Source organism: Dermacentor variabilis, chromosome 2 (genome assembly GCF_050947875.1).
Source record: "Dermacentor variabilis isolate Ectoservices chromosome 2, ASM5094787v1, whole genome shotgun sequence".
In the NCBI taxonomy this organism is placed as follows: Eukaryota; Metazoa; Arthropoda; class Arachnida; order Ixodida; family Ixodidae; genus Dermacentor; species Dermacentor variabilis.
In genome coordinates, this window is record NC_134569.1 from 150541277 (window position 1) to 150613365 (window position 72089).

The window sequence follows — 72089 nt, forward strand, 5'->3', positions numbered from 1 at the left end:
GTTGCGTAAACGCCGAGAACCGCGGGGTTGCCGTCGTCTGGTTGGCCGAAAGGGGGCGTGAGCACGGTAGGTCCAGCAGGAGAAACACGCGCTGGTGCGGACTTGTTTGGCCTCTCTCGCTTCTTCAGGCTGGAGGTGGAGGTGGGTCGCTTCTTCGAGAGATTCCTGCTTCGGCTGTCGAGGGCGGAGGACAGTTCGGGCGTTTGAGGACCTGTCACGTGCGCAGAAGGAGCAGCATGTTGAGATGCACGTTCCTGAGGTGGCTTAACTGGCTTCTTCCGACTGGTGTCCGACACGTCTGGCCTCATAGCGCCGCTTGATTCACTGCGGAGAAAGGCGTCGTTGCACTCGGTGAGGGGGGACCCGGAGCTGGTGACACCCGCCGCAATAGGTTGCTCTTTATATTCAACGGACTTCACCGACCCTCCCGCTTTGCTGCGGCGTCTGTGAGAGGGCCGACTGCCCTTGCTGGTGAACCCCGACTTGGACTTATATAGCCGCTGTGCACCGCCTCTGCAGGAAGTGTCAGGGCGGAAGGTGTTGTCGGTGACGTCCTTCGCAGCTTCGGTGCTTCCTGTTCGCAGGAAGGAAAGTCGTTACTTGGGTTTAGGGATATTGCCGAAGAAGAATTGTACAGGCTTGACACAGATGTCCACGCTTTGTTCTATAGAACGAACGGGTGCTATTGTGCGCAATGAAGAACGCCGTATTCGAGTGCAGGTAGATGAGTTCAGGAGAGTAGGCTTTCGCGCAAGGGGCTCTAGAAATACACGCAACTCCCGTTGTGTTGAGCCTCGTACCTTTAAGCCAAGGGCTAGTGTAATATCAAACTTTTCTTTTTGTCTAAGCAGAAGTGTGTGCGGCTGCACAAAATGTGGACGGCCGCACCTTTACAGAAGCCTTTATAGCACTGGACCAGTGGGAACTAGTAATGATGGTAGTAAATTAGGTAGATGATTTTAAAATTTTCTATTGGCATGCGTGTAGGAACATTTCTTTTTTCGAATAGCTGTGCAGTTAATTCTAACAGGCCCTCATTTGTTCAAGCAAGTTAACATTGCCTTAATAATACAGCTAATTATGTAGCCTTACTTCCTTTATTGCGGTCGCCTACAAATGTTCTCTCATCTACCGACGTGAAGTCGAAAGTAAGCCGCGAAACATTCGCCTATTGTGCCTCGTAGCTGGTTTTCACAAGTAAACTGATAGCGTGTCCGCTGTATTCAATGCATGACGTGGTTGAGCGAACTATATCTTGGTCCACTACTAGGATGTAGGGAAGAAATTGTGTTCTGTTAGTCACCATGCCCCACTGCACAAAAAATAAGATTCTTAGGTTGTACCTGCCAGCACTACTATGTGATTATAAGGCACACCTTGGTGGGCGACACCGGAATATTTTTTAGCATCTGAGGTTCTTTAACCTGCCTCCGATGCGTCGTACAGGGACGTTTTTGCATTTCGCCGTCATCGAAATGCGGCCGCCACGGCCGAGATTTGATCCCGCGCCCTTGGGCTTGGCAGCGCAACGTCAAAGCCATTGCGTTGCCATGGCGGGCACTACACCGCTTACTCAATGGCGCGATTTGGGTTTGTAGGAAGTTAGCCCTATTTCAACAAATCTCGCTTCTCAAGGTAGGCAGCAATCAGTAGTTAAACTTTCCCGAAATATTATCTTGGTGTGAAAGTGCAGTGTCCATTGTCTCGTGCAAACGTAAGTTGCCATAGGCACATTCAAAGTTATCGGCAATGCCATTTTTATTCCTTAATTATTTGTTAGACCTATGGCGAACACAAGTACGGAGGGTAGCGAGTTATATAAGAAAAATATAATAAAGCCTACAAATGCACTGCACGTAGAGTAGAGAGGTAAGTACACAAAACACGCGGCTCTGTGTAGAAAGTAGCTCACGCGTCCAGAGCAGGATGCGTTAGCGCAACAGTAGAGCTTGCACATGGTCTAGTTGGTTTTTTGCTGAGTGACGTAATTGCCACAAAAAGCATACACACAAAATACAAAGGAAACACATACGCAAAGACATAGGCGACGTATGGGAATCGTGGTGTCGGCGTGGTCGCCACGAACGGTGACGCGGGTATATACAGGAAGAAGGAATGCGCGCCGGAAGGGCGAGACGGAACGCAGCTGGCTACCCAACTGAAAGACAACTTTATTGGTGAGCCGAGTGCGTTTATAGACGCGGCTGACCATGTGACTAATTAATTCGCCGCCCCCTGGGCAGGAGTAGAGCCGGTTCCGAAACCGAACCTCATTAAAGCTACTAAATCGCAGAAATAGCAGTGTCCTCACCTTGCTCTGCAGCTTCCAGGAAGCCGACATCACTGCTCAAGGGATTGGTGGTGGATTCCACAATCTCCTGACAAGTGACGTCTTTCGCTGTCAACGATTTCATGCGCACCGGCATACCACCAGGACGATCCGCGTGCTGGCGAAGACGGAGGGTCGCTGACGAAGCCTCCGAGGTTGGCGACTCGAATCTGTCAGTGGAGTCCTTGTCCATCGAAGCTGTCGATGCGATAGCTGGTCTTCTTCTGGTCGCAACGCGCCCCCCGTGCCCACGCGGCGCGTGAAATGTATCGTTGTTATTTTTTTCGTGAGGACAACTAAGTTTGAATATGCTGGCCCGAATCCACTAAGAGAAATTGACCGAAAATTGGGCACCGCAGACTACGTGCGTCAATAAAATATACTTTAACAGTTCAAGAAATGAAACGAATTCAAAAGAAGAAAAAAGTGGGATTGATGCATGTTGGACGCGTAAGAAATCAGTATGAGGCAAACAGCCCCCTAGCCTGCTTAATTTAATGAGGTTTGACTGCATCTATCAATGTCTACCCATTTGGATATCTGATCTCCATGCGAACTTTCTAGTTTATTGATGGCAGCGCCATCGCTCGCCAGGAGTGGTCACTATGCTTCATTGACAGTACCATAGCCTCCTAGGTATAGGAGGCTATGATAATGCGTGGCCATTCTTGAGAAGCATAGCGTCTTCTGTAGAGGGGCGGCGCTGCGTTTAGCTCAGTGGAATGGAAGAACAGCTTCGTGGGGAGGGCCGTTTGCGAATACGCGCTTAGTTTTGTCACTTTCTGTGGCCCCCTCCAACCTCCAACGCTGCCCCCCTCACTATCACGATGGCCAGCACGTGAACACGTTGCAGAACCGGATCGAGGGCTGTTGATGATGACCTCAAGAACATGGGGAGGCGCATGTCCCTCCGAAAGGGGGTATTTCTTTTCTTAAACTTTCCTAAAAAATTTGCGTTGTTGGAAAAAGCTTTCTCTTTCGTGAATCACAGTAAGTGCCACTATGGTTCTTCACCGCCTCTACAAGGTGAGAAAATGAAAACCACAAAAATTAAAGCTAAAATATTTGTTTCACCTAAGGTAGTTACCCTCACGGCCCTCTACTACATGCAATGTACTCCTCAACATTTACAAGAGACTGCCAATTCTGCAATACACCAAACACCCTTTACCACATAGTCTGGGAATGCAAAAACAACCCACGTGCAACGCCAATCCAAGCAGCAACAGCAGCCCAGTGGGAGGCAGAGTTGACAAGCCCAATACCTGAGGACCAACTACAGCTGGTGAACAGAGCCAGGCTATCAGCACAGGGCTACGGCTACCTAGAATAGCGTGGTCGCCCACCATCTGGCATCAACAGCTTGGTCTCTGAAATAAAGTTTGTTTGTTCACTCACTCACTCACTCACTCACTCACTCACTCACTCACTCACTCACTCACTCACTCACTCACTCACTCACTCACTCACTCACTCACTCACTCACTCACTCACTCACTCACTCACTCAAGGAAGGCCCTCGAATAGTTGATTATCGTGAGTTCATTATTCAAGTGCTAGTTCAAGCACAAGCTTATCAAGCTTATGCTTGATAAGCTATTCAAGCTCAAGCTTACGAACAGTTGCACGTCGACCACACCACTTGGGAGGTTTCAACCATCAGTCGTATACTGTATACGACTGATGGACCTGTATCGGACCTGATCGACTTCCAGATGAACAACCTTCCAGATCCAGGCAAACCTTCCAGATCGGTCCGGTGGACCGATCTGGAAGGTTTGCCAATAGTTTGACTGTTACCTTATCCCTCCCGGGCGCCATCCCCCTGCGCATTCGTGCACGAGCCGCGCGAAGGTCGTGAAGCTGGAAAGGTTGATCCAGTTCCAGATTATCGCAGCCTGCATACGAATAATCCATCCCTCGCGTGTCTCGATCCTGATTGAGGTATTGTGAGCGCAAAGCGTTCGCTAGCTGCTCCGTGTTTCCTTGAAAGTTGTGTAGTGCGCGAGTGAGGTGTTTCTTGGTTTCCGATCGTGTTTGTATAGGGTCTATGAGACTCCTGAAGAGCCGCCAAGCGTTGAGGCTCGACATCTGTCTTGCTGCGCTGTTATATATATCTATCCAGTTAGTGTCGGCGAGCTAGGCAGCGTACTCGGCTGCTTGCTGAGTAAAGTCAGAGATGCGAGCGCGGAGTTTACGATTGTGTTTCTGCCGCCGCCATCGGTTGGTTAGGCTGCGGCGAGCTTCCCAGAGGTGCATCACGTGGTTATCCACGTCCGGTGCACATTCCGTAAGCTGTATCTACTTTTCGTATGAACGAAGTGTTTGCATGAGTCCGTGCGCCCAAGTGGAGTAGTCTTGTTCCAAGGGTGAAGTTACTGGGAGGGCCTGTCGGAAAGCATTCCAGTCGGGAAGTTTGGCTTCTGCAAGGGGCGATGTAAGGGTCGAGCGTCAATGATAGCGTTCAGTATGCAGGGGTCGCTACCGAGGGTCTCCTCGGTGTTGATCCAGTCTGCCTATCGGATGTGTTTCGTGAGGGTAAGGTCGGGGCAGGTGTCCCGAGTGACAGAATTCCCTACACGTGTTGGGTGGACCGGGTTGGCTAGAAGAGTGATGCCCAGCGTAGATATAAGTCCTGCCAACTTACGACCACGCGGCTCTTCCTTGCGATAGCCCCACATGGGACAGGGGGCGTTAAAATCGCCCACTATCATCAGGGGATCGCGACCAGCGATCCTTAGCGCTGCGCTAAAGATGTTAGAAAAAGTGACGCTCTTTAGTTTCGGGGGAAAATATATATTAAATATGTGTACGGGGCTATCTGTTCGCCGCAGGCGGAGGACAGAGACCATCACGTACAAATATTCCAGATTTAGGTGGAGATCAACCTCCTGCGCTGTGTAGCCTTTATTGACTAGAAGACAGGCGGACGAGTCTCACTGAAAAGAGCTACAGCTCGAAAGCTTAACCGCAGCCCCGGTTTTTTGCAGTGGAAGGACTGCGGCCGGGTATTTGAGATTGTCAATGCACGAGATTGTCAATTTTGGATTTGTCCAAAATTTGATAACTGTGTCGTTAATTCGGCAAGGGCGTTTTCGAGGGCGGTGAAACGCACGTCAGAGCTAGAGGGTGTCAGGTCAGCCGGCACCACTTGCTTCGGTTCCGGAGCCACCTGGGCAGGGAGCGGGGAGGACTGAGCTGTTTCTAGCGCGTGAATTTTGGCGTTAAGTTGATCATTTTGTGCCCGGAGAGTCTCGAGCTCGCGACGGAGGTCCGTGACGTTAGAATTACGGGTGGGGGGGAGTATGAGGAAAAATCTTTGATGGGGGAGAAGGTAGGGGAGTACGGGGTGGCGGTGGAGGCCCGTCTCGGCTGCCTACCTTAAGCTGAGACGTATTCTTTGGTGAGCCAGACGGAGGGCCCTCGAGAGCCGGGAAATCCCCGTCTTGAAATGTAGGGGCGTCTGAATCTCGTGGCGCTTTCGGGTTAGTTGACCGAGGTGACTTGGGGGCACGTCCAGGCAAGGTGCCCGCCGGTGGCGTTGGTCCGGTTGTGCCTTTCGTCATCTTCTTGCTAGTCGTGGGAGCTTTTGGAGTGGTGTCAGGACCCGAGGGCACTGCAGTCCGAGGTTGAGTTCGTTGACAGGTCGGCTTGCATGCCCGGTTGTTGCTGCCGCCGAAATTTGGCTTTACAGTCTTGCGAGCCCGTAAGGTGACCGCCACCGCACATGATACAGGAAGGAGTGCATTCGTGGGGCGCCATGTTGCCTTCTTCGAGGACTGCGACCGTTTCGCCGCAGTGTCCACAGCGATTGTCTTGAGGATTCGGGCATAGGTCCGGACGGTGACCGATGGTGCCATATCGGAAACACGCGGGAGTAGTCCGCTTGTATTCGCGCACCACAGTCACCACACTGTTAAGTGCACGTAACGCGGTACTCTGTGTCCCACGAAGGTAAGCAGGGCAACCGTCGACTTGCCCAGCTTGCGGATGAAGGTTATCTCTCCTATGCACCACTGCACTTTAGATTTCAGGGTGGTATAAGTTTCCTGCTCATGAACCCTAATAATCCCCCTGCAGACTTCACCGTTGACATTGGCGTGTCCAACTAGCGGGATGGGGTCTTTGGAAGCATTGAGTGTAAATTCACGAACGAGCGCGTTCTCCGCATTGACGTCTTGAGTGGTGGCAATGACAATATTCTGGTCCCAGATGGGCCAGACGCTAAGAATGTCCACCGAAGATGGATTTACATAGGCAGAAAGCAAAGCACCAAGCTCACCGTTCTGCAGGGTTGTCTTCAGGGAGATCGTCGCTCTGGGCCTGATGGCAATCATGAAATCTTATTTGCGCAGTCGGGGCATAGCGGTGGGCCGCCATTTCTTCGATCTCGCTGCTTGCGAGAGCTGAGGGTTGGACTTTGCAGTATTCGAAGGTACAGAAACACCGGAACTCATGGAGAGTCCGTTGACCGCCGAGGTGTTCGAGCGTTGCTGATGTTTACGAAGTGCCACCAACGAGAATAGGCCTTCATCCCCTATCTCCTCCGTCGGAGTGGAAGTTTCAAGCGAAAGCGGGGCTTCTGCGACGATTTCTGACCACGTCATCGTCTCGGGACCGTACCCGCTCCAAGCAGAGGCCGCCATAGCGCCCGCGGAGAACGATGGAGATCGAGTCAGGAGCGTTAGGCCCAGCTGGATGAAGTGGCGGAGACAAAAATGGGCCTAAAAGGCCCAAAAAAATGGCCCACCTGCTTCAGAGCGGTATCTTCGGGTGCCGGGTGATGTTATCCGTCTAGTAGAAGCAAAATTTCACGGGGTCCCTCGGAATTTGCGGTAAAACGGAGGAAAATTGACGGAGCCGATGTGAGGCGCGTCCGCTCGTTCCGCGCTCGCAGCGCTCTCCTCTCATCATGGGGGTGTCGACGAAGAACATCTACATCGACTGAAAGCTAATCTACAACAATCACAACAAGCACGTCGCAATGCAAACAAGAAAAAAATGTCAGTTTGGAGGTCGGGAAGTCCAGGTTCTAGGCTACAAAGTGAGGTAGAAAGGGTTGAGCCGACGTCTGAAATGGTTGAAGCTATAACGAAGACTCCAGAGTCAACAAACAAGTCGGAATTGCAATCAGCTTTAAGAATGGTAAGTTTTACGAGCGGTTTCTCCGAAACAAAGCGTCCTTCTTCTAACTTTTGCATCCACTGTTGGGTCCGAAGGCCAAATGGAAATAGGGAGCCCTGCGCAGAGCTGCTTTCAATAGACTCAAGGAGGCGCAGGAATAGTGTACGATCCTTGTGCATTATAGTGGCGCTTGTCCACTAATGTTGAGCTGCGACGCTTCTTCTTTTGGGTTAGGAGCAGTACTTGCGCAGCTGGATGCAAACGAACATGAATTACCGTCGTGATTGCGTCCGGAACAATGGGCAAGCACGAAAGAAACTACTCCCAAAAGGAAAGAAAAATCACGCGCTTTCATCAGTACGTTGCTGGTCCTTATGTAATCACAATAATAGATCACAAACCACCTTTCATAATAATGATCTCCACGAAGCAGATCCAGCAAGTTCTCTCACCGCGTATGCTTCGTTAGGGCGTGATTTTGAGCGCTTACGACTACGAGCGGTTGTACCGGAAAGGAAGAAAACAGAAAATGCTGACGCGCTCAGCCGACTTCTACTCGCTTCGAATTCTGATGAGCCAGTGGCACCAGGTGACCTCTTGATGACTGAAGGCCTGAGCAAACCGACATTAAGTGCCGAAAAGATAGCAGAACTGACAGTGGCAGATTCCACACTTTCTGAAACTTACAAGGGTTTACAAATAGGTTGTATTACGTAATGGCAAGGTACAGATTTTAAGCCCTACAAATGTCGTGCACAGAAACCATCAACACACCGAGGCTGCGAATTGTGGGGAATACAGGTAGTGATTCCCGCAAAGGCCAAAGAGATAGCTATGACACTCCTTCACGCTAACCACCCAGGAATGACTACGATGAAACGCTGCGCTCGTAGTCACTTGTGGGGCATGGCCTAGATTGGACGCTGGTACAGAGGACAAGGTTTAGTCATCTGAAACACGCCAAAAGTACAATCGTCGTCCACAAGCACTTGCCACTCTTGTATGGCCACGTCCAATTGAACGTGGAACAATCATCAACGTTGATTTCGCTGGGCTGGGCCGGTGAACAACCAAAGTTTAATTTTTTTTATCGTAGTGGATAACTTCTCCAAGTGGCTAGAAGTTAGACCAGCCCAATCACAGTGCTCTCATTGTTTTATCTGCACAATTGGCATGTGGCCGTCATGGGGACTGAGCAAAAAATTGGGAAATGCAAACAATCACCGAACACCGATCTCTCTTATGATAGGTGGACCACACTGTCAATAGATGGAAGCTGTTCCACTGTTGTGGAACATTTTAACATGTCACAGGAGTGTGCCGCAACCTGGACTGGACACTCCCATACAAAGTAGGTCGTGTTAGTTTGCACTCAATACTAGCGTCAAACACCCTGACGTGTATCGCCCATTCAAGAAACAAAAACATTTCTCTCTTCACAAGTGAACATTCGATGAATATCCGTCGGTTAGGAATTAGTAAACAATAGGGCTGAGCTTGACACCAACCAAAACATTTAAATTTTAGCGTACCCGACGTTTCGGGAGACGGACCGGCTCCTTCAAGGGTGAGGTCGGTAGAGCCTTGCAATGCTGCTCTTGTCTGCATGGAGTTTGTTAGTAAAATCACTAGAAAAAAATAGGCGTTACGTTCAAGCAGCTATCGTCAGAATGATGGTTAGGACATGCATTCGGCCTCACACGCTCTTGCAGCATTATCTATTTCACCTCAACTTCCCTAATTTCTCGGCAAACCGATACTTCTTAACGCACGAGAGCAATAAGTATCTGCCGGCATGCATAATCATTACGAATTGTTACATAAATAACACAATAGTTTCTTGAAAATAATCAATTTTCACTCACAAAGCCGTCTGAACCAAGAAGGACGAAGTTTAAACAAAACCATACCGAGGGTGGCTGAGCCACCATACTTGCAGTTATCTGTCGTGAAAAATCTATGGTTGCCAGAAACGCGAACAGCGCAATTGCATTATGTATAATGTTCTAGTACTCTGTACTTTGGGGAAGCCGACTTTGGAGCTGACCAAAGGCATAGCCAGAAAAAACTGATGAAATGAATTTAAGACCGCAAGTCCAGTAATAATATGCAAACACGGTCATCTTAATTCATGTGCTGAAGTCAGCGTGCCGTTCCCTTCGAAGTCTACAACGTACGATCAAAGACTCTCCGGGTGCATCGTGTGCCTAGCCACATACTCACCAGGTGGCGCACATCGGCGTCCTCTGCCAATGGTAATCGACCATTGATTACTGTCTGATGACAGAAGGAATTCATGATAAGTTTAGAGAAATCGTCATTGATAAGGTAGGGTATAGCAGCTTAGGCAGTGACCATAAACGCATCATTTTAAAAATGGGATATTTAGTTGGGAAGAACTGGCAGAAGCTCAACTGCTAACTCAAAGAAACAGACTTGCACAAACGACCACGGGTAGGAAACTCCTTGGCAGACTCGGGTATCACGAGTTCCTAGAAAAACACAACCAAGCTAAACCCATCCCCACAATAATCAGAAACAGCATCAATGTTACGCCAATACCCAGAAATATGGACCCAACTCTACATGCAGGCAGAGGAGAAGCCAGAGCTGCGTACATTGAGAAAACGCTCGGCGACAAACCAAACTCCCGCTTCGTGGACGCGGCAAGATACCCAGGCAGGCAGAAAAGAACGGTAGCTGCTGTCACTGACTATTTGGGCAGAGAAATCATTAGCGCCTCCACTCGCAACACCACTATCGTGGAAGCAGAAGAAATCGCAATAGCCCTTGCTATCAAAGCGACGGAACCAAACCAACAACAAATAACCATCCTATCAGACTCTCAAGCGGCATGCAGAAGCTACCTCAGGGGACGAGTATGCACCGCAGCCTATAGGATTCTACGAGATATAAAACCCCGAGCCAGATTTCACCTTATATGGGTCCCCAGTCATGAGGGAATCAAGGGAAACGAAGAGGCTGACAGAGTAGCTCGTGCGCATGCTACACACCACGGGTGCTCACAGGACACCTCTGAAGACCTGATCCCGATTGACCAGAACTACTCTGCAATTTTAAACTACCACAGAGGAAATAGAATGAAACTACCACCCCCAGATAAAAACCTCAGTAAGGAAGAACAGGTTATATGGAGAAAGCTGCAAACGTATACATATAACAACCTGCACATTCTCCATAAAATTCACCCTGAAAGATATGCGGACACATGCCCATGGTGCGGAGCCACGCCAACCTTAGACCACATCTCATGGGCATGCACGGCATATACACAAAAGACAAACACAGAAATTACGGATCATACACAATGGGAGGCTGCGCTGTCCAGCTCACAGGAAGAGGTCCAAAGGCCCATCATCCGACAAGCGAAACGGCGTGCGGAAGCCAGTGGGGCCCTTGTCTAGGGGCTCCAACCATTGAGTGTTTTATTCTTCAATAAAGTTGTTCTATGGGAAAGAGAACAAGGAGCGAAAAATGCCAGTCCAAATTTGAAGGCTGGACAAATAGCAAATATAGTCACTAGAGTCGAGGAATAAATTGGCAAATGGCCAAGTTAAGAGTGGGAATGTGGTGAGCTTCTAAGTGTAATAACGACAGAAATACAGAAAGAGAAACAACATGTTCGTTGGAAAGGAACAAAGAAACCGAAAAGCTGGTGGAACAGGGAGATACGAGAAGCGATCGCAGACCGACAGAAAGCAGCTCGAGAGCACAGGCAGGCGAATAATGCGCAGTTGCCGCAGGATGAAGTAACCAGTAAATGGGAAATATACCGGGAGAAAAAGTCTATGGTTCAAATACTGGTGTGAGCAAAATTAAAAGGTGAAATTGAACGTTGGTTGTCAGAAATACGTGAGAAAGAGAAGGCCGCACCTAGAATATTTTCGAACCACATAAAATTATTAGGCCGGAAGTCAACAACAATACAACAACATATCCTAGACGAAGATGAAAACATACTGGAAGGAGAAGCGGCAATAAATTACGCCCGAAAAATAACAGGCGAATCTTTCCAAGGCAATGACGAGGTTTTATTTGAAGAAAAAAAGAGCATGAAAAAGACCCAAGTGGATAAAGAGCTCGTGCTGAAAAATTTCAACTGGAAGAAAGCGGGAGAGAAAGTTCCTTAGCGCACCCACAGGGCTAGACAAGGTTCCCGTTAGGCTGATTAATGAACTAGGACCAAAAAGTAAGGAAGCTCTGGTGAAAGCAGTGGAACAAACTTTAAAAGATAGACGAATACCAGACAGTTGGCGACAAAGTAGAACGAATTTAATTTATAAAGGCAAGGGGGAGAAAGATAGAATTCACTCGTATAGACCGTTGACCATTACATAGGTAATATACAGGCTGGCAATGCAGGCAATCAAATTAAAGCTTCAAGCTTGGGCAGAGAATAATGGCATTCTGGGAGAACTTCAGAATGGCTTCAGAATTGGTAGACGTTTAGATGATAACTTATTTGTCCTTACTCAGTGTATTGAAATATCAAAAGTAGAAAGCAGACCGTTATGTGTGGCCTTTTTAGACATTACAGGAGCCTATGAAAACGTAGACCGCAACATCTTGTCGGATATTCTGAAAGGGGAAGGCTTAGGTGACGATTGCGCACAGCTTTTGAGAGAAATTTACCTAGAAAATATTGTTTGCGTTGAATGGGAAGGAATGAGGAGCGAGGAGAAAGTTCATATCGACAAGGGACTGAGGCAGGGGTGCCCTTTATCCCCGCTGCTGTTTATGATGTACGTGGTGAGGATGGAGAGGGCGCTAGAAGGCAGTAATATCGGGTTTAATCTCTCATACAAACAGGCGGGTACAGTAGTGGAGCAGCAGCTCCCAGGTTTATTTTATGCGGATGGCATTGTGTTGCTAGCTAACAAGCAAAGTGATTTGCAACGTCTGGCTAATATCTGTGGACAGGAAGGCAGCAATTTAGGTTTTAAATTTAGTGTTATAAAATCAGGTGTTATTGTATTCAATGAAAACAGTGAACAGACAGTGGAGATACAGGGCCAGGAACTCCTGGCCCTGTCACCTGAGGGCCTCGGGTGACAGAATATAAATACCTTGGTATATGGATAAACCAGGGCAATAGATATATGAAAACACAGGAAAAAACAATAACAGTGAAGGGGAAGAGAAATGCAGCCATAATGAAGCACAGAGCGCTATGGGGATACAATAGGTACGAGGTCCGCCGAGGTATGTGGAAAGGTGTAATGGTTTCAGGTCTTACTTTTGGAAACCCGGTTGTTTTCTGTAAACCAGGGGTACAATTAGGACTCGATGGGAACCAAAGGTCAGTGGGTCGACTCCCATTGGGCGCTCACGGGAAGACTACAAATGAAGCTGTGCAGGGTGATATGGGCTGGACTAGTTTTGAAGTGAGGGAATTTCGCAGTAATATGGAGTATGAAGAACGCCTGAGGACTGTGGAAGAAAGTAAATGGGCTGGGAGAGTGTTAAGGTATCTGTACAGGAAAAACATTGATTCACAGTGGAGGAAAAGAACTAGGAAGCTTACCAGCAAGTATGTGGACTGTAGGGTGGGCAACACAGCAACAAAGACGGTCAAGCGGAAAGTCAGGGAGGCTGAAATAATCTCATGGGTGGCGGCAATGGAAAGGAAACCTGCCATGAGTAACTACTTAAGAGGAAGAACGAAATCGGTAAAGAAACAATTTATGATAACTCAAAGGGAAGCTCATTACTTTTCGAAGTGAGATCGGGATGCCTTAGAACACGCACCTATTAAGCGAGATATAAGAAGGAAGAAGAAGCATGTGCTTGCTGCGGTAAAGCTAGGGAAACTTTGAAGCATGTTTTATTAGAATGTGAAGACGTCTACCCAGCGGTCGATTTAGGCATCACTGGCCTCCTTGAAGCCCTTGGGTTCAGGGGGAGCAGTGGGAAAGTAAACATGTCTGAAATAGGCATTAGTAAGAGGCGATTGGAGGATCGGTGGACGAAAAGTAGGGATACGACAAAAAACGGAGACGTACAAAAGCACAGTTAGCAATAGGGGATCAGATAATTTTTGTGTGGGAGTTCATAGTGTTTATTTTTTTATTGTTTAACTTAGGTAGGATATTAGCCAGTATAATAGCAAGAGCTTGGTGGCGCAACCCACCGCCCCGTTTCAAAGCGGACGCTCATAACATCCATCCATCCATGCCAGCGTCGCACAGCTGGCGCAGGTGGCACCATCCTTGATGAATCCCTTCCGTTTGCGAGTAACGGAAGAAAAGAGGGCAAACGAGCATCGAATCTTACTCAGAGAAGTTTTCCCCAACCTTGCGAGGTAACAAGAGAGAGAGCGGGCATACTGCAAAATGAGAGAATACTTGTCACATCGGAAGGAATCTTATAGAGCTAGGAAAAATCATAATAAATCCTGTAAATAAATGTCCACGGATTCGTGCTTTTCGTTTTGTAGAATGCTTTATTTTATTCTGTTATTGGAGGTGCCGGAGCTGTGTCGTTGTACTTAATGTGGCTACAAATCGAAAGCTAAGTCATGAAACATGTCTTTTCCTGACAGAGCGGAGTTTCCTGAGTGATGTTTGATGAAGATTAGGCTTCCTCAATAGCGGCATTTATGGCCTATAGAGTTTAGGTAGATTAGGTAGAGTTGAGTCAGAGACGTCCTTAGCTTTTTGTTTCATTCGAAGCGGTCAATGCGCAGCACTGATCCAGTCTGTCCGTGTACCATCACGTATGACGGCAGCGCCTGTCTAAACCACAAATTATAGTCCAACGGAACGTCAATCTGCAGCGGTAGGTTGGGCTCAGATTTCTTTTTTCGACCGAGCGATCTGTTCGCTTTCACACCGCTATAACGTCAGTGGAATACTTTATCGACCTGAGGCACTGACAGTAATGTGTCGTGAAAATATCCGAAAAGTGCATGCAATAACTGGAACTTGTTTTATCTTTAACTCGCGCGTCCGCTCACGTTGGCTGACCAGGTCTGCTAGGATGTCGAGATGGGCGTGCTCTCCAAAAGTGAATAGAAGGGCGGCGCGCGCTGGAGAGCGGTGACTATTCCCTCGTCGCGTCCTGGTTAATAACTCCAATACGTCCCACTGCTTCAGTGTCTGCTCAACCAGGAACGAAATATCTGCACACGACTTATGGTATTAAAAAACAATGTAAAACATTTCAATCGCATCAATAAACTGTTATCGAACCGCACTGACGTCACTGTTTTCTCAAATAAAGCGAACTTCCGTGGGGCGCAATTAAACTATACCAAACAGATATCTTAAGACCCACGCTATACTCTTATCATTTATACCAAACTGGTGTTGGAGTGAGAGAGTATTCATTGAAAATAAATAACTTTGTGATTGGCGACCGTAACATAGCGTTTGCTTTGTAAGTTAGATTCGCCTCTCTAACCTGATCGAACACATCGACCATAGTCGAGGACACCACCTTTTACCCTTGTCAAAGCTAAAACAAAAAGAATATGCTAAAACATTTTAGCCTAAAGTATAGCTAGATACAGGTGACACTAATGTCAAGCGTGTGATCATTTTGCTCGGCAGGCTTTTAAGAGACTTCGTACTTTATGTTAGAAGCATATGGCATCGTCATCGATGACGAAATTGAGTGCAACAGATTTCAAACGAATTCGATGACGCGTCCGTCCAAGATGATAAATGAAGACAACTTACCCCCAGGTCACGCTAACACCTACATCTATGCGTTCAGGCCAGGAAAACGCATTTTTAGTTCAAAAAACACAATAAATAGGCTCTTTGTCCACATGCAGGGAGGAAGGAGCTTTTCTGAGCATGTACTCTTCCATCTCACCAAGAAATTAATTTATCAGGTTCGCAAGAGACGAGTTAATAATCAGAAGTGACAAATATACTGCGTAGCAAAAATATTGCTGAGTATGTCGAGGTTAAGTAAGGCAATTTAAAAAGTACGTGTACGTAACCTCACGCAAGCAACTATTTAACGACTTGCTCTGCAATAAAAGGAAATAAGCAAGACAGACATAACGCTGCTAAATGAGCCAAGAAACACTTTTCTAACTAATAAGATAATGGTATCGCTATTAAAGTACATCGCCTCACGAATCTCCTGCCGCAAAAGAAGGTTTCGAATCCTTCAGGCACAAGCGAAGTTAGACGTAGTTTGCATCGTGCTGACGTAGTTTGCCGGACCGATGATCGGCTTCATGTGTCCTTTCATTTCTGCTAGCATGATGGAAGCTGCACAGGGGAGATGACAAGGCGGCGCATATGAGCAGTGCACCTCTGATCCCACCTACAGCCCCTCCATGCACGTTTCGCCGACGAGGCGAGCAAAAGCGACGGTGGCTCCTGGATGAAAGGGCTTTATGCCCTCACCCAAAGGTTTGGGCTCGTGGCGGCACCCCGTGGCGGCCACGGCATCTACGCTACGCTTGTGATCTCGGAGGACACGCGCAGCAGACGCAGCAACGTGCAACCGTCGGGTTAAAACCTCAGTCCAAATATGCAATGATTTTTCTGTCTTGTTGACATCACAGGCACAGCATATATTTTTCGATTATTTCACTCAAAAGAGCAATAATTGTATTGCTGAGAATGTTCTCGGCGATCACTAAATTTGCCAATAGCTGTCGTGGCTCCAGCTGCTTGCGATGACGCTGCATGATAACACTGCGGAAGCGAGAGCAACCGATTTCACTGCTTTTGACACGAAATTACAGATTCCTTGCTCCGTGCAATGGATTAATATTTGGTTCCCATATCTCGCAGGTGCCTCGTTGCCAGATCGCCAACGTTTTCATAGTATTCTCAAACGAATGTTTCAGGAACCCTGTAAGAAAAATTTTCACGCTTTGTGGCTTATCTTGTTCCCTAATAATAACCGCTATCTGTATCGCGTGTATTTACCTGAACGCTGCACTCCCTGTACTTTGAAAGTAAAAAATGGCATGCGCACTCTGAAAGAAAAGTAGCGAGCGCTGAGTGCTAAAGGGCTAGCGTTCGAGCATTTAGGAGTCAGCATAACTCGTACACAAAGGTGGCATTTACATGTTGAAACGATTTGTTCAAAAGTTAACCGAAAATTGTTCTTCTAGAGCAAAAAAATTACGGCGCGCTACTAAAAGAATTTTAATCTAATCGTGCATAAAACATTCGCTCGTCCTATTTTGGAATATGTTTGTGTATTATGAAGTCCGTACCAGAAAGTTCAGAAAAGTAAAACAGAAAATAATTCAAAAGCTGGCGTTACGTTTCATCTGCTATAAATACCCAGTGACCATTCCAGTTACAGTTAGGCTAAATAGATGTGGTCTAGAGCTGTTGGAGTGTCGCAGAAAGATGCCTCGGATAAAGTTTCCAAATTTGGCAACAAAGAAAAGGGTAAATAAAGACAATACATTCGATATCCAGGAAGGAGAAGTGTACGAATAAATTGTAGGGCCATTGAACCTAATCTATCGTGTACCGATGGGTTTTGTTACTGATGTCTTCCTGTCACGACAAAAATGTTGAATGCACTACCCAAATGTGTTGTTGAAAAAGATTATACCCACGAATTTGAACGTGCATTAGATATGCATTTTACTATAGTGTAACTATTATTTTACTATTGTGCCTTTTACTATTGTCTTTTCTCTTCTTTTGTTTCACCTGTGTGCGCGTGTATACTCTCTGTGATTGACTATGATTGTAACCCTCCCTGTAATGATCCCAGGCAGGAATTGACAGTATCAGTAACAGAAAAAAAAAATCACGCAGAAACTTCTCTGAGGTCGTCTAAGCATGCGTGAGCATTGTACCACTTGCTCATATACACGCAGCCTGGGGTGCGATTTTGTAGGAATGCCTTTTTTCATGCCAATGACTTTTCGCGTGACGTCATCGATTTTGGAAATTGTGTATACGTAGGCACGACGTTTCTTGGATCGTCCAATCAGAAGCTCCCTTCATTGGCCGATGTTTCTTTCGTATTCTCTTCTCTTTTTCCGGGACTGTATAGCAAATTTGTTTTGTAAAACGGCACTTAATAAAAGCGGACTTCCATGCTGCGTAAAGCAAATTCATTTTGTTACATTACAACGCAAAAGCTGCCGCAGTCCAAAGAAATGCAAACGCCAGTGCTCTATTTTTGAAGCCGTAGCCACATAGTAGTCGGATGTGCATCCAATCCATGCCGTTGAGCGCACGCAAAATGGCAGCCTTTGTTTACCTGTGAACAGCTGACAGCCCCTAGCGTGTCTGTCTGAACAGCTGACAGCCCCTTGCATGCCCGTAATTGCGGCCCCGCCCCCGTCAGATACTGATTGGGGTGAGTAACTATTGCTTGTGTAGTGCTTGCATTGTCGTGTGGTTTTCGCTGCATGTCTGACGTGTGATAATTTCTTCTTTAGGAAGGGCCAAGAAGAATTATCCGTAGCCCCCGAGGTCAAACTTTGCAACATAGTGGATCGAGAACTGTCAAGGCATTTTCCATAGGGCACCACCATGACAGAACGATAGCTTCGTCAAAGTTATCGCTGCATCGGTAATACTTCCTGCACTGATACGCTCCGAGAAAGAAGCTGCTACAACATTAAATGTGAGTAGTGGCTTCACCTTTTTTTACATTAGTGGTATAAAAAGGCAGAAATGAGTCGTAGTGAGCACTTTATGCAGGCGCTTAGCTTAGACAGAATGTTTGCCTCTAAATTTCTTACTGTGCTGCGGGCCGGCTGAAATTCCCAAGTTGGCAAAGAGAAAATGGCAGCAAAAGGGCCGCGGGTGTCGAAAGAGCAGGCGGCTATTCTCGTGCAGTTCATCGAGCAGCACCCATACCTGGCGAGAGCTTCTACAGAGTTCTCGCCACGTATGACTGCTGCTCGAAAAACGAACTGTGGGAGGAGGTGGCGGCGGTGCTTAACGCACAGGGGCCAGCCGTAAAGACCACCAGCCGTTGGCGCAACCATTGGGCCAAGATGGCCCATAAAGCGAAAAAAGAAGCGGCCAGGGCCGCGAGCGAGAAGAGGTGAGCTTCTAATGATGCTGACAGTAACGTCGTTTCACGTTGTCGTTGTTGTTGCCGTGTTTGCAGGGCTACTGGAGGTGGCAAAGTGGGTGGCGTCGACGGCCGCGTCCTCGACGTCCTTATGAGGACAGGAGGGGTCCTTGTTTCCCCCCCCCCCTGAGTACTTCGCCGATAGCGAGGTGCGTACATTGGATTTAAAAAAAGTGTTGTTTGTGTGACCTGCTGTGACCTCACAAATTTTCAGCATTACATTGTAACACAATATTGCAAAATTTTTAAGCCCTTTTTTTGTGCAAGTGACAATATAGGTTATGTACTCTGAGCAGCAACTTGTGTACATGATGCGCATTGCACACACTGCTCGCAATGTCTGAACACTACTCTGATTGCAGGACGACATAAGTTCAGAGGAAGCTGCAGGGCCCAGCGGTTCCCGCAGACATCCACCAGCGACAACTGCCTTCGTGGTGTCGGGCCCTGCAGCTGTTGCTGGGCCAAGTGGCCTTACACGTAAGGCAGTGACCCAGCTTTTGTAGTAGCATTGTTGTTTGCAGTTGCTGTATGATCTTGCTATGAAGTAAAGTACGTCACTGTGCTGTTATTACCTCTGTGTCCAGCATCCAGCTCTTATTCATGGAGGAGAAATGCAAGACTACAAATGACATGATGTTGTAATAGAGATTCCTTGTGCATGTTATAGGTTACTGCTACCAGCAACTTTCTGTGGCATCTTTTGCTCTAACTACCTGTTTTGTGTATCATTATTGTAGCTATGCAGCTATAATGACATTTCAAAGTGACTGGTTAGGACAATCAATCGGTGTAGGTCGGATAACAGTGAATGAGCAGTCTTTGCCTTGCATGAGGAGCCACCGGCTACCCCCCAGGTGCTGCGGCCTACCACCCAAGTGCCGCGGCCGACCTCGCAGGTGCCGCAGCCAACCCCGCAGGTGCCGCAGCCTACCCCTCGAGAGCCACGGGCACCCCGTAGGCAGCCCAGGCAGCAGGAACTCGATGGTGCTGTGGTGACGGCTACTGCCGCATATGTTCGCCAGAGCCAGTTGGAGGAAGCCAGAGTTTAAGAGGACACCCGCTTCCGCCAACAACTGCTGGAGCAAAACCGGCAGGTGTGTGTAAGGCCACAGATGTATATTTTTCTGCGTATGAAATTGATGAGCGTATGACCTCTCTAAAAATTATATTAATCAGTGAACAAGCATAACGTATACGTGTAGTCCTGTGGTGATATCTTGTACACATTCGCGTGATATAACATGTGTAAATATCTACGCAATTGTGTGGCAAAAAGAAAAAAGTGGCGTTGAGTTCAAGGAAGCAGGTATAGCAATGGAACACATCTTAATGGAATGCGACGGCACAAGTTTGATGGGCCAGAAAGATATTTCCAGCGTTTGAATATACAATGACAAGACAATAGCCTGCAAATGCGGATGAATGCAACACACGAAGGCCTTGTTACTCAGCTTCTGTAATTAAACTAATTACACGTCTTTGCTAACAGCACCACGAGGCCCACATGCAGAGCCTGCGGCAGCACCACTAGGCTCACATGGAGAGCCTGCGGCACCTCGGGGAGGAGGTGGCGGGAATGCGGGAAGTGCAGTCGCAGCGCCTCGAAGTGGAGCGGCAGCGCCTCGAAGTGGCGCGTCGGTCGCACGAGACCAACGAGCGCCTGCTTCAGCTGCTGCTGGCTGCACTGGGGCATGGTGGCAGCCAAGCCCCTCCCCCCTCTCAGGCCCCACATAATTAAAGGATGCAAAGGTAGCATAGGCAAGGAATTTGTAACTTATCTGAAAATTTGCTGATGTATTAATGATATGAAGGGCAAATATTGCTAATTTGCAAATAAATAATTGCTGAAATCACCCTTTAATGCAACCATAAGTAGCATAGCCATTGCAGCATGAATTTTTTCTTCAAGGTTTACTTCAGCCATAAGAGCGTGCACACCATCAGGCTCACCTGCAAAAGTGCCTGTAGGCCTGGTGTGTGCGGGCATTCCGACTGTGGCACTGCAATTTTGAGGTGCTTAGTTATTGTCATATCAATTTAAGCACGACGCCACACTGCAAGTGTTCTACAATTTAATCCTTGTCATCGAATGGTGAAAGTTTCAGGCCTTACTACAATGTCGAAAGCAACCTGTCAATATACACAGCAAAAAAGAAAAAAAAGTTATGAAAATTCCTTGCCTATGCTCCTTCTTTTCATTTGTAATGTTTATTTTTTGTTTGTTGCATATTTGTTTGTGTCACTACCTACTGAGCTGGAATGTCTCTTGCACATCTGTCTCATTATCAAACATTTTGTTGTCATTCAGTAATCTTTCAGGTTGTGATACATTGCATTTTATTCCTTGTGGTGCAATTTGTGTGTAATATTTATGCAGTTTGTCTTACTGAATATCAAAGTATGGTGCTATGGCTCTTTCAGTTTCAGAGCGCCACAACAGCATGTTCCTTTCACATCTAGTGATGTACCTATACATTTCGCTGTGATAAATATTCGGTTGGCGTGTGATTTAAGCACCCGCTCATTTCTGTTTCTGGTGCAGTTTAAGCCAGTTGTTATTACTGTGTACTTGTGCAGTGTACAACAGTTTTCTTAAACGATGCATGTCGTTACCTGTGATATATTATGATGCAAGAACAATGTGATCCAATATTTATTCCAACGTGTCTGTGATATGTTGCATAATGTCTCTACTACTGAGTACTCACACTTCTTCAATGTAGAGACTGTCGCATGTGATGTGTGCATAAACAAGTGTATGTTGAAGGCTGAAATACAGAAAGGTGCAGTTTTCCTCTAGTGCTTTTATTTACACATCGCAACCACATTTCTAGTGCTAGCTTGCACTGTACAAATATTACTGTATAACATTGCTGAGTTCTGCTATATACAAGTGAGGTCACTTTGTTGAAATCTATCAACTGCTCGCGGGAGCCACAGCGTTTGACGTGTCGGATGACCAGTTGGACGGCATTTTCGTCACTCGAAAGGAACTTTGCTGTTGTTGCGAGACAAACTGGTGGAGGACCTAGAAGCTGCGCGTGCAACAGCACGTTCCATGGAGCGGAAGGTGTGACGTGCACTGTACATCTTGGCTTCTGTGAGCTTCTCTGTGCTAGTAGAAAGCGAGGAGACAGGCGCTTATGTCCATCAATGCGTAAGGGGATACGAGTAAAAATCAGGCTACATGCATCTAGATGACGACAGCAGCAACAAGCAAATTGTGGCAGACACTTTGAATATGCACTTATTTTTAGCTTGCTTTCAATCTCATATGTCACCACTAATGATACTGTTTTACTTACTATAAATGCAGGCTTTACATAACCCTTCATTACACAACTTTTATGTACCCACCGTGGTTGCTCAGTGGCTATGGTGTTAGGCTGCTTAGCACGAGGGATCGAATACCGGCCACGGCGGCCGCATTTCGATGGGGGCGAAATGCGAAAACACCCGTGTACTTAGATTTAGGTGCACGTCAAAGAACCCCAGGTGGTCGAAATTTCCGGAGCCCTCCACTACGGCGTGCCTCATAATCAGAAAGTGGTTTTGGCATGTAAAACCCCATAATTTAATTTTTTTAACAAGTTTTACATTTCTCAACAAAACATGAATGCTTTGCATTACGCAGACATCAACTACAACTTAGCACGGGAAATGTATCTGCAATTTCACAGCATGAAATGCACAATGCAATTACTTAAAACTGTGTGCATGCACCTAGCGATGCCGACCTGCTGTTGACGTCGCAGCTGCCGCCGCACACTCCTCAGATAACGCATGTGCTGCGCACGGGTTGTGCCAAACATGCCAATGACATTGTCGCGAACAGCCCGCCCTCTCAAGTAGTGCATTCTAGAGCCCGTGTTTCGGGGCAGACTGTGTGGCATGGGGTCGCCGTTATTGTCAAGCTCGCTACTACTGCCCCTGCTGCTGTCGTCATCGCTGTCATCGCCTGATTCGTCGCCTTCAGAAAGGCGAAGGTTGTGCAACACAGCACATGCCGCGACAATGTTGGCTGCACGTTCCGGCTCGTAGAGGAGGGTGCGATATCGCTGAAGACAGCGGAAACGGCTCTTCAAGAGCCCAATGCACCTCTCCACTACGGAACGCATGGCGGCATGTGCTGTGTTGTACTGCCCCTCGGCTGTGTGCACTGGAGGATGGCCAGGAACCGGGGTCAGGAGCCACGGCTCCAAGGGGTAGCCACTGTCACCTGCACAAAGATGGAAATAGTACATTGAGTACTCCGCTGACGAGAGGCAAGTTGTCAACTGAGGAAAGCTACAGCATCATTCAACAAAGGTAGACTTCAGGGTTGCAAGTCCCAAGTAAAAGCATGAGTTGAGCATGTCCATAACCGACACAAGCTCTTAACCAATTTACAAGTGCACTACTCGGTGCCTGCCACAAACAAGAAATCAACACTTGTTGGTGCTATCAATGACAGTAGTAGCAGTAATGTGTGTTCATTTCTTCTGCTTCTAGCAGTCACTAGGTGCAGTAAGCACTAATACGTATTGCTTTCGTCAGCTCCTCGCAGACACATAATGTGCTTGTAACTTAACACTTCGAACATTGCCAATGGTGGCAGTCAATGTCTCAATTTTCTTTTTTTACTCTGGACTTACTCGTGTTCTTGTGGTTTGGTTAAAAGTTTGGGTTGGAGCGGACACGGCGTTCTGCGCTGCTGAAGCGTGACTGCGCCAAAAAAAATGTTTTTTTCTCACCGAGGAGGTATTCCCCGGCATTCACGATGCGCCCCGCTTGGAACCGCCGGCGCAACCATGTCGTCCGCCAGACGAAAGCGTCGTGGTCCGACCCCGGTCGCAGAGGGTCCAAGGCCAAGATTTTCATGTCCGCGTCGCAGATCTGAGATAAAACGTAAACCAGAGAAAGTGCCCGTTGGCGAGAGCAACGTAACTTTCAAAAAGGATCGCAGAAAACGTGAGTTTTACTTACGAACATGCAGTTGAGGGCGTAGTATCCCTTGCGGCACATGAACACAGCCTTGCGCTCACCCTTGGGTGCGATAATGGCTATGAGGCTGCCGTCTACGCATCCGATGACGCCGGGGATAGCGCCGTGCCGAAGGAAACCCTCCTTCACGGCTGCCTTTTCCTCGGCTGTCTTTGGAAAATGGGCCCACTTGTTGCGGGCCCCTGCGTTCACGACAGCCTCTGCCACACGTCGCACGCACTCGCTCACCGTCGACTGCGACACACGGATCGTCTCCTCGCTCCCGACGGACGCTTGGAAGCTCCCGGTAGCAAAGAAGCGCAGCGCACACAACACTTTCCGCTCCACCGACAGTCCCGTCGCTCGCTCAGCTTCTAGTTCCCCCGCCAGTTCCTCGCACAACAAATGCACCGTTCCCTTAGAGAGGCGAAAACGCCGTCGAAAATGGTCATCCGGCATGTCAAACGCGTCGTCTGGCTCTCCCTGTTCACGTCGGCGACGGCGAAGAGCCACGGCCATAGCGATCAGAGGGGCGGCCATTTTTTTTATGCCTTCGGAAACGACCCTGCCTCTGGCCGTGCCAAAAATCCGTGCCTTTTGCTCCGCATAATCAGTGCGTCAACGTCACGATGACGATTACACTTTTTGCGGGTTCCTGACGTCGCGTGATTGACAGACAAAATGGGCGCGGCCCGGTCATTTTCGACCAATGGCTGCGCAGTGATGGCGGCAAAAGGCATAGAAAAAGTAATAGAATTCCTACAAAATCGCGCCCCTGGTGTCATTATCAATGTTATGAAACTTGATACACCGGTATAAACGACAGCGCTGCGGCAACACGAACTGCTGCGGACAGCGGCGCAAGATGAATTTATGAGGCAAGCAAACTACCGCTTGTGGCGGCGCCAAGTGGGCTGATGACGTTCCGACCACTATAAGCTAGTATCGCTCTATAGCGCCTTATCCATCCGCCTCGAACCATCATTCGCCGCGCGGACTATATCTCGAGGGCGACCTGCGATGCACACAGTGCCGACTGGTGATAGCTTCGCGCGCTGTTTTATCGCCGCTTCGCGTTGAAGAGAGACGCGCGCGCCCACATATTGAAGGCGATGTGTGAAAGGACCAGGTTGCGGCGTGTACTGAGAAATTTGTGAGCGATGTGTTCTCGCCACTTCGTTCGCGTGGGAACGACAGGCAGCACGAAGGTAAAGCAGCGCGCTGCAGCGGGCCCCCATCTATATTGCATGCGTCATTCCAAGGAATGCATGTACTTTTCGCTTCACATTGCTGAATGCTTGAAGCCTGCTTCAGCTCCGCCGCGGGTCGACCCGGTGTTTCACTACCTCCGGGATCGGCCATCATTGTTCTCTTACGGGACGGACGGCTTTGTCGTAGGGTAACCACAGACATGCTCACACATTTAAAATCAGTAACCGAAGGTAAATGACGGTTATTATTGAAGGACAAGAAAAGCCGATGAAGGTGCCCTAATGTTTTAGTACGTCCTATTTTTCAAGATCACGAGACAATCACGCAACAGGTACGGCGTCTTGAAGTTTATTATGCGACAACTAAGGCGTTAACACATATACATTCTCTATAACACATATATACAGAGGGATGCGATTATCAAGTGGCATTCGGCGTAGCGCGTGTGGAAAATTCAGCTTGGCAGGTGAAAGCCCAGCTTCGATTAGGCGGCGGTCGACCGCAGCTAGGTGTCGAGGGCGAGCTCAGACGCTGTCGAGCCATCGTTGGAAGTCGCCCCTGTAGATGTACAGGGCGTGCGAGAGGTGAACGCACGCCTGCACCACGGACACCGTCTGCGGGAAAAGGCGGCAAATGCGCTGCTATAGTGGTCTCCGAATTGCAAGCTGTCTTAGCAGTGAAGGCTACATTAAATCAAAATCAAATTCCTGGGTTTTACGTGCCAAAAGCGACACATGACCGTGAGGCACGCCGTAGGGGGACTCCGGATGAATTTTGACCAACTGCGGTTCTTTAACGTGAACCTAATGCAGGGTACACAGGGAAAGATATTACGTCTCACTACGATGAACATTGGAAAAGCAAATGTAACTATAATTCTTATTAGTGTTCTTGGGAACATTCTAAGAAGCCGTATACAGTATGCCCAACTGAACACAACCTTGCAGAATATATGTGTATGTAGTGCGGGTTTCGCTCACGGCATGGCAGCTTCGTGGGAGTACAAGGAAAAAAAAGTAGCTGCGTGCAAACATTCTTCTTAACTTCATAGCATCCAGGCGACTATCTGGGCGCACAACAGATTTGCGTGGCGACCAAGATGGCCTTTTCACGCCTGTTTCTGTTGTAGCCCTTGTTCTTTTACTGTGAAAGCATGGAGAGTTTTCGGAGGCAATATAGTTTGCCCATGTTGCGGTCGCCGTAGCTTTTATAAAGCACTTTGTACGAGGTGCAATATATATAAAACGATACTTTCTTACAATACATCAAACAAGCAGCGTTAAAACCATAACTGATCAAGTGCAGATTTAGAAATGCTTGTTAGTATCAGCTTACAAGTGCCACAGCATGCAGCAGCGAGTGCAGGCATTGATCGGCTATAAAATGCCCGATGAGTTTTGGACGCTGCCTACCATCTGCCTGGTATTTTCGTGACAGGTTGCGGACTGCCTTTTGTTTCGTTTGCACGCGCAGAGCTTCAACACCGGTTGGAGTCTTAATAAAGAAAAAAGAAATCCAGACTAAATGCCCCAGCCTGAAAATGCCATCATTGATTGAACATCATACCAGCGAGTTACGGGCGTGCCATTACATGCTGCGAAGAAGCGCTTAGCTTCGCTTTGTTGGACAAGAAATGTATCTTCTTTCGGAAGAGCGAAATTAATCTTCATTGACGTAATTTCAGCCACATGCACTTTGCCTAAACAGCGTGGATCGAATGATTCCGCACAGGCCACGAAGCACTCGATACATCGCAGAGTCCTTGATAAGAGCCAGAATCTTTAAGTCCGGACAAGCACTGAAAGGCCACGCAAACGAACGGAACTAGTGTACGCCTTAGTGACGTATTTTGCTGAAGGCTAATACTGCACCGCTGTGTTTGTATGCTTGTTTGCAGGCTAGGCATTGATCAAAAATGTTGGATTCCTATGTTAGACAAGGGCAAGTGGCAGACATGTTCAGCTTAGCGATATCGACCTGATTGAGCGTTGTAATTTGCATATATCTGGAATATTTCCATACGTCAATTGTGCGCAATCAAGCGTAAAATGGGAGCAAAAGAGCGATAATTTCTATCCCGGCTGGCTATATGGCAAAAAACGCGAAACCTTAGGCAGACTATTTTACGTCACTTTAGACTTCTCTCGATTGTTCCGGTTAAACCGATGCTTTTCGCACTCACCGTCGTGTGCTGAGTATTCGAATAAATAGTGCATTTGCTCTATAATGCACCGTTTCTGCTTTTAATATACACCGCTTCATAATGTGGAATGTAATGACACAAACGTGCTAGCGCTGTGAATCTACTAGGATTTAAATATCGTTTTATGGTAATGGTAATAATGAGACTTCATTATTCAAGCAATGTTAGAAGAGCATTCGACATTCGATCCGTATTCGATTCTCGTCTGGCACGATTCTACTCGCATCAGGTTTATTCAGGAAAGCTTCTGTTCGTACACCCTCTACCCGTGGGTGAAGACGACAATCTGAAACCGCTTTCACTCAGGTAATATACCAACGACCGAGACGATTACCGTGAGAAGCAGCAAGCACGCTCCGCTTCAGCTGTGTTATTTCAAGACGTAGAGATACCTTCCCTAAGGAAATTTCGTAAGAACGCCAAGGCATAAGGACCATAAGACGAATGCTACACACCTTTCCTTGTGCCCTATGGCTCGTATCGCATCATGTCCGTCGCGGTGGCTTAGCGGCTATGGTAGTGCGCTGCTAAGCACAAGGTCGCGGAATCAAATCTCGGCAGCGACAGCCGCATTTAGATGAGGGCGAAATCCAGAAACGCCCGTTTCCCGTACACTAGGGGGCACGTTAAAAATCCCCTGGAGGTCAAAATTAATCCGGAGCCCCAATACGGCGTGCCTCATAATCAAACCGTTGTTTTTGCACGTAGAAACCCAAAATTCAATTAAATTCGTATCGCGTCATTCCAAACCCATAAAGCCACCGCAGTGTGTTAATTGGCTAAGAAATAGCGATCTTGAATTGCATAATTTACGAGTCTTTCTCTCGATACTCTTACTTAAGTACTTGAGGACGTACGTTGCGATGGTGGAATCGTAGATAACACCAATGAGGTAAGCCTATATAGCAGAAATGCTGAGATTAGTACAAATTTTGAGATATCCGTTCTCAAAATGGGTCATGAAAGGCATTTTTATTCCATTTAATGTTTTGCAAGAAAACCTGTCTATAGCGCATTGAAGTCTAAAATCAATGGAAACGTCATTGTATTTTTGAGCTCATGTTAATAGATAGGTATCGTGGAACAGGCGCGAACTCTTAGGATTTGTGCTAAACGAGCATGACTTCAGTACTGTATGGCTTCAATTCCGCAATTCCAGTTTGCGTCTCCGCAGTAAAGAATTAGTTAGCTGAATTTCTAGCTAAATGATCAAGGCGATTTTTGTTTAATTAACATTGTCACCTTTAAGCTTTCAGCTGTAGCAGCAGATTTGTGCGATATTCGACAAGCGATTTTTACTAAAAGTCGGTTAGAAGTAAAAATAAAAGATAACATGTCTGAATTCTACTACCATTAAAAGCCGTGTCAACAGTTAACTTTGTTTAGCACAGTCTGATTTTTCTTTTTTGCAGATTGTTCGCGATTTATCAGGACGATCTGATAAACCAGCAAAATGCGGCATAATACACGTGAAATTTAATTGAAAGTAAAGCAAAACCCAGTTCACTATGCGGAAAAGACAAAAAGTTCGAATAAGTATCAGGGGTGGAACCGCAGTAAGGTACATGAAACGTCTTGCACGCTCTGGAGACGGTGTATGGGCACTATGGCTACAGAAATGACGCAACCAAATCAACAACGCAAATTTTTTTCACGCATGAGAGAACTTATATGCATTCCTCTTGTTACAGCTATTGGGTGTCTAACGGTTTAATTTTGCTATAGCGCTCGCCTACCTATTCGCAGTGGGCCTGCTTGTTTTGCAGAGGTTGTTTGGGCAACAGAAATGACCGCCCCTACTAGTGGTGCCCGACACAGCCCTGTGCCGCTCGAGCCCACCACACTCGCGCATATGGGTGGGACCCTCGCGCTCGCCCCAATTTCCTGCGCTTGCGCTCCCTATGGCAATGGACGCGTTCCACCGTGGTCAAAGGGGTCGCATATCCCTTTGTCTTGCTGCCCGAATCTCGTCAGAACCTTTCTACGCCATACGTGTGGGGAACGCAGCAGCGCCATAGATGAGCGAATGTGAAATTCGTGCAACACATTCTACACTTGAAGGCCGTAGTACTCCTGATGAGCACCAGTTCGGGCTTCTTAAGTTATAGCTACAATGGCTGAGGGAGCTCTGCCAAACGCGACCTCTCCTGCTCGGATGGACAAAACGCACTGCCGAGCTAGACGCCTCCCTGAACGCCGCACCTGAGGCTAAACTTGTCTTCGATTGGGTCATGCGTGGCGCGACCAAGGCACCATCTGCTCACGCGACACATGTATGGTTGAGTAACGGGTTGTTTCTTCTATATATGTATACACTGCGATACCAAAGTAAAGCGCGTGGCGTTTGTTCATGGATTACAAAGCTTACGTGCCTAACTTATGACACAGCTATAGCGAGCTCCTGCGGTCTAATCTTGCAATCATGCTCGATCCGTATTTATACAGTGGGCCCGAAGTGGTCAAAGGCGGTGGGCGCGAATTGTCATCCCTTTGGCTTGCTCCCCGAGTCGCTTCACACCATTTCTGGGCGCTACGTATCGAACGCTGGGCGCCATAGCCGAGCCATTTTTCCAAAATGTTGCACAACGGCAGACCTTATAAGTCCTGATCAGCACTGGTTTGAGCTTGATGCATTATAACTATTACGGCTGAGTAAGATCTCCCAAACGCGAGCACTCCCGCTCGGATCGACAGACTCTGAACGATGAGCTGGAGACAATTTAGCGTCGATTGCGCCATGTGTTGCACTGCAACAGCGATTGAGTAATTGGCGACTCCAACTAAGTGCTTGCGCCATAGAGGCCGCGCCGAGAAACAGCTCATCCAGGTTCAAGATTGAAGCGAAAGAGGGCCTCATATTACGGCATGCCCTGAATGCCTCGTAGTTCTCTAATCTTCGTGATGCCGCCGCTCACATGCGCGGAAATGAAAAATACGAATGTCGAAAGACTTGTCGTGTATCATTATGCATGTCATAGTGGTGGAAAAACAGCAAGGTATGATTTCATCTTTCCGCGAAAGAAGCAGACGACGCGCATCGGAGAGCGACATGGACAAGAAACTTCGCATTGGGAAACGGTGACGACTGATACTATACCGGTTTGTTCGAAACGTTTCACTCGGGACTTGTTTCCTCCTGGCGAGCAAAACGTTGCTTTAAATGTCTTGCTGGCGTTTTAAATCTCCGAGTGTCCTTTGTGTAGGCAGCCGCTTTCATAAATTATAGTGATGTACGTTTACAGCTCTCTGTCCAAGCATTAGTGTTAGTAATGCTTTAAGCAGGAGGAATATTCTCGTTAATGTACTTTTGTCTGCAGGCATGGTAGCAGGAATGATAACCGCCTCGGAAGGTCTGAAGCTGATCATGGCACATGTTATGCCGCGAGGTGACATATCTTTTTCACAGCCCGCTTTAGTTTACCGGTGCAGGCAGAAAATGCTGTTTTTTTACATTCAACGCATTTCGTTGTCAGTTTATTTGCTCCTAAGAAATTTAGAAGCAACGGCAAACAGCGCTCGTTCTAGCTTTGGAGCGGTCAGCCGGCGCACAGCGCTTCTAGTTTGCTTTCCGACACTGTGCAAGCACCTAAATTCCATTATAACAGGCTTAGTTCGCTTCCAAGTCACGCATTTACCCTAATAAAAGTGCCCTAAAGAAAGCCTTCGATTATCTTGCGCACCAGTCTGAAGAAACTCAACTTGGTCCGATTGGCTGTTATTCACTTCACGCGTTTCACTAGGGTTTAAGAATTTCTACGGGTGGCGGGTGTCTGCTGTGTTCGGAAGCCCGAGCCCCACCTCGAACACTGCGTGCAGCAAGCATGAACAAGCCCCAGTCATTGGATGCATACGACCTTATTACACGTATCAGCCAACTATAAAAAACAAAGGTGCGGCCCGGGCTGACCAGCGGAACTCTCACTTGTTTTTATCTAGCTAACGTTATAGTTTTTAGCCTCAGTGCAGAATACACATATTTATCTTCTAAAAGCAAGGCAGACGTCACTGCCTATATATTGTGAAATGCTTAATGTGATACACTACAACACGAGTCGTAGTGCGAGGTTGCCTATGAAGTTCGAAAACAGTCGAGTTTGCTACCTCTACCAGTGGAGCGACACCGCAAACAAGTGCTTGGGCCTTTCGGAGGCCCCCTACGCACAAACACATCCCTTTTTTAAAGCGCTGGCTCGCTTGAAAGGCTCTTTGTGTTTAAAAAAATTTGATGCTGCTCGCTAGGCCGGCCAGACGTTGGCAGGCACAGCGCAACGATATCCGAGGTTTCGTCGCTGAAATCTTTGAGATCGATCTGGATAAGCTAATCGGCATCGGCAAAAAAGACCCTTTCGGATTCGACGTGACGCCTCGATTCGACGTGACGAACGAGAAACGCGTGAGCGCAGCACCAAGCGAAAGAGCCGCCGTGAGCCTAGATGTCGTAGCCATATTTGTTTATTTGGACAGTGTTGCCAGCACAAGTAATGGATTCTGGAGTTGCCAGTAGCTCATTTTCTCTAAACAACGTTAATAGCATAACATATTTTCGGTATATGCGGTTTTAGTAAGCGACCTCCTTGACCGAATTGAAAGACCTTTCACGTCAATATATTTGGTACAGCGACGTACGTTACTGAAAACCGAAGCTTGGCGCTGTAACGTAAAGTTATTCCAAACTGTTTCTATTAAATTCTGCAATCAGCCCTCCAAAACTGGTCGAAAAAGGTTCAAGCCACCCTCCGTGAAAACCGTGAAAGCTCCCCATATCATAGGAGGTGCAGAATGATTATGCACGATTATGCTGAAAAAATGAAAAATATTTATTTTGCATTCGATGTCTTTTTGCACCATTAGTGCTCCGCGAAAAGCTTTTGGACTCCGCCCGCTTCCCCTGCCTGTCACGCGACACCAGAGAACTGCGAAAACTCACCGCTTCAAAATGACATGTACGGGTTAAAGATGCGTTGATGTGCCGACCAAAACTGATTTTTTTTCTGAATAGCTGGAGACTGCCCCATTGCGAAGGGACTAGAAGATGGCTGCCCGCCGATCGCTCAGGCACTGGTTACTTGGAGCTTCTGGGGAGCATGAATTTATTTGCTTAGTATAAACATTTTTGCTTGGCTGTGCTTGGCTGTGTATGTGTGTGTGTATCAGCGCTCTGTATGTCGTCTCTCGAAGTCCTTGTCCTTCGCACTGTACGTCATTTTTTACCGTTGCATACCGCCTCAATTTCCGACCAGCCACCGCAACATAAGCAAGGGGAAGCGGACCAATCGCAGCGGCCGGCACCGCACTCCTCAACTGGCTATCTTGTTTCACAGCGCTAGCTTGGTCCCACTGAAACCCTCTCCATTCCTGCGTGTTCCTTGCCTCTTGTCAGTCACATTGAAAAAGAAAACCGCGCAATGCAGCCAATGTCATTCGCTTTGAAAGCAAGGAAAAGTGACCTCACATAGGCAAAGCGTTTGATCGGGCTCTTCAAAGAACGCTGCGGTTACCGCCGAGTGCTTGTGTCAGTGCTTACGTAAATTTCACGTTAGGAGATTGGAATAAAAAAAATTGGAATAGTTTTACGTTATAGGGCCCCTAATGCGTTACACCAAGTTATAGCTGAAAACCGCACCAGCTATCGACCAGACGTGGCTGCCATCCGAGTATCGCCTTGTCAGTTTGCGCGGGTAGGTATTGGTTCGAAAGACGAGCGGCTGAAAACAAGACACCTTCCGATTAAATCTGCTGTAGAATCGCTATGTAGTACTCCTAGCTCGTAAGTGTCCCGGCTGCTTCTACAACAGCAGCACATAAAGCTGTCTCGAATGAAGCAACTATGAAGCGTCGAGAACGCGATTGGCGGCGCAACAAAAGCCTGTCCAGGGAAAACTACGTGACCTGAGTAGCTATAAAATGTGAATGGTGCGCTATCACCACTAGCGCAATAGTAACGGGATTGTATGTATGTCCATTTTACGTCATTTTACGAGGTTATGAGTTATAATATGCGTGAACAGGGTGACACGGCAAACAATTGTATTCCCAGGGTCAGGCCTGGTCCCGTAGAATTTTCATAAGCGTGCCTTGTTCAGCTGATTTCGTATTTTGATGCATGCAAACCAATAGGAAGGAAACCAGGGGCCGAATTCACGAAGGTTCTCATAATTAGTAAGTGGCCCTTGCAGTAGGCAGGCCGTGTACGCTATTCATATGTTCGGCATCACGATTCGAGGTTGCGCTCTTACAATTTGCTCTTACGCTCTTACGAACAATTCTTGCGTAAGCGATTTTTGTGAATACGGGACTAGCGTCGTACCGGTTCTTTCTGTCCATGTCTTCCTTGTCTTTTCCTTTTGCTTTTGTTTTTCAAGCTTCCTTCGTGTAGGCTGGAATTCAGTGAAAGCTCGTGCAACGCATAGTCGGAATTTTCGTTTTCCCTCTCCGAATCGGTATGTTGTGCGAAGATCAATGTGCACTCACGCCTGCAACGATGGCCCTGGCAACGCCAAAGTGCCGGGTGAGGACGTAGCAACCACACGCTAGGAAGGCGATGCTGCCGGCACAGTGGAAGATGAGTAGCTGTATCAGCTGCACAGAATAGTCTCAGTATGAGTATATACGCACTGAATAAGCTTGTCCTAATGCACAAGTGTTCTCTTGCAGCGGCTCCTTCCGTTTGGCACAGATACGGTAAGTTTCTCACAGTGTTGCAACGATCGAAGCCTTGGAAGTCTGTTAATAGTCACGGTTGCTGTCTAGCGCGCGCAAAAAGTGCTAACGAATGGCCATTGGCTGGGAACAAAGCAATCAACGTCGTTCCTGACACGTCGCGATGGGAGCACCGCTTTCAAGTTACATTTTCCTTCATCTCAGTCACATCCAAGCACCTGCCTAGCTACCCTCAATATTTTATCTGCTTTCATTTGATTACCTACTTCTTCAGATTACTACACTTGAGGCTTGCTTGCCACCTCCGCGCAGATAACATTGACTGGACTGGAGCTCAGTGAAGTTGAAGGACGCCAGCGATGCATCAGCAACCGTGCCTAGGTCCCAGCGCCACGCTGCACTTTCCAAATTTGACAAAAACCGCATCAGCATTCGGTTCACACCAATTTCCATTCCACGACAGCAACATAACGTCGGTGAACAAACCTAGTATCAACACGTATAGCAAGATATTCACGTACAAGCAGCGTCGATGGCTGCCTGGACGAGCCAACAGGCTGCTGCGTCTGGTTGCAGGTGCCGTTCAGGAGCAGGTAGATGCCAGCGATGGAGTAGGTGAACGACACCATGAACAGCGCCTCGGACAGGCTCTCCTCGGAGTGGGAGCAGAGCGAGTGGAACAGCACCACCGCCAGGCACTGCGTCCAAAGCCCACATGCCGCCGCTGGCCATGAGAAGTAAACAGACAGTGAATCCATGAAAGGTGTAGCTAGATGAACTTGCCTGTTTTTAATTGAAATGTGTAATTATTTATGTATGAATGGTTGAATTCGCGATACGCTTCGTATTCCTAATGAAGGAAAGAGGAAATGAAAGTGCAAGAGTTCCATGATGGACTTGCACGATTACGAAAGGGCCAGATGCGAACGTGATGCTCGCGGGCACTGCAGGCTTTGTCGAGCAGATCCAGTGTGGCCCTGCCTGCGCTTCTGGCAGCTGCCGATGTGTACGCTTGAATGTCCATAAAAAAAACATAGTAGCAGCTTCGCTTGCCAGCTTTTCCTAACTATTGCTTCTTTACTATTAGAAACAACCATATACGGCACCGAGGTCTCCAGTTTTCGATTACAACAACATTAATAGGAATACATAAGGGTTGAATTTGCGATAAACTTCATATCCTTAGTAAATACAAGGGGAAGTGAAAGGAATAACTTCCTGCAGGTGGGAACCGGTCCCTGAAACTCCGCATGATGCGTGTTGTGTTTATACCATTCGAGATACGGCGATGGCTCGATTCCCGGTTCGATTTATGTTTGAAAATTACGCGACAACCACGGGCTCATGTCGTCAACTTTCGCTGCATGCCCGCCTGTCTGCCTGGCCTGGTGTTCCCTGCCCTGCCCTGTCCTACCCTGCCTTGCCTTGCCTTTCAGCATGTTATTCGTGGTGTAGGTGCGTTTGGGGGGGGGGGGGAGCACGATGATCTTGTGTTTCTTTGTTCTCATTTATTTCCCCGTGCTTCTGAACACGCGGACCCCTGCTTCTTATTCTAGTGTATGTTTTTGGCTTGAAGAAATAGGTACTCTGTAATGAATGCCGACGGGACTTCAAAGAGCAGGAACAGCACAGTATGGGATAACGTCGTCAGTGCCTCCGCTTACTCACCGTTTCTACGAGATTGAGTGCCCCGCTGGCGGTCTGGATGTATTTCGTGCTGAATATAAATGGCGCCCCTGTCAGCTGAATGTCCGTCGGTTGGATGGGACTAGCAACCTGGGAAGAGGAGCATTTGAAAGGTTGAAAGATATGTATTCAGATTCACCCAAAAACCGAAATTGCGATAGCGATGGCTTGTGCGGCATTACACAAACGACAACTAACAGTGTTTCGAACAGCATCAGTATCAGTCAAGGTTACCAGCAGTGGCGCTAACTGCATAAACATCACAGCCCGTCTTAAGGATCGTTTGTGGGAAATCCAGCCTTCTGATACAACGGTAATTTGGTCGAAAACCACCAGGAACCCGTGTACTGCGTACATAAACTATGAAACACACTAGGAAAAGAAAGGGGTAGGTACGGTGTGGTGGGGGGGCAAAGATGCATCCTTACTTTCTTTCAAATTCTTTCCAACTTTCTATCAACTTAATAATAATAATATTTGGGGTTTTACGTGCCAAAACCACTTTCTGATTATGAGGCACGCCGTAGTGGAGGACTCCGGAAATTTTGACCACCTGGCGTTCTTTAACGTGCACCTAAATCTAAGCACACGGGTGTTTTCGCATTTCGCCCCCATCGAAATGCGGCCGCCGTGAACTTTCTATCAACTTCAATAACATGCTATGTACTTTTACTTCCTATTAACGCCTGTTACAAGAAAGTTAGTAGGCTCTGTATTTACTTTCGTTTGAAGAAAGTTCATTAAGAAAAAAGTTTAAAGAAAGTTGGTACGCTCTGTTCTTACTTTACTTTAAGAAAGTTTGTTAAAATAAAGTTTTAGAAAAGTTGGTAGGCTCTGTTTTCACTTACGTTTTAAGAAAGTTGGTTTAAAGAAAGTTTGTTGGCGGTGTTCTTTTGTTTAAAGAAGATTATAACAGTTGTATTTAATTGATTAATTTACTGATTTAACACTGCGATAAAAATTATAACATCCAAAATTGGTAATACAATAATTAGTACGAATACCACAGTGTCACAGTGATAATTCCTTGCTGCAGATTAAAAGAAAGCGACGAGACAGAATAACTTTTTGCTTCGCATGCACATGTAATCAGCAGAAGCAAAGGTAAAATACATTTGCCCTACCTAGTGAAATTGTCTATAATGTTTCTTCCACTCTAAAAAAGGAAGACATTGGGGAATCCAAACATTTACTTCTGCGTGTGAAGCAGAGACGCTACCACGTACTAGAGATAGACGTAAGAAGGCGCAATAAAATGTGCACAGGCTTTCCTGTGTTTGTTTCTTCTTATAAGAATATTTCTTTTTGTTTAGCTCACTGGTAGTCGTACCCTTGTGCGCTTCCCTCGCTGTAGTTTGTCAGAGCTGTGCGCTGATGAAACCACCGATTTAACAGCAACAAGTGCGCGCGCGCGCGCGCGGGACCATTTTTCTCTTGTCCCTGAGGGGACTCAGAACAATTTCTGCGTGTACAGTTTCTTTGAGCACTTCTGCAACTGGGTGCGCGGTTTTCAAGCATACAGCCTATGCTTTCGATGAGGACGGCAACGCCATCTGGTGTGACTGCGCTCAGGCGTTGAAGCGCACAGGCATATACAGTTTCAAACACTTAAAACAAAAGACACATCCTTTTGCCTTTCAAGTAGACATTACGCACGTTTGAATGCCCCTTGCTTAATCAGTTGTCAAATGCAAAGAAGCAAAAAAATAGATAAGGATACTATATTCAATATCAGGGCTAGTATAACGTGTCAGTTACCCGCCGCGGATAATTCAGTGGCTATATGTCGTTGAGCTCCTAAGCTCGAGGTTGTGCGCTTGATCCCGCGGTCCCGACAGCCGCATTTCGATGGGGGCAGAATGCATGACGTCGGTTGAGTTATACTTGTGGTGCACATTGCATAACTGCAGGTGGTCAAAATTAATTCGCTATGGTGTACCTCGTATTTCGTAACGGCGGTCCTCGCATTCATGGTGCGGTTCTCGCACACAATACCCAAGCGAATAATTTAACCTTGCCATTCCTTCCGCTCGATCACATGCCACTCTTGTCCTCCACCCTTCATGGCCGGCTGACCTCGTTGGTTATCCGGACGGAGCGCGGCTCCAACCGAGCGTCACAAGAAATGGCTTTGGAGTAGAATCGTTAAATTATCCGGCTGCATGTAGCACAAAAAGTTCCTGCTATTTTCTTTTGTGCCATTAAGGCTTTGTCAACAGTTTTCCTACACATCTGCTGTTGTATAATTAAAACAGTCAAGCCTTCTTCAAGAGTGTGGGATGTAATCAACGTTTAACTTTAAATTATGTCACACTGAACCCATTTCTTACCTTTCACAACTATCACGGGAAAATGTAATTTTCGCATTTATATATAACAAACAGTTTGCACTTTCGTCACCCTGCTATAGAGGTAGCCAATAAGAAATCATCTTGGTAGTGAAGGGTAACTGAAATGGCCAGCTTCATATTGTGTTTGAAAGTACGCCTGATATTGTGATATTATCAATTGATATGCGCATAAATTCGGTGTCAAAATAAACATGATCTGCAGACCTAAAGTCTGGCATTTCATTTAGTGGGCCTGGGACCTGATTTATTTAATGATCTGCCTTGACCGGTGCACTCTTATTTTACTATTACCTACAGGGCGCTCTGCTCTAATTAACACTAAGTTTAATTGTACGAATACATTTATGAGAGTGGGCCCTGTCCGATTACTTTAACGACTACATTGAAATTCGTCCTAAGAGTAATTTTCAGCCTTTTTTAAAGTTCTTTTCAAGATAACTTTCGCACAAATAAAGTAAACAGTGTGCAAGGCAAAATCAATCACCTAATGAAACGAAGAAGTCGTCAAGTTCTACGAATAGCAAGACCTTAGCTGTAGAACAGATTTCATTTACTTCCGTGTAGTCTAAATGCATTCTCAGGAACTATGACCAAAATTAAGTGGAGTTTGATGTTAAATGGCCGACAGCGCCCGTAGTACACTGTTAGAAGACATGCCCTAGTAATATCTACTATAAACCATTGATACAATACACCCTAGTCACTTATATTTAACATTACGAGGAGTGCTGGTGTCTTCGCCGCCTGCCATCGCTTTTGCCTCTGGGTGTCTGAATTTAATGATAATGCTATTTAACGGGCCACCTATCGGGTAAGAGAACATCACTAGCCCTAACAGCAGAGGAGAAGATGTATCTACAGGTACTTCTGCAAAAGCTTAACAGAAGGATTATACCGCCAGATAGCGGCAGTGCGAAAGCGAACGTTAGACTAAATTAAGAAAATTGTGATCAAACAGTCGGAAGACTTTAAATTAACCAAAATACTTACCGGAGGCTGGGGCATGGTGACACCAGTGCAAGCGTTCCTTCTTCTTCTGCTTCTTCTTCTGATGTTACATGCCTTGCTTGTTGTCATTTGGAGCCTCGTCACTAGGCTTTAGCCACGGCATCTTGACTCTACTACAGTTTGATTTCTTAGGAAAAACAGAACAATTACCGTATTAATTGTGTTACTTTTCTAAATCGTTTTTCTCTCTCAGCCTACTTTTAATGTACAATCAATTCGACTTTTTTTTCTGAATTTGTTAATACTGCAGTCCTTTATCTCTCAATCTTAAACATCGTTTTTTTTATATTCTCTTCTCAGTTAGTCTCACATTTAACTGGACCATTTGCGACATTCGTAACGACCTCTACCGTTAGATTCGGGAAACCCGCGGCTCGCCGCTTGGCCTGCGACATCGGGCAGGGCGGATCTCGGAGACCATGTCCGCCGCGTGGTTCGAAAACAAGGTTCCCTGGCAGTACGTACGCTAACGAGATCTAAACAGCTGGTGCGTTTACAGTGCCGTTCGAGTAAGTTCGAATGCTGCAGTTACGCGACTTCTGTCGTCAGTGATTAAGGAAGTCTGTATACTCTTACCGTATCTTTATTTATTTTCATTTTTGTAGAGCGATTTTTTTTTTTTTTGCGTATAAGGCGGACTACGGACCTTTCACAGTGATGCATTTCGAGGAAAGATCATTTGAGAAAATCTGTAAGTTAATCTGTAATCTGACTGTCCAGCAAGGAGTTTTTCGCCGTGTACAGATTTAATTTCTCCCTTTGAGTCGGCCATTTGCATTCAGTAGCCGTCACTGCCACCCATCCTTCACAGTGTAGAGGATTTTATGGCAATGGTAAAGGCGAAGCTGTTTAATGGAAAGTACAGCGCTCCAAGGCACTTTCCTGATACACTGTATTATTTCATTTATGGCCGGTTTCTTTATCATCTCCGATTATATAATTATTTTCCCTTCTTCTTTTATCATAATACCACCCGGTACGTAGCCTGTCCTCCACAGGGAGTTTGTGCAATTAAATAAAGAGTCATCGTCATCATTATCATCACCACTTTCCTGCTTGACCAGGCAACCAAGTGATCCTCTTGTCCAGTCACCGAGAGGGGATTGGCTGCATTTTAAGTGCGCCTGCTGCTTCGTTCCTTCTATGGATGTGTTTCCTTTTTTATTTTCAAGGACCGTGAATGCCGGTTTCCGGTCTCGTCCAGAGCACGACCTGATCGGCTGGCCGCGCCACTCAGTCGGTGCCGGTGAAGCGTTTTCTTCGGAACGGAGTGAGCACATGGCCCGTGGCGCCCATTCATACAATGGTGGATCTATTCGATTGAGTGAATTCAATATTTTCCTGGAGGAGCTGCGGGTTATAACCGAACACTTTCTTGACATCTCGAATGTGGGGTGTTTGGAAAGACTGGCATTTTGTGCAAGTCGTCCACGGTTTAGTGCCTCACTGATTTGCTTGATTGCACGTGATTCGACAACATGGCGGTTCGTGCTTTTGTGCCTTCACTTCTCGCATGCGTGAAGGGCATTGTTCGTGGAGTACCCACCGATATCACTCCTGAGGCCTTTTTGAAGATGCTCTCTCCGGCTGGTGGTGTTTTTGTCTACAGATGCAATAGGCCAGTGGGTGATAGTAGGGTTCAAACTGAAAGCGGTATTGTCACGTTCAACGGCTTAACGCGGTCGTCTGAAGTGAAGGCATGGCCGCATTTGTTCCGCGTGGAGACCTTGACGCATAGACCACTTCAGTGGCGAAACTGTACGAGATATGGGCACAGTGATAATGTCGGCATATCTTCAGTGAGATGATGTAATTGTGGCACCTGTCACTCATCACACTGCGACGTAGATACACCAAAGTATTGCTTGTGCGATTAAACACATATTGCTACAGATAGTAACTAACCCGCGCGACGCCGTGAGATTCAGGTACTTGAGGCTGCGGAGGAACGCCATTGTTCCCGTGCGAAAACAACAGCAGCGATGCAAGAGCACGATGTCGGCTACGCAGTCGCTGCGTCCCGTCAGTCAGCATCTTTAGAAGCCACGATTTCGGCCGCAGTAGCCGCAGCTATAGACAAGGCAGTCCCAATACTCATGGAACGGCTTTTTAACACGCTTGCCGAAGCTATAACCGAAATGTTAACCGCCAAATTAAACAGACTCCTCCAATCGCACTCGGTTGTCGCTGCCCCCACTTCAATTAGCATTTTTGCGCAACATTCGAACGAATCAAACTTTCACGCTCAGGCGTGAATGTCCTCCGCCAATAGAAACTGAGGGATCCAGCAACACATTTGAACCCATGAGGCTTGGGACCATCAGTAATAGGCGTAGCAGTCCCCCACTTTCTTCTTCTGATTCTCGTAAGTCTTGGCAGAAAAAAGAAAAAGAAAGTAAATACCATGAACAGGATGCATTGTACTTCTCAGTATGCATTCTCACCTGCACTAGACTTGACTTTCTTTTCTGCTAAGATGTCTATTTTATCTTGGGACACCTTTGACCACGGAACAAGTAGCGATTACATCCCCCTTAGATTTGAAATTATGCTTTCACGGCAGGCCCCTATTGTACGGCAAAGACGGCTCGTTAGTAATGAAGCTTTATAATAGGCTATAAATTCAGGGTTATCATCGTCACCAGTTCTGATGAGCAACGGAAGTCTGAGTGACTCAGTGGTATCGCCTTTAAGTTGTGCTATTCAGCGCGCAGAGTTTACGGTTGTGTCTGGCAGCAAGTCGTCAAACTCCTCTTGGTGGAATGAAGCATGTAGGCGGGATTACAGGCGAAGAAAAACGTGGAAAAGCATCGAGCATAATCATTCACCGAAATATTGGAACGACCATAAATTCTATGCAGCTGTATTTACGCGAGCTGCAGCAACAGCTAAATATGAAGAAAAAAACGGACTGCACTCGTTTATTGTATAAATCAGAAAGAAGATTGCCGCTGTTTAGGTTTTTCCGGAATAAAAAAATTATTTTCAGCAGTCCATGCGGTCACGTTCTGACGTTATATCCACTAAAGGAGCAGGGGATTCGCTAGATGTTATCCCGAAGTGGCTTGAAGCACCCTTTTCTTCGAAGTGTCGTATACCTGATTTAGAAAGCCGCATTCGACTCACATGACTAAACAAATTCCATTAAATTCTGCGGTTTTACGTACCAAAACAACGATTTGATTATGAGGCACTCCGTAATGGGGCACTCCGGAATAATTTGGACCTCCTGGAATTCTTTAAAAATTATGGGGTATTACGTGCCAAAACCACTTTATTATTATGAGGCACACCGTAGTGGGGGACTCCGGAAATTTCGGCCACCTGGGGTTCTTTAACGTGCACCTAAATCTAAGTACACGCGTATTTTCGCATTTCGCCCCGATAGAAATGCGGTCGCCGTGGCCGGAATTCAATCCCGCGACCTCGTGCTTAGCGGCCGAACACCATAGCCACTAAGCAACCACGACGGGTCTGGAGTTCTTTAACGTCCACTCAAAGCCCGGTACAGGGGGGCTCGCAGGACTATGAGCAGATGTCTCAGCATATAGCTGACGAATGCAGTAGCCAGAGCAGAAACGCAACCTTCATTGGAAGTAGCGATGAACAGGGTACAGAGGCTCCTTCTGTGCCTATAGCGATGAAGCTGGAAGGGACTTACAAGACATGTCTCGGGAAAAAGTGGCAGGACAAGATAGAACAACAGTCGAATTAATAAACGGTGGAGGAGATATGCTTGAAAAGCTTGCGGCCCTTCACACGCAATGTCTCAGGACTTCAAGTTTACTAAAGAGCTGGAAAAATGCCAACATTATGCTAATCCAACAGACGCAAGACGTTCAAGAATTGAATACTTATAGGCCCATTAACTTGCTTTCAGTACTGTATAAAATATTCGCCAAGATAACTTCCAATAGAATCAGGGCAACACTTGAAATCAATCAACGAAAAGAACAGGCTGGCTTCAGGAAGGAATATTCTACCAGGTATCACATCCACGTCATCAATCAGGTAATCGAGAAATTTCCGGAGTACATCAACCTCTCTATGTGGCTTTCATAGGTTAGGAAAAGACATTTGATTCAATAGAGAAACCAGCAGTGATAGAGGCATTGCGTAATCAAGGAGTACAGGAGGCGCACGTGAATGTCTTGAGAAATATCTAAAAAGATTCCACAGTTACCTTGGTTCTCAACAAGAAAAGTACATAGTTACCTATCAATAAAGAGGTCAGGCAAGGCAGACACAAGCTCTGCAATGCTACGCACTGCATGCATAGAAGAATTATTCATGCTATTAGACTGCGAATACCTATGAGTGAAGATGAACGGCGAATATCTCAGCAACCTTCCGTTTGCAGATGACATTGTCCTGTTCAGCAACGCAGTGGACGAATTACAACAAATAATTGAGGACCTTAAGCAAGAAGGTGTAAGAGTGAGGCTGAAGATCAGCAGGCAGAAGACAAAGTCAATGTTCAATAGCCGGCAAGGGAACAATAATTCAGGATGCCCAGTCAGCCTCTAGTGTCTGTACAGGAGTGTGTTTAGGTCAATTATTCACAGGAGATCCTGATCATGAGGATCATGAGAACGAAATTTACAGAAGAATAAACATGGGTTGGAGTGCATACAGTAGGCATTACCAAATCCCGACTAGGAGGTTACCACAGTCGTTGAGAAGAAAAGTGCGCAGTCGTTGCATTCTGTCGGTGCTAACATATGGGGCAAAAATTTGATGGTTAAGAAAGTAGCTCGGGAACAAGTTAAGAGCCATGCAAGGAGCGATGGAAAGAAAAATGCTATGGGTAAGTAAGAGACTGGAAGAGAGCGGTGTGGATCAGCAAGATGACGGATAGCCGATATTCTAGCTGACATTAAGAGACAAAAGTGAGACGTGGACAGACCATGTAATGCCTAGGGTAGATAACCGGAGGAGCATTGGAGTTGCATAATGGGGGTCAAGGAAAGGGAAGCGCCATCTACGACGGCAGAAATCTAGGTGAGGTGATGAAATCAGGGCATTTGCAGGCGCAAGCTGGAATTAGCTAGCGCAAGAAAGGGGTAATTGGAGATCGCAGGGGGAGCCCTGCAGTGAACTTAAACAGTGTTAGATCTTGTCGCTGAGCGTGGGAGTTGGCCGACGTTGAGGAGGATTTTGAGAACTGAAGGTTTATTTACATTATTTACAGTAATAACACAGAGTAATGAACAGTCGTAAAGTCATCGACGGCCGGCAGCAAATCGGACGCTGCGGCCCGTGACAAGAATAACGAAAAAAACTCCTCTCTCTGTCTTTCGCTTTTAACCCCTTCCAATCGGCCAATCGTCGAGCCAGCTCAGGTGTCATCATTTTTCTCTAATGGTAGGTGCCCGTGCAAGTGCCTTCACATTCGGCCAATGTGGACGCTACAAGGGCTCCATTGTCCGAGGGTTGACTTGTCTCCGGCGTCGCCTCCTCGCTTGGAAGCGTTCAGCTGGAGGAGATGGGTTGTTCTCGAATGACCTTCCAGAACCGCAAAACAGCTTTGCTCGGGACCAAGATCAACTACTTGGAACCGTGCCAGCCTCCCGTTGCACTTTCGGGAAGATTCAAGCAGAGGGGGAGACAATAGCTCGACGTGGCGGTGCATTAGGTGGGAGTCGCCAACCTGTCTGGCGGGTCCGGTAACATGGTAAACGCGCCTCGGCGCACCATAATTGGAATGCGACGGCGATTGGATGTGGTCGGGGAACTTGAGTGATGCCAGAAAAAGGGTCCGCATCCAAGAATAGTGGTGAATGAGGCACGAGCCATGGGTCAATGATTACTGCTCTGCATAAGATAATTGAAGCGTACGGAAGGTACGCTGCTAAGGTACCGACCGTGGTGCACTTTACTCTCAAAATTTGTCATAATTTAGTTGCCTAATGCATCGTTTTGAATGTTGGCCTTCACCTCTTATTATATTTTGTTGGGTGCACCTTTCAATGAGCACAGTGTGGCCAATACGCCTCATGGGTACAGGCCGTGTTTTGAGGCAACAACAACAACACTTAGTTCTGCTATAGTCGGTAGTCAAGAGTGTTTTGGTCGGAAAATACTTTTCCCTCGCATGCGCAGCAGCGTTTCTGCATATGATCAATTTTCCTGAGGTTCTTGCTCTTCTGACAGCTTTTTTATGCACCTTCTTACTCCTTAAAATGCTGGTTTGTTTTATGCGTCCTCATGCCACTAGCAACTACACTTAATCGTGATGAATTAGGCTATTTGGTGATTTTTCATGGTACTTGGACAACCATGCAAATGCAGGACACAGGTACTCATCGCGTGGTAGTCCTGCGCCCTGCAATGGCTTTGTTACCAAACACGGGCGTGTTTTTTGCATTTCGCCCCTATCGAAATGCAGCCGCCCCGGCCGGGATTTGACCCCACGACCGCCTGTTCAGCAGTGCAACACCATAGTCGCTAAGCCACCACAGCATTTGCTTGCTTAAACTGCTCTATTTTATTGCACAGTCCTTGCTAATTTAAACAAAGGAGATGAAAAGGCTTTTTTAATGCGTTAGCATTCTTAGGTGACCCAGCGAAGAAGTCTGTCCGTCGGCCCGTCTGTTCCGCGTAACATGATGCGTTCCGTAAAGAAAAAAAAAGAACGAAATAAATTCCAAAGGAAGAACAACGGCGCTGGGTGAGTTTCGAACCTGTAACCCCACGCTCATATGCCGAGTGCCTTATCTACTGGGCTAAGCACTCGCTGTCTTTTTCTGCATATTACACCGGAGCAAAATTTTCAGCATATCAGGAAGGCGCTACAAAAATTTAAGGTGTCTGAAAACACATTCAAAACTCAGGCAAGCACATGCAAGCGTCCAATAAAGATATTTACTCCGGTGGTGTTTCGTATTCACTACGAACGGAACGTAAGCAGCAGATTCCCGAAATATACCACCGAGTGCTCCGCGGTTGTTCAGCGTGCCTGTCGCGCATTCTACTGCGCCAAAGGCTATGTACGCCAAGTAACATGAACATGTCATATGATGGGTCACAGGGATACTTAAAAGGTAGGAAGCGAAGTGTGTATGGGGTGACATCTATATTTTTATAAAGTTTTCTTTGCATAACGTTCCAGAAGAACGCGGCATCTGTAGTCTACAAAACAACGCTCAATCCTTTCAGCATGTTAAACTTCGATTAATCAATTGCCTTCCAGAAATAGTTGCCTCGTCATCTGTCAGAGATGCACCAACGGCTTTTTGGGGCTCCTAGAAGGAGGTTGTTGAAGGCTTTCCAAACGCTCGCTTTAGTATGGCTTATATTTTCACTGCCTTCCGCAAAAAAAAAAAAAAATTCTGCTGCACTCAGACATGTTGTTTCCACTTCCCCATTATCGTCCGCCTTATTTGAAATGCTATTACATAGATGTACTCAAGCGTGTCCGTCGAGTGGTCATTTCTCCAGGGATAAAAACCTTTTTCTTTAATTTACATTCGGCAATCCTTCCTGTCAAAACCTGGTTGGAAAGAGGGGGTTGTTCCGTGCTGTGGTCGACAAACTGCTGCTTGTTGCTACGTGCAGAAGCGACTGGGCTAAACAACCACGCTGGCACAAGGCGAATATATCTGAACCATATGAATGCGATGTACCGCGTTGTCTTCGTTGCCGCGCAACTTAGATAGATGAGCAGTCAATGAGTTTATAAGGAGTCACCAGGAGTTATATGGGTCTTATCGCGGATGATAATGGTTCGACGCAGATGGATAAAGGGCTAAAGAGCGATAAGGGCTTGAAAAGGTCTGATCAATCCCGATAATATTGATAAGGACTGATAAGGGTTGATAAGGGTCATATGATGTCCCGTAAGGCTGATAACGATGTATAAAGGTTGAAAGGGTTGGATGGAGTCCGACAAGGTTGATAACGACCAATAAGGGCTTATAAGGGTCGATAAGAGTTGGAGTTTAATAAAATTGATAAGGGCCGATAAGGGTTGATAAGGGTTTGTTCTGGTCGTATAAAGAGCCAAAGCATACTACAAGCTCAATAAAGCATACATTTAATGAACCGTCTACTGCTTCGTCAATCGCGGCAAACAACATGCGTCGCGTCGTATGCGTGGCAATGAGCAAGTGACAAAATTCTTACGCGCACTTATTACGCAGAAACCCCAGTGGAGTTTCTGCATAATCTTTGTTGAATTGTTCAGTCTCCGAATGTCAGACGTTCTGGGAGCAAGATTTTCTTTTGACAATGAAGCTTTCGCTTTGCGGTCAGATCTTCGCAAAAGCACTTTACTGTCCGTCACCTGGTCCCACGTGAACACGCTGTCATTTATGAAAAGTTTGTCAAGCACAAGTTAAACTTTATAGCCTGGAAGATGGCCAGAACTTACGGGTTGCTAAAGCTAATTATGCGCAGCGTCGCCTGAGTATAGTCGTGAGACACAGACACACCTGAGTCATTTTGTTTGAAACTGTTCTTAAAGACGGGAAGCTTTTTGCTGTAGTTGTACAATTTAAGACTAACCAGCCTAAATTTGTTATCGCGTCTTCTGCCGATTCTGCGAATGCGTTCATTTCAATTAAAGCCGATGCCACGTCTGTCTTTGCAGACCTTACGCAACACTATTTCTTCCAATACGTCTCTCGTCTTGTGGTGAGCTTCTGGAATGCCCAATACTATTAAATTATTCCTACGTGCTCTGTCTGCGTAATCAAAAAGCTTAATTAAGTCATGCCAGGTGGCTGACTTAAGCAACCACACTGGAAGTTGAAGGGTTTCACTTTATTGAGCAGTCTTTGACGAAATTCATCAGCGAGGCTCTGTACTGAGAGCCTCTGAAAACTCAAACATTTTAATAAAGTTTCTCCCTCACTTTCTCACTTACCTGGGAAGCCTCCGTCGCACGGCGCCAAATGATGTAGTGGCAGCCGGCAACCATATGTGGCTTATGTCTCAAATATACAACGTTGTGTCCGTATCGCTGCAAGATGTGCATTGTTCCGTGATTAAAAATAGTAACAATGCCCGAATTTTGAGCAGTTACGCAAGTATTGTGGTGTAAGTATCGACGTGTTGTGGCCGAAGGAAAGGCAAAGCGCTATGTGCTCACGTCACAATCATAGGCCGGAAAACTCACTCATGACACGACTGGTTCAGGCTCAGACCAGTCGGTGAGTTGGAGTATGAGTGAGCGCGGCTGAGTGGAATTTCGGTGAGTCTGCATGCGGGTTTCCCCATATGAGTGAGTCTGAGTGAGCTTTGTTTATTTTGTCGAGCTTTGGGTACATGCTGTAGTTGATGATCATCATCAACATAGTCCCGCCTCGTTAACGCGGCGCTCAAAGGGGTGCAGCCTTCGTCTTCAGATGGCTGAGGAAGGTACTGCACCTGCTTTATTCAGAGGCTACGCAGTTATTCTGGAAAACCCGAACACTTCCCGCATTGGCCATATCTCAATAGCCGTTTTATTGGGGACATTCTAATGCGTAGCATTGTTTTGCTAGATGTCTAGGGTCATTTGTTGCTCCGTTCATGCTTCCGTTTCCTGCCCCCCAAACAAACTCGTAGCGTCATCTAGGTTTGAATAGGTGAAATTCTGCGAATACACAAACATCTGTTTTCCAACCCCAGTGGCAAACAGCGTCATCCACTTGCGTGCAGTTTATTGAGTTGATTGCCATAAACAGCCGGCCATTGTTTAGAAGAATTTTTGGCAGTCCCTACTATCGTCATTTGAAAGATTTTTTTTTTTCGAAACTGTACGACCTCCCAAAAACCGACTTCGCACGTCGGTATCGTCACGTTACTGTGCAACACTGAAAGTGCAAGTTTAAATATTTCTGATAAGCAGACTAACACAGATGCTGATAGAACACTTGGCATAGAGACAAAGGTCTTCTAAATTATAGGATCATGGGATGATCTGTGCAGTCATAGATACCTTCTAACCACGGTCTAAGTTGAGGCAGAGTGAAACGCGGTCATTTTGCTGAACGGCTGTATTTATTTGACGTGGCCCATCACAACCACTGCGCATGCATGCAAATGCTGAAAAACATCAATTGTTATTGAGGCCTGTCCTTATGAACCGCACTGCAGTACGCTGAATACCGATAACGTTGGAGTGAGAAAGCTGCAGCAGTAGTGAAGCCACCTTGTGACGCCTGTGTCCACAAACACACGCAGGACATAGCCTCCGAGATCGGGGGGCGCGAGCAGTCCAATGTCGGAGGCCGTGTTCTTTGTGCAGCTGCCTACTGGTACAAAGAATTCGGTAGCGGCTACGACTAAGGCAAAACGAATTGCTTCTTCTTGTTTTCGTCCGCTCCCGCTAAAAAATGACGCAATGCAGAAACGTTTCTAGGTGTGACTGAACGTGCCGCAACATTGGGCTACCAGCACTGCTCCTTTCATCCCCGTCACTTGAAACTACAGTCTGCTGGTCGTGCGTTACTCCAGAAAGTTTGGTATAACATGTCCCGAAAGAGGAAGAAAGCAGCCACTATCAAAAATTCGCATTTAAGAAATGTTTGGTCATAATAACAAATGTCACAGAGAATAGGTTTTTTATTTGCGCACGTGACAAAAATACACAGCTCTTTAGCTGTTACATTGTACTTCGTATTCAGCAAAAGCGACAATGCTATCTTCCTCCTAGTGAGATCGTGATTGTACACACATGGTCAACATTTGTATTTACAAAACAAAATAGCATTCTGAAGATGCATCGCTTGATAACACATCTAAACGACAATTTTCCTAATGCTGCTCAGCAGAACTCAGAAATGAAGCATATAAATACGCTAAATATTATTAGGTCTAAACAATTGTGTTGTACAATGTTCGCGGGAAAAAGGTAAATTATAGATGAGTTGCCGCCTTGGATTGTCCGACTATGTACTAGAGGAATGGAAGAACTTGACATGCACACCGAAAGGCGAGCATGAAATCTCGCTATATATATATATATCAATGAGTGATCCAAAATGTCTAAATCACCACCCCTGGAGAGGAAGGAGTAGGCGATAGGTAGCTCTGGCGTAGCCTGCCTTTCCCTTTTCTACATCAAAAACGTTAAAGAAGGGAGGAAGCGATAGACGCAGCTTCCTATGAGTACCTTCGTTCTGATTATAATTTATCAAGAGTGCTTTAAGTGATTTTAGAAGTATAATTACAATAATGGACTTGAATGAAAAAATACAGTTTGAGTATCTCCATGCGACGGCAAACAACATTACCTTTCTTCTGTCCAGCTATTTGGCGTTTGCTAATATCTTTAACTCTGGCTCGAGTTAGCTGGGACAACCTGTATAGTTTGCCTACTGATATGCTATCGAAAGTTTAATTGGGAATGTGAATGTCGTCTTTCTAATAAAGAATATTTATGTGCAGCAACTGTCGTCAGGTAACTCGCTCCATCGTACCAAGCGAACAGATAACCCGTGTTTGACCAACATTTCTTCAACAACCTATAAGGAAGGCACGTGTGTTTCACTTGTTATGTACAGGACGATACGGCGCAAGAGCGTCGCGTTAATAGCGTGGGAGGATGAAATTACCCAAGTGTAGCAAAACACTTGAGATATAAGGAGTAATCAACGCCTTAAAAGAATCCGGGGTCTTATCGGCCTGCCGGCAGATAAAAGTGCCCCATTTGCCGTATACGACGGTCACCCGAAGAATATAGATAGTGTCGCAATGATCGCGGGATGAGCACAAGCTGCCATAAAACGACTCCACTGTGGCTTGATGGTTCCTGAGGACGTTATCGTCGTCACCAACAACTGCACGCAAGTCAGTCTGCCAGAGCACTCCTTGAGAGCAATAACGTTATGGTAATCCGGCACCACACAATGACGCTAGCCGTCCTGGTACCTAACTACCGCGAAAATCACAGGTTCATTTAATAGTCATCGTCCCGCTCATGTCATTGCTCAATTATGGTTTCCCTGTTAAGCACAAACTAAGTACACTGTCTTGTTAGGCACTGGGCAGTCGCACAGCACAGCTTGGACGTTCATGCTGCACAACCGCCGTCATCCTTTGCGGCTGCTGCTGCTGCTGCTGCCTTGGTTCGCGCGGAGACGATGATGCCGACGAACGCAAAAGCCGAGCACAAGATCACGCCCGCTGCGATCCTGAACAAGTTGTCATAGGAACCCATCGTGTCGCGGAAATAGCCTGCAACAGAGATTAGGGTTATGTATAGTGAAAATTTTTACCTTGTGCCGTAACTCTACCGTATTCTCCCACCAGTGGCGTAGCTAGGGAAAGGGCTTATATGGCTTCAGCCCCCTCACCCCCCCCCCCCCGAAATTTCTCGTGCTTTCATGCACCGCCGAGCAAACAACCCCCGGCACCGGAAATCATTCTGGATTTTGTCTAAAATGTCTTTTTCACGCTCGAAAAGACATTTCAGCGCGAACATTGCGAACTCGGGCTGGATTTCGCACCAACGACCATGCACCGGGAGTCACAGACCGCAAGGAGCCCCATCCAAGCACAAAGTTTAAAGGGCGTTTTGATGGCCAGCGGACTCGTCGCGGCATCTCGCGGAGGCCGGGGAATCTACGGAATCTTTCAGAATCTGCAATTCTGAAACTTTATGGCTACAAAGTTCCATAAACTTTTGATGCGAAAGGAGCATTGACACTTTCAAAGTCGTGCTTTAGATTTTCAATTCCGGAGCATGGTGGGTTTAATGTTGTTATTAACATTGGACGCCAAAGGTGCATTGATTTTTCTAAAGTCGTACAACAGACCATACAATGAGACAAGCCAAATCAACACACTATCAAACAAGGTGACTAGAGCGTACTACTCTAAAGTTGACAAAGCGCGCAGCGAGGTCCGTTGAGACGAAGCACTGCGGTTGTTCATTTGTGCCGTCAGGTCACAGGAAAGAATATCGACATTTTTTTCCCTTTAGCCAAAGCATCTATGTCAAGGCACTAAAGCCAGTAATGATAACTACGTTATTTTGTTGTTGTTGCTTTTGTGTACTTCGACTTTTATTCGCGAGGACACATTGAGCCTCTTCAGTTTTCTTGTTCTCGCTACCCGCGGGCTGCCAGAGACGGATAGAGCGCATGCGTTTTTCTCGTGCTGCTCCGACCACCACGCGGCGCACTTTGGTACGCGTTTGTTTTTCTCTGGCCGAGTGGATTTTCGCGTGACAGAGTTTTAGTCACTTTCCGGCTAGCAGCCGAGAAAAAGAAAGAACGGTCGCTCGCCGCCATCACTGTGGGGTCTCGACGGATTGAAATGCGTTCGCTTGAGCGCAACCTCTCCGGAAAATTTTGTCTCGCCGGTGTAGGATACCGGGCAGCATGCGTATGCTTCTCTGTGGATCAAGCGTCTCATATTTTCTTTGATATTCTTCGTTAACCACATTAGGTGCCCAAAGTGGGCATTCGATTGTGGCCAACATGCTCTCCTTCAGATTTTTTTTTTTCTTTTCGATGCCACCTCCCCACAAAAGAAAGAAAGACATTCTTGCGGCGCAGCGAATTGTCTCATGGTGAAAGTTTGATTTTGTTACTTCTTCTTTTGCGGAATGTAATGGACCACGGGATTCTTCAGTTGCCGGATACGCTCATTATATTATTGCGATAGCAATTATATGGACACTCCAGGCGCATTCCTGCCGTTGCCGTAATGTCCCGTATAAAGTCCAAGGGCCATAAAAGCGTAACCGCGCGCCGTATGCTGTATGTGCGAGTGATAGCGGGGGGGGGGGGGGGGGGGATTAGCATGGGTGAGCCGACGATGGTGGTTCAGTCTTGTGTGTGCGAGCGGGAAAAGCGGGGAGGAAGCGCGCCGCCTTCCGTCGCACGCGATTCGTCAGAGGGAGTGGAGAGAAGAGGGGCGGGCCTTAGGATTCTGTGGTCGGTGGATCTGTGATTGCGCAACATGTTTATTTGTCTTCATCCTACAGTGAACATAAAATAGGCTGATGATGACTATGACGACGATGATGATGATGATAGAGTGACCTTTTCTTAGATGCGTAGATTTATTGGAGAAATTCGTATATTTAAATATCTTGTTGCGAGGTTTTGTGTATACATGCAGTCAACTTTGTTTCCAGTGACACTATTTTGCCCTTTATTAAGCTGCATCTTCGCATTTGTATATTTCATTGCATCTTCGCATTTCTAATGTACGAGGGCGAGTCAAATGAAAGTGAGCCAACCCATCCCGCGCAATAATGGTTCCATTCATTATCTATGAGGCATGCAGTTAGCACACAGGCATCTCTCATTTACAAAAGTGACACACAGGTGTGAGGATAAATGTCCTTTAATGCTTGTATAAAATGGGTTGAACGCGGTTGCGTGGCATAATGGACGCTCCAAAAGTTGACCAGCTTAGTGTCGTGAGGTTTTTGACAGCTGAAGGTGTTTCCCAAAAAGAAATTGGTCGCTGTATGGCTGCCGTGTACACTGAACATTGCATTTCATTGGCCACTGTGAAGCATTGGAGCAAAGTGTTCAAAGAAGGATGTGAAAGTTGCAAATACCATCCAAAACTGGGCCAAAGCCGCCATGCAATCACCCCCAACACAATTGCAAAGGTTGATGAGCTGATTAGACAAGAACGGAGGATAAGCATCGATGAACTGGCAGAGCGTGTGAACATCAGCCACGGTTCGGTCACACCATAATTCATGAACAGCTCGGTTATCGGCTCTTGTGCGCGCCATGGGTGCCCAAGATTTTGAACCACCATTAGAAGAGGGAGAGATTCGGCGCTGCCTTGGCTCATCTTATCCGGTATCGCAATGGGGGTGACGACTGCTTTTCTGCAATTGTGACCGGGGACAAATTATGGTGCCGTTACTACGAGCCTGAAGCACGACGGCAAAGCTTACAGTAGAAACATTCGAATTCACCACCCCGAAGAAAACAAATGCCGTCATTTTGGCCGGAAACGTATTGTTTACTTTTTTTCGATCGTCATTCAGGGGCCATTACTGATCGAATTTGCTAAACCTTGGGAGACTATCAAGAATTTCCGATGTTGTGAAACGCTGGATCGGCTGCGTGTCGCAATCAAGAACAAACGACCTGGAAAACGGACGAATGGGGTCATCTTGCTCCACGACAATGCCAGTCTCCAGGTCGCTGATGTGGTTAATACCAAACCGGCAAAGTTAAAGTGGGAAATGCTGCAACATACGCCATACAACCCAGACCCGTCGCCTTGCGACTAACACAACATGGGGCAATTAAAAAAAAGAGCTCAAGGGAACCAGATTCATGGCGGACGATGACGTAAAGGAGTCAGTTACAGACTTTTTGAAGCAGCAACCCAAGGAGTTTTATGAGACGGGAATCATGCGACTCGTTAGTCAGAGGTACAAATGTCTAAATGCTCATGGAGGCTACTTTTGAATAAAGTGCCCCGTTTGTCATATATTCGCAATGGCTCAGTTTCATTTGACTCGCCCTCGTACATTTTGCAAAACTCCTGCCTTGTGTGTATGCTCTATGTTGCGACTATAAATTCAGTGCATTTACTCACAATACACGACCGGTGACAGCTTCTCCTGCGCAATACATTGGAACAAAGGACAGCGTCACTGAGATTTTCCCCTGGCCGTTGCATTTGAACAAAAACGTAAACAATATTCTTGAATGACAAAGTTTCATTAAAATATTTGTCCTGAACTTGTTAATTTCATGGCCTTTACATTTTTCATATCAGCTGCATGCGCTGCTTTGGTGGTTTCGAGCTGGTATAGTTCTAAACCTTGTGTGATATTTTCTTTACGTATGAAATAGACAAAAAACAAGGAAGCATTGATATCAGTTATTTCGGGTACAATTTTTGAGACATACGAGTATATTCTTTCGTGAAAAAGATACATATTTTACTTGTCTTCACGGTGTGTAGCGTTCAAGCATTCGTTTACAGCATCTTTGGCAGTGGCAATGCAGTTATTATTCATGTAGTTGGTCCCTCGACAAATTCATAACGAGGAGGCCCAGCTGCAATGTGAGCCTCCCACGAACGAAATTTCTGGCTACGCCGCTGTCTCCCACTTGTACTTGCCACTGTGAGCACTACTTGGAATACAAGGTTAACAATAGTGGAGAGCCCATTATAAATCTTGTTATTAGACGCTCCAGAACGCTCGCCTAACTCCGAGTGAAGGAGCGTTCTGTTTTTCTTTAGCTTATTGAAACGCAGAAGCCGCGACCGGAGCTGAACCTTACACGTCGTGCTGTGAATCACGAGATTGCGTTGTACTAGCAATCACACTTTTTTTTTCAGGAGAGTTTGAGACACAGGGTATTGTGGGGGAAAACAATGTCACGCAAATACATCACAACACTGCTCCACAAAAAGGCTTCCTTCCTTTTTTATTCGCTCAGACTGCGTGATAGTGTGAATGAATGTATACGCAAGCAGGTAGTTGACACATTTTGAGTACCCTCATCTTCCACAATGAATCGACATGCTCTTACATCGTCTCCGCCTCGGAACTCTTTAAAGAAAGTACTTTTTCATTTCGAATTAAACATGTCCCCTCTCCAGCGTGTTCTTGTGACCCCGACGACGACGATGTATACGACCTACTTTTCGACTGCCCCAAGCACACCACACATAGACAGCGTCTCGAAAAAGAACCCCGTTTATATGATTCACCTGGAACTTTTTTCACTTGCCAAAGTGTTAGGTCCCTGGCCATCAGAAGTACTGCATCGAAAAGCAATGAAATCACTTCAACACTTCTTCACAGACACTGGCATTTGCGACGAATACTGCATTATATGTGCCTCATTTTCGTACCTGAGAATTGTGTACCACAAACTATCGTAGATTCTGTTATGAGAACTTTTCAATAGAGACTTTTACTCTTAGTAGTGCTATATGTTCTTTTGTTTCATTTAGGAATCGCCTAGTGCAACAATTTATATGTATTTTTCTAATCCTGTATTATTGATGAATTGTTTAGGAGGGTAGCCATCGCCAGTAAACGGTGCCAACGACTGCTCTGTTTATTTTTATTTCAATAAATACAAAAGAAAAAGGAGGTCCGTTTCATACGGACACTACATCAGCAACATATGAAGCCTATCGCGAATGAGCCATCGCTCATAGTCTATAGTGCACTAGACACTATACAGTCTATATTTTTTTCTGTTTACCTCAGCCCCCAGCGAGGCGCTATAATCTTTCCCGAATCTGCAGTTGCGGTGCAGGCCAGAACATAAGGGAACAATATGCCATGCCAATTCAATCACGTGTTCTTTTTTTCATTCATCCTTTCAACCTAGCACGTACACCACCCTAAGAATGCTTTGCGCAATTGTTCTTGTGTCCATTAAAAAACCTGATTGAGGTAAAAGTCTGACGCCTTGTTGTCTGTTTGATAGATTAGATGGGAACATTAACCCTGAAGATATCGCTATATTTCTTTGCGTTCAATATTACGACCACTGCACGACTTGCGGCATCTCATAGGCATTACCTAGGGTACTTCTGAGGTACCGGAGAGGAATGCATTAACAGAATTACTTGTGTCTTTTCTGGCTCTAGTTGCACCCTGCGCCTAGTCTCCTTTGTAAGAATAGCGTCTGCTTTACTAGTCTTTGGGTCTCTAGTGTTTTCTGCCTGAAAACACTAGAAATACCTTTTCATTAATGTTTATCCTATAAATTCATGGTGTTGAAGAGCAAGTCCTCTCCCTGTTTCAGTGTGCTTTTTCTTTGTACTTCAATACTACTATATATGAGCATTATATTGTTGCAGGAAGAAAGCAGGCCCACGAGTGTAAAATAACGTATATTTACAACTGGCGTATATGGCGTTCAGGCAACTGCCAGACTTCGCCTTCGTCTAGTCCAATCCAACTTCTTCGTTCCCTTCAGCGTAACAATATTACTCCATCTTCTTCATCTGTATATATTCACCATCATGGCCAGCGTCATTTTTCTTCTTATGCGAGAAATCTCAGTCCCGTTTTATCGGGTCCTACACTGTTCGGGAACAGACTTCGCCAGTGTACTATCGTGTCACTCCTGTTTTTTCACCTTTGGACGGCCGCTGCCATACCACAGAGATTGCGCATTCATCTTCTTCATCTGTATATATTCATCGCCATGGCCAGCGTCATTTTTCTTCAGTGCGGCCTGCTAAATAAACCGTCGAGGTTCAACAGCTGTCTCGCATGACAAATACCTACAAGCCAGCCCAACTGTCTACAGCTCTTCACAAGGAAGCTTGCATTGTGATAACACGAGGCGTGTTTATCTTTGCGTGACCGGAGGACACTCTATCTTTGTGTTGACCGTGGGAGGCAACTTTCCCCCTTGTGTTTACTATACTGTGACCGTGTTCTTTCTAATCTTTCTGTCGACCTGAATATACGTTTGTTTGGTGCTCAAGGGCTACACGGCATATTTCATCGGCTAGAATATATTGTTAGGGGGAAGCACAGTAGGGAAGCTACTTACAGGATGTATCTACAAGGGTAGCAAGTACCGGCCAACATGGAAGCCAGCCAATGTCAAGCAAGTCGCCTCGTCGTCATCAGATCAGGCAGTGTTCGATTATGAGTACGTTCCACTAAATACAAGGGTCTGCACCATCGCCTACAAGTAGCACGTGGCATGACCCTCGGCGGCAGAGGCGCCACCCAGGCGCCACTAAGGACCCACAGCAGAGGAAGGGTGATAGTGCTTGAATCTCGAAACGTGGACGACATTGCTGGACAACGGAACAGAAGGTGTAGTGGGACTGACGGACACGATCTCGTATGTCACGTCATTCACTTGTTGAAGGACGCGGTATGGGCCCTTGGAGCAAGGAAGGAGCTTTTCAGAAAGACCCACGTATTGGGAGAGGAACCAAAATAGCTCGAGGGCACCCGGAGTAAAACGTTCGTGGCGTTGTCGCTGGTGGTAAAGGCGTTTCTGATTGTCTTGGGAAGCAGCAAGTCCACTGCAGGTTATCGGCGCGCCTATTCAGCCCGCGAAATGGCGTCGCGCACAGTCGAAGGTACAAGATAAAGAATAAATGTGTCCAACTGTAAAGTTGGTTCACGTCCGAACAAAAGGTAAAAGGGAGAGTATCCAGCAGTGTTCTGGCGGGAGGAGTTATATGGGAATATCACATATGGCAGCGCAAGGTCCCAATCACGGTGGTCTGCCGACACGTGCTTTGAAAGCATGTCTGTTGAGGTCCCATTCAAGCGCTCGGTGAGCTCGTTCGTCTGGGGCTAGTATGACGTGGTGATCTTGTGCTGCGTGGAGTGGCAGCGCAGGATATCGTCGATGACTTTAGACAGGAAGGTGCGGTCTCGGCCAGTCAGCAATTGACGCGGTGCACCATGTACTAGAATTGAGTCACGGAAGAGAAAGTCCGCCGATTCTGCAGCATAGCTGGTAACCAGCGCCCGTGATATTGCGTATAGCGCGTTGCGTAATCGATAGTGACGGCCACCCATTTTTTTTCCTGAAGCAGATGTAGGAAAAGGTCCGAGAAGGTCTAAACCGACAAGTAAGATGGGCAGAGGTGTGACGTTGATGGGCTGAAGATACCCAGCAGGAAGCGTAGACGGTTTCTTTCGGCGTTGACAGAGTTCGCAGGCGCTGACATAACGTCGCAATGAGCGGGCTAGGCCAAGCCAATAGAAGCGACGGCGCACGGGGTCATTTGTGCGAGTAGCACCTAGGTGGCCAGTGGTTGGGGCGTCGCGAAGCTCACGAAGAACTGCGGAGCGCAGGTGCGATGGCATAACTAGGAGAAGATCAGGGGCGTCAGGGTACACGTTACGCTGATATAATGTGCCGTCCTACAGGGTGAACATGCGCACCCAGGCGTCGCTGGGAGAGGATTGCAGGAGCTCGATTATTTCTCTTAAGTAGGCACCCCGACGCTGTTCGTTCGTGATGTTAAGCAACTGGCACACGGAAAAGACGCAATCGAGGGAATCAGTGCGCGAAGAGTCACAGTCGGCCACAGGGTAGCGGTACAAACAATCCGCATCTTTGTACATCCTCACTGTCTTGTGTGCGACCGTGTAAGTGTACCCTTGCAGGCACAGTGTCCATCCAGGGAGTCTGCCTGTGGGATCTTTCAAAGAAGCGAGCCAGCAGAGGCCATGGTGGTCGGAAACTGCTGTGAACAGTCGGCCAAATCGATGAGGGCAAAACATTGCAACTGCTTATACAAGATCGAGGCACTCACGTTCGGTAACTGAACAATGTCGCTCCGATACGCACAGCAGCCTGCTAGCATAAGCGATGACGCATTCCATCCACGTTCAGACTGGGCCAAGACAGCGCCTATTTCGTAACCGCTTGCCTCAGTACGGACTTTGGTTTGGGCTCATGGGTCGAAGTGGGTCAAAATTGGAGGCGTTTGGTGGAGCGTGGTTAACTAGGGGAAATCCGCGGCTTGTGCAGGGCCCCAGGTAAAAGAAGCGTCTTGTTTAGGATCTGTGAGTGGCTTTGCAATCACTGCAATATTCTTCATAAACCGGCGATAATAGTGGCATAGCCCTACAAAGCTGCGAACATCTTTGGCAGACGTGGGCACAGGGAAATATTTCACGGATATAATTTTCTCTGGGTCAGGTTGCACGCTGGCAGCGTCCAAAATGTGGCCAAGGATCGTAATGAATCTGAGGTGAGGCACGGTGAAACACGCCAAGAATTATAATTGCTGAGAGGCGTTCGAGGTGTGTATCAAACGTAGGCGAAAACACCATTATGTCGTCTAAATAACGCAAGCATGTATGCCAGTTGAACCCAAGCAGCAGAGAGTCCATCGTTCGCTCGAATGTGGCTGGGGCATTATATAGACCGAAAGGCATGAGCCTGAACCGGTAAAGCCCATCAGGATTTACAAAAGCCGCTTTCTCGCGATCCATGGAGCGCGCACCAATCTGCCAATATGCAGATCGAAGGTCGATAGAAGAGAAGTGGCACCATAGAGACGACCAAGGGTATCATCGATTCGCGGTAACAGGTAAGCGGCTTTCTTCCTAATGTTGTTGAGGCGGCGATAGTCCACACAAAAACGCTCGGTACTTCTCACGAAGGAGCTTCACAGCGGACGCCACCAACTTATCTACCGCCACGCCGCCAGGTTATGACATGTCGCCGCCAGCTACGCCAGCGACCACTACTTCGTTTATCGCCCTGTCACAGCCCCGCGATCCCGGAACCTTTTCCGGGGAAAACAGCACTGGCGTGCATTAGTGGTTCAGCCATGCACGAGCGCGTGAGCAAATAGCTGGGATGCAACTATAATACTGGCAAACGTCGTATTCTACCTCGATGGAACTCCTCGCGTCTGGTTTCCGACCCACGAGGACGACCTCAACAGCTCGGACACGTTTCAATGCTACGACTTTTTTGGCAACTTGTCTGGTAGACAGCTTTCCGCCAAGAAACAACTGGCGGTACGTACCCAGACGTCAACTGAGCCTCACTTGTATATGCTAGACCTGTATTACGTATCCGGCTAAAAAAAGATCGAACATTGAAAAGCTTATTCGTTTAGTTGATTGTATGTAACGCAAGCGGCATCAAAAACTTGGCATCTGTGCCTAAAACCCAGAACTGATGCACCGAAAGTTAGCATTATTTCTTATGTTAACGTTAACCCTAGTTTAGCAAGCTGAATTTCTAGAAGTGGTTTTTCTTAATAATTTATACCGGCAACATAACCAAAAATAGTAATCTAGGGATTCTGTTTCTTGGCATTATTGACACAGGGGTGATATCATCAGACCAGTCCTCTATAAATGTAGGATTAATGCGGCGACGCGGCAGCGTAATCTGGTGATCACTACTTCCGATTGCCTTGATGGGCACCCCTTGATTTTCCACAGAAATTTTAGGTGCTGCAATTCTGTCCATGTAGTTACGTGATTCAACGACATCTCTACAAGCTTAATATTTTAGATATCTAATTAATATTATGTGTGCCACTGCCAGAAGAACCGACATTGTCGGTCCGCTCAGGGATGCTGGCGCTAATGAATCTTCCATTTCATTTTATTATAATCCACTGTAACCTAGTACCCATATTACTTTTCCAAAATTAAACTGTTGAAGAACTAGTGTTAGAAATGTCTTTATAGTTGGCGAATTGTATGAAGCTGTAAGCGAAGAATAGGCAGAAAGGGAATCTCCTATAATAACCGCAATTATTGGATTCAATGCGAATTTCTGCAGCGCTAAAATCATTGCAAAATGCCCGGCTTCAAAAACGGGGGTGAGATCTGGCAGCCTCAAAGAGAATTCCCAGCCAAGAGAAAGCGAGAAAATGTCTACGCCCCACTTTATCGTTGTTCACTGAAGCGTCCGTAGCTATTATGTTACCTTTAGGTGAGTCATTGCAATGGCTCATACCCGAAAAAAAGCGGCGACTAAGTCCAGTGAAGCAAAAAATATCATCGCCAGGAACTCTAACAATCCTTACAGACTCGCAAACAGCGTGCCGCAACTACCTACGCGGCAGAATAGGGCACGGAGCGCTCCGCATACTCCGCTCCGGAGACCCCATAACAGAACGACAAACAAAAGAAGAACCAATTAGGCATACGATAGTATGGACGCCGGGACACACGGGAGTGGCAGGGAACCAAGAGGCGGACAGGATAGCTCGAGGGTACACTTATTACCGAGCATCCAACATAGGCGACCTCGAGGAGACCGAACCTGTACCCCAAGACTATTCGGCCATACTAAATTACTACAAGGGCTGCAGAAAGCGGTATCCACCACCGCACAACTCCCTTAGCAGAGAGGACTCTGTCGCGTGGAGGCAGCTACAAACGGGCTCGTACCCGAACCTAAACGTACTCAGCAAAATTTATCCCACACAATACAATGACAAATGCCCCTGGTGCCACGAAACACCCACGCTGTATCACATAACGTGGGCATGCCAGAAGATAGACGTGGTACCCGTTATACCAAACCCGAGTGCGGAGCAATGGGAGGGAGTGCTCTCCAGCGATCGCCAGGTCGACCAAGAAGGTCTGATTCGGCGAGCACAACTGGCAGCAGCATCCAGCGGAGCCCTGGACTAAGGGCAACCGACCGTTGTGCTAGAAGATGGACGATTCCATCTAAAGACTGCAGAAGACCAGCGAATCTAGAGCTGATAAAGTTTTTCACTCACTCACTCACTCGCCAGGAATGGCTCACACCCCCGTAAGCAAGCAAAGATGCAATGGCTGTATATAAATGAAGAAACGAAAGAGAGAAACAACGAAAGAACGAACGAAAGAAAGAAAGAAAGAAAGAAAGAAAGAAAGAAAGAAAGAAAGAAAGAAAGAAAGAAAGAAAGAAAGAAAGAAAGAACTTTTAGGTAGTGCATTAGGTGCTCGCATGTGGCGTTGAGGAGGCCGACCTACAGTGCCATACGTTTACTTCACACTGAGGCTCCTTATGTTTTGCAAGAAATCTGACCCCTCCGATCGTATAACTTAACGCGTTACCACGTGTGCCGCAGGCTGTCACCTTCGCGCGTTACAGGAGCTTAACATGCTGCGTAATTTTTGTTTGTACGCGTGCAAGGTAATATTGCAATAGGTTATTTAAGAACATGGCTGACTGAAACTTAGGGTTTCAAGGGAAAACATCATCAAATTCAATTTTAATACTCTTATTTTATTCAGTTGATAGGATTACGTCTCGAATGCCCATATCAAGCAAGGCACGTCGTCGTCATCGATGAGGCAGCGGCCGCTTATGGGTACGTCCCACTAATTCCAAGGGACCGCACCACCTTCGAGTAGCATATAGCAATATCTTCGATTTTATCAGAGAAGTGAGCGTTTCCGTAACGCGGGGAGTAGCTTTATTTATCCTACCCAAGGTTTCGAGACAGTTGAAATAGTCGACCCACTCCGGCCTCACGCGGCGCACTGTTATATCGGAAATTCCCGTGAATTGATTGAAAAAGTTATTGTTCCACCGAGCTGGGGTGCCCGCCTCTTAACCTACACGTAGGTAGGGGGGGAGGACGAAGCAGTCCCCGCGCGTTGAGGATGGTGAGTCTTCACGGCCTCAACGGCCAGGCGGATTGCTCAACGCTGGTCGTCTTCAGCCTCGCTCTGGAGCAAGGCCTCCCATGCTTCTCTACTGTCAATGTTTTCCTTGGCCCCTGGGGAGCCAGCACACTCCCATATTATATGGTCTAGCGTACCTTTTTGCTTACAAATTTTGCAGAGGGCGTCGTTATAGTCCCTCGTCTGTGTTAAGTCGATCCAATGTGGTAATGTATAATTGCTTCCCTGGAGGCGTCGCCAAATGCGAGCGTCCTCTAGACAGAGAGACCGATGCGGAGGCGGAAAGATTCTTCTTTCGGCTTTGTAGTGGTCGACAATTTCCCTGTACGTGATCATGCTATTTTTTATCCCTGGAACTGGCTGCTCTAGAGTTGCCCGGTGGTAGAGTGCTCGGGAGAGCTCGTGAGCGGATTAGTTGCCTGGGACTTCTTCATGGGCTGGTACTTAAACAAAAGTTATGTCTCTCCTGGGAGGGTTTCTGAGTAGAATGTGGATGGCTTCTTCCGAGATTCTCCCTTTGTTAAAATTTCGGATAGCTAATTTGTTATCGCATAATATTACTCCCGCTTTTGTACCCGCACAATCGAGCGCTACTGCAACCACCTCGGCTGTACAGGCGTCCCTCGTGCACGTGGAGCACGCTATCTTAACGCACCCGTCGCCATCAACCACCGTCGATACCGCAGCTCCGTCTCTGCCGCAAGCGGCGTCCCCGTATGCTACGTTATGCGCCGGTGTGTTTTTGAGTTTATTTACTAGAGCCTTAGCCCTGTGAGCTCTCCTCTCTTTGTTGTAGATAGGACGCATATTTTTAGGTAGGGGGGCGATTCGGAAGCGTTTACGCAAGTCCAACGGAATGTATTTCTTGTCAGTCGGGGCGCCCCTGTCGCATTGAATTCCTACCCATTCCATGATTTTTCTCCCTGTTTTATACTGGCCTAATCTTTCCAACTGAGACACTCGTACTGCCTCAGTGAGTTCAACTAGCGTGTTGTGAACCCCCATTTTGAGAAGGAGGTCTCTCGAGGTCGAGTCTGGGAGCCCTAGGGCTCTCTTAACGCTCTTCCTAATGATCGCATCTATTTTATCCTTTTCTTCTCGTTTAAACGCAAGATACGGTGTGCCATACGCTATACGGCTGCTAATGAAGGCTTGCATGAGTCTGAGGAGGCTGTTCTCTTTGAGGCCCCTGTCTTTGAGTGAAATTGTCCTAAAGATCCCCGTGACCTGCGCCGTGTATCCTTCTAACTTTTTGATTGTCGTGAGGTTGCATCCATTTCTCTGGATATACATGCCCAGAATTCTTATTTCCTCCACCTTGGGAACCTCATTTCCGTTTAGGAAAACAGTCATGGGTCTGCTGCTTCCAGCGTGTCTCCTTTGATGTTTTGGCTCAATGATTAACAGCTCCGATCTCTGTGGCGAACACGCCAAGCCTCTGCTGGCCGCGTGAAGACCCAAGTGGTGATCGCAGTGACATAGAATACTGTATTGCGGCCAATCGGCCAACGAAGATCGGTGAGAGAAGGAGAAATAAGAAACTGCACTTACATTACTCCAGTTGTTTACATTAGATATTTTGACTCATGGTTGCTGTGTATACATATTATGCATCGCTTCCCCTTACTGCATGCCCCAGTTGGGCTCCGTATGGTATTTTTCAATAATAAGTAACACGGCAACCGACCACTGATGCACGAAGAAAGGACGTGACAAGTGCTACAATCGGGCCGACGAACTATTTACTCGGGCATTTTCAGTTCGGGGAACTGCACGCGAGAAATGGTGACATCCCATAGCAACCAGGCACGTCTACAGCTTGCGGTTGGTAGATGCGCTGGTTGTTTGCCTAACGTGGAGGTACTGTAGAGCACCTACATTAACCTTATAAAGTTAATAATGCACCATAGCCTTCCTGAGCGTGTGCAGTGACTCTAATGTCCAGAAGTAAGCCAGAGGTACAAGAAACAATCGCACTTTAGAAGCTGCCAAACACAAAAAAAAATGGATGGATTGTGAAAAGCGGGTGGAGGATTACTAGAGGAGGGTGATAGAAGAGGCGTGTAAGCGCATGGATGAAATTCACATAAAGTTCTCTTTATGGCCAGGTTACATCTGTCCCGAAATGCTCTGCGAACGAAACCACGCCACAAGCTCACATTAATGCGTTGTCGCAGTTCTGGATTTATGTACTCGTGTATTTGGGTAAACCGACAAGCTGATCACTGTTGTGGGCCACTCAATGCATGTTATGCTTAAAACGAATTGCGTGGCTTTGTACTTACGTATATGTGCGTGTGTTTGTGTGGGTGATTCAATGTGCAAAAACGCTTTTTAAGGATTTCATCTTATTGCCACATTTTCCCGAACTCTACGTGCTAAACATTATTTCTTAATTCCAATAATCCTGAAAAGTCTGTTATTATGTTCTGACATCGCAGCTTTTTTTCTTCTCTCTTTTCTCGGACGCTACTTTAACTAGTAGCGTTTATGCATACCGTTAATGCCCGTATAACTCCAAGCTATCTGGAGCATATGAGTAGTCAAACGAAACACCACGAAAGCACATGGCAGTTCCTTAACTTATCTGCAACAACTTTGACATTAAATAACTGCAACAATGTCGCCCGCTTTCTCGCGCTTATATGCGCACTGCGTTTCGTTTTCTTACGTCGTCTTTTCTTTAGATTTTAAACCCTCTAACCCCATCACCCTCACGCAGCCAGACCATGCTCTAGCTAACGTCCTCGTTTTTCACTCACATCTTATCATTTGTCTCTTCCTATAACGTTTTCATTGGATAACGTGTCATGAAGAAATCCTGGCGCTGCAGCACGTATGACAGGCGCCTCGGAGACGTAATGCATCAGCACATGCTGACCTGCTGACGTCCCTCGGCGGACCTGCTGAGATGACTCATTGGCTATTCGCTATTCTCTTTCTAAGGTCAAGGCCCCTTGTTCAATTCCGGACTGCGGTGGTGAGGAAAGCGAAAACGCTCCTTATTAGGTTTAGAAGCAAGTTTTAAAATGCGTAGCTGATCGAAATATTAATCCCGGACCCCCCGCTACAGCGTCTCTCGCAGCCCATGTATTATTGCTCGGAGATGTTAAATCCCATAGTTTGGTCTGCTTACCAGATCTTATCGGATAGACGCATCATGTTTTGCATGTTACGACGACGAGTTAATGCAGTCAGCCATATGCAGCCTGCCGACTTCAACTTTTATCTGCCCAGCAATCGTAACGGCAGTACGCGTAGAAAAGGAAAGAACTGCTCACTCGAGCACGAATTGTGGTGGGACTCACCTATGATCATGGGGTTGCTGAACAGCACCGGCACAAGCAGCAGGCCAGACGTTCCCGAAACGAGAGGTACGGCCTCTGGGCCAAGGTTGTCGGCTATGAGGACCTGCTTCATTGTTAAGAGGCCCGCCATTGCCACCGATGACAGCGCACGGAGGGCAACATGGGCAGCCACCGTCGTTTCCGGCGTGGCGGCGAATAAGAATCCGAGGGCGAAGAGTGAACCACAGGCCAGTGTCGGCCTGGTCACCCATCCGAGGTCTGCCATAAAGGGCAGGAATATGCGCCCGAATATTTCTGGCACCGCGGCATACGTGATGGTCATGGTTGCCTGTGTGGGCGAAACGCCCTTATCTCGGGCGTAGTCCACCAGGGTAGAGAGGTGCACGGCGTTGACGTAGTCCAACAACGTGGATGCCACGACGGCTGTGATTATTCCCAGCGAAGGAGGTCTTGTGGGTAAAACAAGTTTAAAAAACCACCTAAGCAACCGACTAGAAAGACGTGAAATCACCCAGTTCTGAGTGCCGTGCTGTCCGTTAACGCCTTTTTCGGAAGCCTGAGAAGATAAGCCCAGTGTGCAATTGCTTTGAGGTGATTTGATGGCCACTGGGCCTACTGCAGAGAGGTGCCGACCAATTTCTTGTGCTATTCTTTGGCTTATGTGATCGCCATTCGTCAATTCTGAGTTGAATTTATCGAGCATTTGCTTGTCAGTGCTCAACAGTGGAATACAGCAGTCTAACGTTTTAACTGCTATCTCGGATGTAGATTTGTCTCCGTGTTTATCCATTTCGGAAATGAGTAATGTAGAGAATTGTCCTAGTCCCGGAGACGTCTTAGATGAAGAGTCGTTGCTTTCAGGTTGCTTTTGGTGAGCTAATAAAACCTCCACTTCTGGAACGGGCATTTCATATTCTTTTGAGTTTTCTGAAATTGTTTGATTGACCGCTAAAGTGTCCACTGGTCCCATTTTCTTGCGGAGCGCGGATACGTTGCGTTCAAGCCCTACGTCCGTCAGCCTGTTTGGAATGTCGCTTGGTTCTGTCCCTGGTGTTTGCTTTTTTGTTCTCGCGCGGCGAACCCATGGCGGTTCCTTCAGCAATAGGCTTAAGGCAGTGACATGCATGGTGATGGCCGCAAACACTAGGAGAGTTCCGCGGAAGCCGTAGGCGTCTTTCAGCGCCGACAACACGACCGGAAAGACGATGGCACTGACAGGATTGGCAGACAGACGAAGACCTGCTGCGACACCCCGGTACTTGCGGAAGTAGTGCATGATCAGTACTAGATGCGTATTTAACACGAGTCCTGCACCAATACCTGCACACAAGTGAAGTCCAAGGTTTGAATCAGCAATCATCAACCGTAGCTTGACGACTTTACGTGTGAATAGGATTCTTCATACACTGTCTCTGTCACTGTACCCGCTACAATATGACACAGTTGGATACTTCACAGGAAATTCAACAAAATTAACATATTAATACCTTGTGTGCTACCAGGATGTACAAATATGAATGGCCAGGACAAAACACCTTGTAAGCAAGCAACGAACAAGATCAATGATGAACACTAGGATCAGAACAGTGATTTACGTGTAATATATTACGACCTGAAACGCTGAAACAAAAAAAAAATCTTCCAGAAATTCTTCGCATCTTTATTTCACAATACACAGTGCATATGCTTCCAGAATAATCACCCAGTATACATTAGAATGGTTTAAAGTGGAATAGAAAATTGGACTTCTGCTCGCTACAGCGTCTGAACATATAAAAATGCAAGTTTATATGTACATCGATTTAGCAAATTTCATGACGTTTGCCACCGATACTACTCCACACCATTATGCCCAACGTCTCCTCTTTCCATGGAAAAGAGGAGACGCTCAGGAAACGTTTGGTCTTACTATGCTTCAATGTAATGCCAATATTTGAAACACTCACAGCGCGTTGAATTAAGGTACTAAAATAAACTAAGAAGGAAAACTTATTACACTACCACGGCAGAAATTCGGGCTAGTTAGTTATTCATGATAATCTTATAACAGAGCGTAAAAAAAGTTACGAACATAGAGCTTATATAACAGCGCTTACATCTAAGACTAGCTCTAACATTTGAAGTCTGTTATCATTTATCCATATCCCTCTATTCTAATTCACCCCATGAATGCGGAAGCATTTTTTTCTTTTATAAACTTTCGCCACAATTCCCAGCAGCTTATAAATGCGCAGCACCAGCGCGTATGAAAGGATTTTGCATTGCTGCGTCTCACCGTGTGCAAAGCCGATGATCACCGTCATCCATTCTATGTTCGGTACGAACGAAGATGCGATGAGGCTGCTCCAGAGCAGGATACTGCCCAGTAGACCAATCCAGAAGAGCGACACGTATCTCTGCAGTACGGAAAGGAGGAGACCTGCGTACAGAGGGCGGTTTTGTTAAAAGTTGATAATACTTGGCTTACGAGTCCACCATTACAGTTTCGGCTATCGGATACTATAACGCCACCGTTTGAAGTGACATTCAATTGGGAAGTCCCTTCCAGCAGGCAGGGTTTGCCAATGTAAGGTGTGCTCAAAGTCAATGTTGCCTTTCATGCGCTTTTTTTTCAGTGTTCTCGTTTCTGTTTGTGTACCAATGTTTTCATTCAGAAATTTAACTACTTGCAATCTGCTGGGCATACGTATACTGCTGCGTAAAGAATAAAATAAGGATTCTTCAGGCTAACCGCAGACATTTCGTATTGCCTGATAGCTCATTTGAAGTTTATTTAACACACTGGTACATGCCAAAATCGTATACGAGTAGAAATAATACTGTGGAGAGAAAAAAACGTGGAGAAACTATCCCCATGGTTGCGAACGTAGTCAAATAGCCGAACATTTCAAGAAAGCTATTCGCTTTATTAAAGAAAGGATGCGCTCGAAGGCGCATTTTTGTTGCAGCGAGGACACATAGGTAGTGTTTATTGTCTGGCAGCATAGTTACGTCGAGAACAGAGCCGTTAGCCAATGCAGGTGCAGTGGGGCGGGGGCCCCCTCCTGCAGCTGACATGGTGCCGCAACCGCAGAAGGAGGGAGCAACGGGAGAAAAACTGTCGTTACCCAGCGCTCCACAGAAGCGTCTGAGCCCTCAAAACGCCCCAAATTTCTCGCGCGACAGCATGTGCTCGCAGGCCCAGCTTATCTTGGCTTGCACGCACAACTCTGTTACGCTTAACAGATGACATTACGAAGGCATGTCCGCAACGCAGCAGACTTCTACCAAAGTTCTGCTTTCGCATGGTCGGCCTTTGCCCATTTTTCACAACCTTCGCTAGAACCCTCGATGCGAAGAACAAAATTTGACGAAATATTTATTTTAATCTCATATCTGGAAATCATCATCTAGTGCTCGCGTTGAATGTTTCTCAATCTGGAATATTTACTGTTGGCGTTGGTCAATGAACGCGTCCCACAGCTTGGGCGCTCGAAAGCACGCGCCCTTTGCATCGGCGGTGAAATTTCAACCACCAGCCAGCAACCGCCCACCGCAAAAAAAAAAAAGAAAAGGCTGATCCGTTACCCCCTCCCCCTGTGGTGACTGCACAATGGCGGCTGTAAAAGAAGGCTCTCGCTCAGTTGGATGTGAACTTGTTAGCGGCTCTGTTCTCTGCGGAATGGCGCGGTGAAACAGCATGCGCTACCTGAATGTTCTCGCTTCAAGCTCATCATCAAAAGAAAGCTATTTGTTCTAAAACCTGCATGACCGCAACTCGACTGGCCCTGCCACTCTCCTCAAACACAGGGGCAGCAACAAACAGCACTGGAACTTACACATAATGTTCACAGAATAAACAAAACAAAACAACTACAATGTTTTGTTTACAAATGTGCCAATTCGAAATTTTTGCGAAACTGATATAGGTGAGAGCTTCATTTGTAAGGGTGTTGCGTTACCCGGAAAACTCAAATGAGTCTTGATGGTGCTCTCTAAAATGTCAGTGTGATACTGAAATGACCGGACTTCCTCCTAATCATATTGAAGTGACTTCACGTGCAACCGCTCACTGTTTATGACGTAAGAACGAGAAAAAGACTGACTTGAACTATGTATGTTGGGTATCGAAGTAAGGCCAAAAGCGTCTTAGTTTTTGCAGCCCACCGCAATTAACGACAGAGCTTACCGACGCAGCGAAGGGTGGTCGTTAGCACAGACCCTGGCCAGGACGCACCACGCCGATCAATGCCAAACTCCTCCATGTAGGCCACGTAAAACCAGCCTATGTTCCGGTTGATGGCGATGGCGAAGAAGCCGGCCATGGACGTCACCGCGGCCACGTCCCACCGGCAGTCCACCTGATTTCTCATGGCGAAAATTCGTTTCTCTCTGCGGAGCGGAAAGATTAACCTTTCAGAATTATTGTACCGTGCAGTGGCATACCCATTCGCACCACGTGTTGCCTTTTAGAAGGCTGCGCTCAACTCTTACATCCGTAACATAACAATTGAAAATTGCGTAGGCAGCATATTGAGGAGAAATAGCGCTGTGGCGGTCACCAGCCCTTGCGGTCGTGGTGTTATGTGTATTTGGGGTCATTTATAATTGGGAATAGGGAAGTAATTAGGCACACTCTTGCGAAATGCGGGAGTGCAATTTTGCTCTCCTGCATGCACGCACGCACTCGCACACGCATACACTCAAGAAAGCCCCTTCGCCCTTTTTTTCAGTACAGTATGGCATGGCATGGTAACGGTTCGCACCGAAAGGCGACGTCACGTTTTATGGCTACTCAGTACAGCTACTGCTGCGCTAGCTATATATGAGGTCTTTTTTATTCTACAGAGAATAAAAAAGAAGAAAACCTCGGTGATGGCTGAAAGCGAAACTATAATCAATGAACTGGACTAATCGCAGAGGCGGACTTTACTTTCCTGAGAAAACAAAATGTGTAATCGTCTAATTAACCAAATTTTACTAATTGCTTAACAGCACATATTGCAATTTACAAATTGTAGCCGGTGGCTTTGTAATGCCGACATAAAACAAATCCTGATGACGGCACCTGTTTCTATAGACGCGCTGTGAAACTAGCGGTAAAAATGTACTGTGGTACCACTTACTTTTTTTAAGAAAACGCCGTTTTATGCGCCTGTACAAAAAGGTAACTGGAACGCCAATGTATTTGGTTGCACACTTTGGATATTAATATCTCGAAACTGGTGTAATCCTGACAATTAGTTGTAAGTAGGTACTTCTTCACAGCTCACCGGCTACAATTCGCGAGTTTCAATATTGGCTGTAAAGTCATTAAAAGGTAATTAGCATATTTTCGTTAATCAGCAATTACTCATTTTCATTTCTGGTGCAAGCCATCACCTTGCCTTCAAGGATTAAAATTGTGCTATGAGTCAAAGGCGATGTTTGTTTTTTTAAATTCTCTATAGCCAAAAAAATAAATAAAAATTGGAGGACGCTTAAGCTTCGCCTTCAAGAGTGGAACGCGACAGCGTTCCCGTCGACCCACCAAGGGGTGTAAGACAATGGGCTAGGGCGCAGCGACTACGCGCCCCGCATCGGACGCGGTGAGCGTCGAGCAACGCAGCGTTCGGCACGACAACGAAATGTACGCCTGAGCAAGCGACGCACGCCTGAGCCTTAGAAACAGCTCGTTTCTAAGGCAACACCGCGTTCACTAGAGGCGCTTTTGTACCGCTTTGAAGCATCGAACTCGTGGCTCAGTGGTAACGTCTCTGTCTCACACTCCGGAGACCCTGGTTCGATTCCCACCCAGCCCATCTTGGAAGTTGCTTTTTATTTATGAAGTGCCTGCCTTGATTTATCGCTCACGGCCAACGCCGCGGACGCCGACGCCGACACCGACGCCGACGCCGACGACACCGGCTTTTCTGCGACACGAGCTCCTTAACGCTATCGCGTTAAAACCGAAGTAGTCGTCGTCAACGAACAAGCGATGAATTTGTTAAATGGCGTAGCTCCCTGGTGAATCGAAATGGATAGCGATAGCCCATTCTATATATAACGGGCTATCGCTAGCCATATCGGTATGTTCCTAAACGCAATCAGACTTCTAGATTAGGTTCTTGATTAACTGACGCCTGTATTAGCTTTCACAGCGGATGCCAGCGTAGAGAGGGAGAAAGAAGGCGGGTCTTCGCTTCGATTAAGTGAGGGC

At 46.7% G+C, this 72089-nt stretch overlaps 2 protein-coding genes across 4 annotated transcripts in view; both read right to left on the reverse strand.

The window, feature by feature from the left end:
* Positions 1-24978: 24978 nt before the first annotated feature.
* On the reverse strand, positions 24979-39133 carry LOC142572851 (uncharacterized). 2 transcript variants are annotated; one of them, XM_075682250.1, is made up of 5 exons: positions 38564-39133; positions 35205-35312; positions 34058-34234; positions 33348-33455; positions 24979-25287 (listed from the first exon to the last, which is right to left on the reverse strand). In XM_075682250.1, the coding sequence occupies exons 1-5, from the start codon at positions 38648-38650 to the stop codon at positions 25198-25200; spliced, it is 570 nt and encodes a 189-aa protein (XP_075538365.1). In that variant the 5' UTR covers positions 38651-39133; the 3' UTR covers positions 24979-25197. The 2 variants fall into 2 exon arrangements, with proteins under 2 accessions (XP_075538365.1, XP_075538366.1); XM_075682251.1 differs by lacking the exon at positions 33348-33455.
* A 9941-nt stretch (positions 39134-49074) lies between these two features.
* LOC142572849 (uncharacterized) overlaps positions 49075-72089 on the reverse strand; it is a 37130-nt gene continuing 14115 nt past the window's right edge. For both annotated transcript variants that reach the window (XM_075682249.1, XM_075682248.1), the window contains exons 2-5: positions 70080-70282; positions 68187-68330; positions 65912-67231; positions 49075-50743 (exon numbers count right to left, since the gene is read on the reverse strand). In XM_075682249.1, the coding sequence (XP_075538364.1) occupies positions 50580-50743; positions 65912-67231; positions 68187-68330; positions 70080-70263 (1812 nt within the window). In that variant the 5' untranslated portion in view covers positions 70264-70282 and the 3' untranslated portion in view covers positions 49075-50579. The remainder of the gene's footprint in view (positions 50744-65911; positions 67232-68186; positions 68331-70079; positions 70283-72089) is intronic.

Excerpts from the sequence above, each read along its gene's own strand:
- LOC142572851 (XM_075682250.1), bottom strand. The coding sequence starts at position 38,650 with ATGACAACAAGCAAGGCATGTAACATCAGAAGAAGAAGCAGAAGAAGA. Across the intron at positions 35,313-38,563 it reads TCACCATGCCCCAGCCTCCG|GTTGCTAGTCCCATCCAACC; the intron begins GTAAGTATTTTG and ends TCCTCTTCCCAG. Across the intron at positions 34,235-35,204 it reads CACTCAATCTCGTAGAAACG|TGCCTGGCGGTGGTGCTGTT; the intron begins GTGAGTAAGCGG and ends CTTTGGACGCAG.